Source organism: Rhopalosiphum padi, chromosome 3 (genome assembly GCF_020882245.1).
Source record: "Rhopalosiphum padi isolate XX-2018 chromosome 3, ASM2088224v1, whole genome shotgun sequence".
Lineage (NCBI taxonomy): Eukaryota > Metazoa > Arthropoda > Insecta > Hemiptera > Aphididae > Rhopalosiphum > Rhopalosiphum padi.
Window position 1 is genome coordinate 26,241,746 of NC_083599.1, and position 72,089 is coordinate 26,313,834.

The window sequence follows — 72,089 nt, forward strand, 5'->3', positions numbered from 1 at the left end:
ATGCACTAAGTGTGCAACATCGATGCGAATAAAAGATACAAGAACATTTGTAGAATTATTTACTAGACAAGAAAAACAAGCTTCACTGTATTCCTGAAGTGACATTTTATTACAAAATGCACGGGTTATGGCACCAAGACGTAATGCCTTTGAATAGCCTGAAACACATTCGTCGAGGTATGGGCGTCCCCAAACATTTGTCTAGGGGGGGGGCAAAATTAATTTAAAAAATAAATGAACATTTTTTTATACATTTTATTATTATTACATTATTATGTATCGTCATTATTACAATTAGGCATTATTATACATTATTCTTTTTCATTAAATATAAATTTTAATCAATCTCCGTGGACATTCTCTACCAAATTGTGTCAGCGCATTTTCAATAAATTTTTCTTTATCTGCATTTATTTTTTCTCTATGAACACTCAACATGCATATTCCACTCAGTCTATCACCGCCCATCGTTGATCGCAACCATGTTTTAACACGTCTTAGTGTACTAAAAGAACGTTCTGTTGTACAACTTGTAGCCGGAAGAGACAAAAATATTTCCAAAGCAACAGCTATACTTGGAAAAAACGTACAGTTACAATTTAACAAATCGATAAAATCAATATCTTGGCAGTCCTTATTTTGCCAAAAATTGTACCAACTTTTCGCTTCAGCTTGTAGATTATCAATTTTATAGAAATCAAAAATCTTTTCAACGCTCTCAAAATAAATTTTTTTCTCCAATTTTTTAAAAATGTTGGGGTGAAGATATTGTAGTAAAAATGCATTATCATTTTTTTTTTCAAAACGTTCTTTTATAGATTGTAAATTTGAATCAATATATGGTATAAACATTGATACTCGGTAATAATCTTCACAACTCTCAGTTTCATAGTTCGCTCTTAGTGACTGTTTCTTTACTGTTCTTGGACATGTAATGAAAATGTCTAAATCAATGGCGATTGATTTCGCTTCGTTAAATAATGTTTGGAAAATGTTATCAGCGTCAATTCGATGACTATCGAACAATATTAGTAATGAATTAATATGCTTGCTGACTTTATACAGATCTACTGACACACCTTGTAATATATTTGTCACAGGTTCTAAAATAGCACTGTACTTCGCCATAATAATCATAGAAATTAAGAATGATGAATTTTAGGCTGCAGAATATAAGTAATGAGCTCGTTGCCTTGTATTAGAATTGTATGTAATGTACTTCATTATTTGATAATGATTTCAAACTTGTCATTATTGAAATAAAATGTTATGAAAATACTCTTATACTTTTATATTTAGACGACCAGCGTGTTTCACAAAATAGTGGTATGTTAGGTATAAGTTTTCTTCTAAGCGTACTTTCACGGAAAAATCTTATAATATCTTTTATAGTTCCAGTAGTATTACGAATAATCATTATTTTATTTAAATCATTTATAACTAAATTTAACCTGTGATTAGAACAATGAAAAAATAACGCTTTGGTATATTTATCCCGAATTAATTTACCAACACCGCCTTCTTGTCCGGCCATTGTAGCACAACCATCAAATCCTTGCCCATAAAGTTTGTTTAAATTTAAACCACAGTCAGTCATAAATGATATAATGTTTGTAGCTATGGATTGAGCATTTAATTTGTCTAACGGAGTAAAACCTAAAAATTCTTCCCGAATTTTTAGCGGATTTGAGTGTTTGTCTAAAAATCGAATTCCTGTTGACAATTGTTCGGTTCCAGAAATATCTGCAGTTTCGTCAGCAATAACAGAAAAAGTATTTGCTGCGTTAGCTAAATTAACTATATCATTTTTAATTAACTTTCCGCATATAGAAATGATTTCATTTTGAATTCGAGGTGATGTATATTTGGCATTTCCCGCATTTTCTGATATATGTTTTTGTAATAATTCATCACCCGGTTCAATTCAAAAAAGTAAAAGATCATTAAATATGCCTGAAGTTGATGTTTTTCCCCGTAGAGAAAGATCATAAGTTGCATAAAACAAAATGCTCGAAATTATTGGTTTTAATTTTTGCCTATTATATTCTATTTGTTTTCGTAACCCTGAATTTGTCTGTTCAAGAATATTTAATTTTTTACCCTTCATAACATTTAAAAAATCATTTGCTCGTGTAGTAGACTCAAGATGCCATTGTGAAGATAGATGTGATCGACAATAAGCATGGAAATCTTTATATTTTATAAATGGTTTTATTATAAACCTTCCTTGTGTACCTCTGTGAACATTTGGCTTAAATAATACACATACTCGACAAAAAGCTCCTTTTACGCCTCTAATAGCCGAATATGATAGCCATGCATTATTTTCTTCCAGCCATATGTGCCTAAATGGACGACTATTTTCCGATTTTAGATCATTTTTAAAATTAGATGAATTAGATGGTACCCATGGATTACACAAAATATCGAACTTTAAAGCATCGTCAATATTTACATTTGACAAGTAGTGTCCTATATCATTTTTATAATAAGCCACTTCCTTGTCATCAACATTTTCAGCTTGTTCAGTAAAACTGCTACCTTTACTCAAGTCAGTAATATTAATTGTACTTGTAGAATTAGTCTCTATAGTCAGACTTTTTGTTTTATCTAACGGTCCATTAAGACCATCGTCTAATTTAGGTTTCTTAAAAAAGTTCCGTATGTCCATAATTAATATTATAAAAAGATTTTACCTTATGTATATTTTATTGCTGCAAGAACGCGGACACGCGGTGATACTCGTTTCAATCGAATGCTGCGTTGAAACTGATGGGAGTACCACCACGCCGCGTATAATAATAATGATAGGTATATACTCAAAAAATACGGTAAGATAAAATAATTCGATTATTATTTTGGCGCACAAGTGCATGGTTTACCGCGGTTGCGGTGTAAGTTTTACCAACCCGACCAGTACACTTGCCGCCTAAATGTCGTTGTCGATCGGACTCCGTGGATCGAAGGTTTTGGAGGCTAGACAGGCATGGAGGTAAATAAATTGTAACACGTATCAAAAGTGGTAACGTCGGTCGGGCGAGTCGACCAGTAAAGTGGTGACAATCGGTGTCGTCACATTATTAATGATAGCTTTCATGGATAGCCGTGCGTTAACATATGGCAGCATAGGTAGACCTATTTTTAGAAGCTTATTTATCATTGGGAATTTTACCAATTGCTGTGGAAATAACATTATTCCAGGGGGGGAAAGTTCCCCGTCTTGCCCCCTGGGGACGCCCATGCGTCGAGGGGCTTCATTCCTGAAGACACCCAATTTGCCATCCAGTAGTTAATGCTCAATGTATCCTGTTTTTCCGATAGCTGCTGTGCTATAGGTATTGTTTTACATTCGTAACTTGTTACAATTTGATAGGTATAGGAAAATATGACCTGAAGAAATTTTACTTGAAGTTCTTTGATAGGTAGTATTAATGAACCCGTTGCATCGACTGAAATTGTTACCCACTTTTATCTTAGGATCACTTTATACATATGACATTGCATTGGTGACCAATAATGTACAAACATTTTGTCAATACTAATGGCATGTATGCTACCATTTAGTTCAGTTCGATTAACGATAGTACCGGATCAGAGCCATGTATCCCTAAATTACTATCCACAACATCTTGCTTTGCTTTCCGCAGAATGTCTGTACTATAAAAAGTTGGAGGCTGATCATCCCAAAACTCCATACATTCATCAGCAAAATTTCTTTGCCATTGTGTGGCACCAATACACTGAACATCCTCACCAATTTTTTGACGTTTTGGATAACGTAAATATCGTTTTTATTTTCTGTATGCTCTACACTAATTGTATCTGCAGTAATTATACTTACTTCCACATCATTATCTGCTATTGTTTCTTCCGCAACATCACCAAAAAATGCTTCTTTACAGTTCCCACTAAATGTGATAAAATCGCCTCTAACAGAATGTGAAACATGATGTTTTTTAATTACAAACGTACAAGGTAACTTATGTTGTTCCCAAAATGCATCCAAAATTAAATCGGTCCATCCTAATTGTAAACGCCAGTACTTTCGAGGTCCTAAGCGTGTTTGATACATTTTTTCAATCGGCTGTATTTGTTTATATACACTATACTTAATTAGAATTTTGAATAATTTGGTTGGTATGCGGTCTTGAATATTTTTTTTTGACTTGATTTCTATACAAAAAATAATTATAATAGAAGTTAATGAAAATTAATAAGTGAATGTTTTTATAGTTTTTTTTTTTGCATAGCTTTAATTTTAGATTCTGAGAAGAGCAATAAATGTATTGATTATACAATGATATATGTTTTTTTTGTGTCTACACGTATACAGTTTAAGTAGTAGAAATAATGATTTGACTTTCAACTTCGGTATCATTTATGGTGGGAAAGTGAATCCAGTTGATGAATTCGGGAGGTCAAAATTCCTAGTAGTTTTCAAAATCGTTAGGAAAAACAAAAAAATAAAATCAGTTTAGATGACAGATTTGGGGTTCTTGTGTAACTAAAAAAAATTACAAAGTAGATATATAGTTACATTTTGAAAAATTATACGGATAAGAAATTTTCGAATTTTTTTAGTTTTTTTAGTTAAACTAATATCAATTAAAACATTTTCGTTGTCTAAAAACTTGAAATTTTAATACAACGTTTTTTATAAGATGTTGTTAGTGAAAATTAAGACATAAGTTGAGCGTAAATTCATAATAATTTTTTATGAAGTTAGTACTTTGACAAAATTCGTCAAAATCACGACTACATTTACTAAATTATTATTTATTTTGTGTTGTAAATTCATAAAAATGTTTCTTTTCATATCTAAGATTTGAAAATGTAATACAAGAGTCCTAATAATTAAGTCAACCCGAGGTTATACATAATATTCTGACAATAATAATTATAACAAAATTGTATTAAAGTGACCCAAAATTCGATGAAATTTGAATATTATGTTTCGACGGAGACGACTCGACGCAGTGCCGTATTTAGACAGTTTTTGCACCAGTGCAAAAAAAATATTGGTGCGCCTTAAAGGGCTTACACAATAATAAAATTATATTCTAACATTATAACTCAATTTTTTTGGTAAAGATAAAATATACAAATGAGACGTGTCAAAGTCACACAAGACACAAGTAATTCATAAATAATAAATATATTAGTAAAATACTCGGGTTATTTGTTTGTATCATTATATTGTACATTTGTAGCTACTAATTACTTGATTGATAATACAGTTCTCTGAATAATACATAGATAGTTATATTGTAACTTGTTAGTAAAACTGATAATTTATGTTATACACCTAGTGTATATATATTTTCAACCTTTGAAGTTTTTTTACGATACAAATCTTGATGTTTTTTTTAAGTTTGTTAATAACACAGTTGTTTTTTGTGTTTTAACAAAGTTTGCTAACGGTTTTGAAAATCACTTAACTTTTTTTAACCGGTCATTATTAAAATTAATTTATTAATTAATTTTTATTTATTTGTATTATTGTACACACAATTCAAAAAAAAAATATGGCAAATTACTAACGAGACAGGCAGCATGTAAACCAATAAACAAAAATAGGTATAGGTATAAATGAAATTATGCATAATGATCGTATACTAAAAGGTAATATAAATATTGCAAATTAATTTAATAAATATTTTATTAATATAGGTAATTGTATTGAAAAATATATACTAAAACCAAATTTAAGAAAGAAAATTAGGATAATCTAAATTCTAAATGTAATGTAAAAGATTCTATTTTTCTAACTCCCATTACTCGTGACGAAATAATAAATAATAATATATTTAAAAAAGATTATGGATCATTAATTCTCATTGAATATGGAATCACTAATTTTATACTTAAAAATCTTGCTGATAGTTTATCCCTTCCACTAAAAATATAATTTAATTTATCTATGTCTTTTGGTATAATATATCCATTATCCATCTTATTTAAAAAAATGTATGGTCACTCCTATATTTAAACAAGGTGATAAACTATTATTTAGTAACACTATATAGTAACTATAGACCAATCTTCTTATCTTTAACCTTGTCAAAAATCTACGATATATATATACGACTATATTCTATAATATATAGAATTATGTCATTTTTCGACAAAAACTTATTTTTCTTTAATAAACAATTTGGGTTTCTCAAGGGAAAATCTACAAGTAATGCCCACTTTTTCCTTAATCAATATGTACATAAAGATCTTGATCAGAATAATAAAGTATTAGGTATATTCCTGGATATTAAGAAGGCATTTGACTCTGTGAAACATCAACTGTTACTTAAGAAATTAAATTATGCTTGAATCCGAGGTATTGCAAATTAATTAGTTAATTAATTAATTAATTAGTTCACATCTAAATCTAAGTTATAGAGTCCAAATAGTCAAAATTATAAATGATAAACTAAGTCAATCGTTATTAGTAAAGCAAGGTGTTCCACATACCACAGGGAACAGTCTTATTGGGTCCGTTATATTTTATCTTATATCTTATTGGTTTACTTAATATTAAAACAGAAACAGAAATAATGTGTTTTGCTGATGACACAGGCATTCTCATCCATGATAAAAATATAGAAAAATTATATAATAAAGCAAATGTTATTTTTAATACTACTAAATCATGGTATGATAATAATTTACTTGAATTAAATTTGAGTAAAACAAAATACATTGTTTTTAATATACAAAATATTGATATTCAAAAATAATTTAAAAATCTGTCAATACTCGATACAGTGCTTAATGAATAATAATCTAAACTGTATGTGTATTGAAAATGTTAGCTATATAAAATACCTACCTAGTAATATACATTGAATCATGTTTAAAATGGAACAATCATAGGTAGAATATTTAATCTCACTAAGCCAAGTAAGCCATCAATTCTTTTATGATTTTCGTAATCTTAGAATTTAGATATATACTATATAAAACACAATTAAAAATAATATTTAAGTATCTCACTAGTTCAGTCAACTATTTATTATAGAATTGAGAGTTGGGGTTATGCTTATGATATTCATCTAAAAAAACTAAAAAAATAAATAAAAGTAATATTACATTTTGTTAAAGAGCACTATTATTAGGTATATTAATAATTCTTGATCGCTGAAAGTTATAGGCTATATTGTTAAAAATACATTGGTTATTTAAATTTCAAACAGCATAATACTTAATTATATTATAGGTATAAATGGTATAATACAGTTATTATTTTTTGCAAGTAGTCGACAAGATTGATTTTAATATTTTTTTTGTTATAATTTAAAAATGATGAACCAGTAAATTTTGGAAATTGTCCTTGTTTCTAGTATATTATACATGTATTTGTATTTTTTAGACGTGATATAATTTTAAAAATATTACACATTTTTTGAATTATTTATATAAATGTTGTAATTGATTATAATTTTTGATGAGTGATGATCACATTTAAATACTAGTAAATATGTTATAGGGGTTTTATTTTTAATTTATATTTATTGTTAAATAGAATTTGACTATAATCTATAGTTTTTATAATAAATAGGTAAGTACTATAATATTTAATTCCAAACAGTCGTGAAAAGTAAATAATAATATATAAAAATTAAAATACACATAATACAATAAAAACGATAATATAGCTACTTAGTACTTATTGTCACAAAAAAATAACGATAAAAAATAATAATAATAATAAAAAACAATACCTGAACATAATATATCATTTTTCCTAAATAGTATCAAACAACAACAACAACAATAGTAAAAGTAAAATGAGTAAAATAATTTTCGTAATCGGTGGTCTTTTCTCATCCCCACCAACCAATCTCTAAACCTAAAACATAATAATATTATCTCGAATAATACGAGTATGTTATTAATATCACTATAGGAATGTTTTCTTTTACAAAGTACACCAAACCTATTCATGATTTGGTTTTCATTTAAATAATTTTGGGTGTTGTAAACTTTCATCCACACCCCCCTCTTCGGTTGTTCAATCTTCTGATATAAAGAATTGGTGAAAGTTGGAGTTATGCGATGGAGCGCTTAGAATAAAGTTTTTTTGACAGCAGGTATTTTTAAATCCGAATGAAGTGTATAATTAGAAACCAATGTAGAATTGAGTTTTTGAGGCGATTCGAAGGGCTTTGGATTGTAATCCCTGGACACATTTGGTATTGGAAACATTGGTATAGTAATAATAATATTATTTCATTACAAAAATAAAATGTACTTGTTAGTTCTAGTAATTTTGTTTTGATTTGATAGAGAAACAGAGGATTGAGGTTACATTAACTCTGATTTGTTAATGAACTTTAAATAATGACGGAAAAATATATTTAAAATCGGAGTGCAATTCTTACTACAGTCATCATCTTTCAAAAAAATAAAAATAATTATTATTGAATCTTTAATATTTTTCAAAAATGTGAGTTTTGAGTCAAGTTTTTAAAATTTTCATTTAATATTTTATACACAGCTAAAATTAATTGAAATTCAAAAAGCCAAAAATAAGCAACTTAAAGTTTACTTCATTATAATATTATAATATTAGAATCACAAGAAACCAATTTATATATAAGAAACCTCTTCACCACTCGTCATTCAAACAAACTTTAAGATTTACAGTAGTAAATAATTATATGTCTTAAAAATTCGATTTTATCAAAATATTATTGGCGTGATGTTCCACGATGCTTTCGAATTCGAGTATCATTAACTGTCAATAAGTATACATTATAAATCGTAATTTATAGACAGATATTTAATAAAAATCGTCATATTATGTATATAGTTTAGTGGAAATTAAATTTAAGTAAAATAAGTAAATATATAGCAATACAATTTGAAGAAAATTTGCCAAAACCACAAAAAACTTTAAATAGCTATAATATTTGACATCATTGCGATGAGGAGACTGATTGAGGGCGTGGGCAGAATTGGAGATGGTCTGGGCGTTTCAAACGGGAATGTCTCGATTATAATCTATTTGAGGAAATCGCCTTTTCATTAATATAAAAATAATAACTAACCACATGCTAAACATAACGGGCGCGTAGGGACTATATATTATTTTGCATATCAGTTAATATAATATTAAATTGCACGACGCAAAGTAACTAAAATAAACGTTCCGCCGAGGCTGACAATATTCAACAACAACAACAACAAAAATAATAAAAATATGTATAATATTATGTCTTGGGTAGGTGTAATATTATTGTTTTCTCATTGGTTGTCGTCAAATCGACTAACAGGCGTGAGATCGGTGTGGTCCGCTGTGGTTGTGGTGTTATGCTCGTTCAATGTAGACCAAGCGCAATGGATTTGAAAATGCAGTCTCGTCTCCAGCGAATAACCGGAGTAATTTTTTCTGCAAAAAAAAAAAAAAAACGTCAAATAAGACAGACAATCATAGAAGAATGCTAAGGTGTAGAGGCAAAAGACTTTTTAAAAAGTTCTAAAAAGTTAACTTTTCATACCAATAATTCCTCCTAATCAAATAAAATAAAAAATGATTTTTTTAAGAAAGGGAGAAACTGTATGTATCTCACAACTTAGTTCGATCGACTTAAAAATATTACCGAATTGATTTTCAGCAATTTTAAATCCATTTTTTTTAGTTTTTATGTTTTTAGCAAACTTTGTCTGATTAATTTGTATATTTTAAAAAAATATTATGAACTGTACTATAGTGAAACAAATGGTTGATTAATGAATGATGAAATTATTGAAACTACATCGGGAAAATTCAGAAAGTATTTTACCACGCCTGTCGAGACTATATAACGGAAGGAGTCGTGGTCGCTTGTTGGTTCACACTGGACGAGTCTAAGTTAGTTGTTTTTTACGTCACTCGGATTCACTGATAAAAAGTAACATGTAAATTATTATTTTGAACACGAGTATATGCCACACGCTTTGTGCTTTATAAAAATGTAATTGATTTTTTTCATTCATGTTTAATATATTTGTATGCTCATGTTTAACCCGTTTTACAATAAATGCCTATTATTGCTAACCATTAAACAACAAGGGGAGTTGTCGGGCTGCATAGACAATTAGAAAATGTATTAATTTAATGGTTCACTAAATTTTAATAGACCAATCATTTTACCACTATAATATATCATGTTTAAGGGACCATTAGCTCACTATGATTCATTAAATGTTTAGTGATCGTTTGTGCAACCCCGAATTATTATAGTACCTATTTAATTTATTTAATCATTAATATTGTGCCACTTTTATCCACCCACTACCGATATCACATCTGTACAAATTTCTAATTTCTTACTGCAATGCTTACGGTAAATAAAACAGTTTATATTAATTATATTGTGTATATTTTTTTTTCACTTTTTTGATTATTATTTATAACAAAATTTTTTTCTATTAAAAAATTAACTGGCTGAGTGTAATAAAATCCTGAATTAAGTTTTCCATTAAACGATTCGCAACAACTTGTAGTTCGTTTTAAAGCCGATGATTCTGTCTACGAAGATTTTTGCAGAAAATCATATTAATCATATAAAATCTTAATACAATTATATCAAATTGCACGTATGCGAATCAATTCGAAAAATGTGTAATTCATCATTATCAGAAACAATAGAAGCCAATTCGTACACTTATTACCATTTCTTATACTCGTATTATCCATGCATATTACTACTATGTTATTAAGAATTATAAATTCGAATTCTGAATTTCTATTTATTTTTCTTGTTATAATTTAGACTTACCTACAACCAATATAAAAAGAGGAGAATTGTAGATAACCGATCTGCTGTACAGTAGGTTCGAGTATATTATACGGGAATTGCCCATTTGAGCCAAAATAAAAAAGTATGTTTTTTTACATTAACTCACTTGTTCCTAATTTATACCTATTTAAACATTTTATAATAACGATGACTCGGCGTAAATCATATTTAAAGAGATGACATATACGTTATAATAAACATAAAGTTATTTTTATAAATGTATAGATTTTAAAGTTGTGTATATTATTGCGTAGACAGATTGAAAACAAGTTTTATATAAGTTTTTATTATGGCGTACGATGTAATAGGTACTTCGTAATCGGCATTCGTCAAATCATCTCATAAGAACGATCGCAGTGTGATGTTATTTAAATATTTGTTACGTTAAATATTAAACACAAGTTATACAATATTTTCGTCAGCAATTTGTTCTTTTTTTAATTTTTAAAATCATAAATTACAATAATAAAGTTAACAACATGCATAAGCGAGAAAAAATACGTATAAAAAATGGCCACAAGATATTGTACTGGCAATGACGTATATTTATTCTAAGAATGTTGAACAATGGAGTTGCTCTAATAAAATATATGCCAAATGCCTATCAAATATATTTATTCAATAAAGAAACACTATTGAAAGGCAGGTAGGTATATGTTGCAAACATTTACTTATAAATTTGGTTTTGATGAAATATGTAAATATAAAATTATATATAAATAGTAATATACCTCTACCTAACATACAAAACAAATTAACTGTTTTTGCAATATTCAATTTTAATTTTATATTTTATTTTCGTATTATTCTGATAATAATAACATTCACTCAAATTTTAATGTATATCGTGTCTTTAAATATGAATTATACTTAATATACTATTAATCTTGATGTTAATATTATTATTTTTTTTATATTTTATTTAAAATATTTGCGGAATTACGGTTAACTTGTTTTTTTTTAATTTCAGTCTTAGCAATATAAGGAATCTCGTATAAAAACTTTTATAACACTATATACACTTTTATTTTTACTAAAGTTTTTTCAGTTTTTACCTCCCTAAAGTACCAACTAGGTCAATTTTCTACTAGAAATTTCCGTTGATGTTTGACGATAAGAGAATAATTTTTTTGCTAGAAAAAGTGTCTTCAAACCCAAAAAATAAAAATAAAAACACATACCAATTTAAAATCAATAGATTCAGAATTTAAAATATGAAATTAAAATCGCTAAATTTACCTATAATAACTATAAGTAAAATAACTATAAGTACATCTATTAGCTAATAACAATATTATAAAATAAAGAAAACTCATTTGGTATTTTTTTTGTTTTCGTGAAGTATTTTATCGAAAAAATGGATTCGTGATTTTATTTTTCGCGATATGGTTTTCCGATAATAAGAAGTTGAAACGACGTTATCCACTATCGTATTGTATCGAATTACCGTTTCCAACGATTTCTACTGCGATAAATAATAATTTTAACAATTACGATTTACGAATTACAATAAATATTAATAATGATCGCGCAGAGACAAGATTATAGACACCGTACTTTGCCGTGTCGAGGTAATACGCCGCCTTTTCCAGGTTGCCTTTAGCTTTGTACAAAAACGCTAACTCCACGTGCGCGTACGGCACCAGAAAACGGTCCTCTTTAATTTTCTTCTCCATCGACACGACAGACTTGAAACACTCTTCAGCGTGCAAAGGGCTGTTCATGATGCGCAGGCACACGCCTTTCAGCAGACACCCGAGTGCCTTGTTATCGTACTCGAATTCGCTGCCATATTGACCTGTCCAAATAAAAAACAAATATCAGTATTACAGTGGTAGTGCTGGGCTTTTTTCTAATAGGAGATATTTTTTTCAGTGTTTATTAGGTGAGGGGGACACAATATTTCATTATTATCGTTATTCTTTCCATTAATTAAACATATTTTTTCATATAACAAAATATGAAGAGCCGAGGAAGTCACTCCGCTGTTTACCTTTATAATAGTAATTGAAAATTCTACCTAAGATTGAGTAATTTTCTATAATGATTATGTTAAATTTGTATTCAATTTTAAATCATTGGACATAAACAATGCTGGGTGAAGATAGTTAGACAGCCCATATTTCTAAGGATATTATATTATTATATATTATATTTGTAGTATATTTAAATTGCTATAAGTAATTTATTTTTCTAATAGTAGTATGGTACCTTGGTTTAATAAATTGTGGTGAAAAACAAATCGCATATATTACATACCTGCTAGTAATTATCTACAATATAACTTTCCTGTACATTTTTGTGATATTTAAATACGCATACAACAAAAATGATGTGGTCTATGTAGTTTTAGATTCTGTTAAAGTATAAAATTTCAAGTTTTTACAGTTAATATTTTTCCAATTATAAAAAAGCGATATTTTCAAAAATAGTTTTGATTAAAAATTATCGTATTCTTCAATATACCTATATTAAGTATCATAGTAAACAAAACGAGTATATGACAGTGTTAACCCGCAGTTATCAGGTTTTTTTAAATACATAGTCAAATTATATTATTAAAATAACGTATTTTTGTATATCATTGCAAAATCCTGTTTTTTTATTTTTGTAATTGCAGCTTATAATTTTTCCGATTATTTTGAAAAGTACTCTTTTGCTTGAACCCTCAAGTATCAAATATAGATGATTTTCTACCAGAAACCACTCTTTGCAAAGTTGAAGATTGAAGCATTTGCGATTACCTAATAAGTGTTTGCAAAATAAAAAAACCACATATCGTTGTAAAATCAATTGCTCCCCGCTTAGGATCTAATAATATATAAATTATAATTCATTATTAAAAAATACCTTAATTATATACTACGATTTAAGATATTAAGAAAAATAATGTCTTATATCGTGTCTTATATATATATAACTATATAAGTATGCGTTGTATTATAATATATACAAATGAAAATATTAAGTAAAAACATAAAAATGTATTCATTTGTTAAATTATAGGTAGATTATACGTGGGGTAAATTTATCAAGGTATTTCCTAGTATTTTCCTTGACCACAGCAGGCGCGTAGCTAGGAATTCCAAAGGGGACTCCCCCTTTCAAGTTATTCAAAATTAATTGACAAAATTATACACATCAAATTAATAACATTACGTATACTTTATTGTACAAACGCATTACAATAAGTGAATAAATAATGGTTTATGAGAAAAAATTTAAATATTATTATTATTGATAAAAAATTTTTGGGGGGGTGTTACTACACTTGTAACATCTCCGGCTACGCGCCTGGACCACAGTGTATGTACCACCGGTTAAAATCATTAATAATAAGAACACGTCAGCCAACAGTACCTACCTAACGATTTTCAAACAGTTCCGATCGCGTCATTTATCAGTTTCATTAGAATTTGCAAATTCATTAGTTACTACGCGTTTCGAAATAAAAGCTTTAGAGACTTATGGCTTACGGGTATGGCCTCGGTCGGGTGTTCGTGATTTTCATTGTCACAAAGTCCCGACAAATTTGTCTGAAAATGTTTTATTTAGTCTATAATTTACAACGGCGTCTTTGTCTGTTCGTCAGATGTTTTTGTTATTATTCCACAATCAGTGACTCAGTTTTTATTTATAATTTTTACGTGCACTGCAAAATTTGTGCTCAAAAGAAAATTTAGCTTACAATCCTTAAATATTGTTAACATGCGATAATTTTTACGATTTTACTATCACTATGATATCATACGGTCATTAACGTGTTTTTACTGTACGATTTACTGAACAATCTGTATAATTATTTTACGAAGTGAAATATTCACATTACCGATTAATTGTAAGGGCATATATCTTATATGTACCAGTATTGTACTTTAACTCCGAACATATTATTTGACGTGAATACGTCAAAATAATGAAATATGAAAACAAGAGAAACTTTGACGAACTTGTTAACCATGTTTTAAATGGTAAGTTCAGCAAAGAACTTTGCAGCTTTTAACTTTAAAGTGCAAATTACTTTTCACAAAATAAATATTAAATTGGATACGATGAAAATGGTTTTTGAACATGACATTAAAAATAAGGTTTTTGAACTGTTCATTTTATACAATTTTAAAGCAGTAAAAATATTAAGTATAAAGTATAATTGCATAAAGTTTGAGATGTTCCTTTTATAGATTAAACGGCTCAGACAGATGGTACCTATACCTAATACTTTAGAGTTTAGATGAATACATTTTGCGAACTACCAGTAGCGACAAGATAATTAATGAATTAATAAACAACAAATTATGTTGGAGTACTTGGAATTATTATAATACTGTTGAATATAAGATGAAATTTGTTAATTAATTTTAATTAATAGTGACATCTAAGTGATTTTAAAGAGAGACGCAAAAAGTAAAGGCATGCTGACTGCGCTTTTTCATTTCACTGAAATAAATAAAGCCTTGGCTTATTATAAGTATATTGATTTCTCGACATCCTAAATTATTACCTATATTTTACATATTTTTAATTATAGTATTTAAATGTCTATACATCCTCCGAATCTCCGAGATGCTCATTTTATCAATCTTATAGAATAATAATTTTTTTTATCACGAATATCGTTTCATGTGTCATCTTGACTGGTATAAATAATACACTCATCTGTATATTATAATAATTATTATATTGTTTATTATGTCGATAAAAAAATAAATAAACCCAGAGCCACTACGACAAAGGACAACGGGATGAAAATAAATAAATTATATAACAATCTTGTTTTATTTTTTAATTCATATGATTTTTTTTTACTTCTAAAAATATTGTTATTACATGGCGATAACCAAACACTAGTACAGCCAAAAACTGGTATAAAACCTCTTTCTATCGACCACCAGTCGATTTAGCTCAGCCTTGTAGCACAATGCCACAATTAATATTATAAATTTCGTTTATCATAAATCGGAATAGTTGCATGTAGGTTAATACAACAATAAACTTACTGTTAACCTGATACAAAAACAAATTTGTACATATCATTATTGTTCATATAGTCTGTATAAAGTTTTATTTTGTACGTTGAAATCGCAATTAAATACATTTTTGTTTTACATATCTCGAACGTTAGAGCAGATCATACATATTTATATACTCATAATATTTATATTATGTTATTACTTATTAGCATCCATATGTTTTTGGGTTGAGTACAGATATTTTTATTTTCTGACTCTAACCGATTTTGAGTAACACAAAGTCACTATATATCACTAATTATTATGTTACTTTACACAGTTATAATAATATAGTAATACTTCATAATAAAGAACCGATATATTATATTTTTAGTTTAATTTAAGATTTTAAGTAACTAACCTAAGATACTTGCAAAATAACGGCGAAAAACCCAATAACATATATATGAAATATAAATGAGATTCATACATTTTCCTTGAAGTGGTATTTTTTTTTATTTTCTAATATTACGAGTCAGTAATCTGAGGTATAAATTGTAGACAAGTAGACAGAAATAAATAAATTGCGTAATCTATTTACAAGGAAATGTGAAGTTATATTATTTGAGGCTTAAAGTGGCATAAAGACCAAGGGAACTAAAGTGATCTTTATTAGTCTATTCTCCATAAGTATCTACTATTTTAAGCGCCATTCCACGAGTGTAAACTTAAAAAACTCGTTAATTACTTAGAAATTGTAATTTTATCACGTATAACCGATGGTGTTCATTAATACTTTTTACCTTTAAATCATCACCCCATATATACTATTAATTTATTTTATGTGTAAATTTCTCATTTTTGCCGTTACCTAATTTTCTAAAGTAATTTAAAAAAAATATTATTGTTATCATTATATAATTTATATAATAAAATATTTAATCTTAAATAAAAAAAATGTGTTTTTGAAATAAAACTAATATAAATTTAAAGAAACATTGATTATACGTAGGTATATTGTTTAGGATAATAGGATGTACATTACACGGGTCATATTAGTTTTCTCAACTCCTATACAAAAAATAACAAAGTAAAATATAATAAAATAAAATAAAATATAAAATATCTTAACTGAAGAAATTATTTTGATTCAGCTAAAAGGCTTGGAGGTGCTAGCATACGTTAGATAAAAAAAATATAAAGAGGACGTGGTTTAAATGCGGCACGTGACTGAGTCTATTTGTGCCCCCCTCTACGTTAACCCCTGATTATATTAACTATACAAATGTTGTCAATGCCAAACTGATTTGCACGTCGACATTTTCGTTCAGTTCAGGACTTTAGGATAGTCAATTTAATACAGTTATAAAGTTAACCCTAGAGTTTTGAAATGATAACGCTTTGAACTTTGAAGTTAAAATAAATCCAAATTTTTATCAGTTTTCACATAATATCTGATGTACCACTATATTATTATCTATGGGCTGTGATAAAAATAAACTTAATGGAAATATATAATATTAATTATTTTAATTTGAATGAAACTCAAGGTTTCTCAATAGTTTTACTAACTAGAATTTAAAAAAAAAAGTTTAGCTTAAAGCCATATATTAAATTTTTATAAACGTTTGAATTTAAACCGTTGAGAAAATTCATCAAAATCTTAAATTATTTTACTGACGACCGTCTCCGGTTAGAATCGTTTTTCGTTGTATACAATTATTTAACATTGAATTAAAATTTTGCTCATCCATTGCAGTGACTAACTCTATAATGACGAGGTTACGAGATGTTGTTTAATTTGCATCTGTAAATTAAAAAAGATGTTTGGTTCTATCCTCAACCTTTTTATTGCACTAGAACGTGTCATGTACCTGTCACTTTAAGTTATGTTTAGCTAGAACTCAAATTTTTATAAAACTGTTTATTGTTTTTTTTAAATTTATATTTTTTGGCTTTTATCTGTATAATCTTTATGTACGTAGCAGTTAGGTTAGAGCTAATGGACAAAAGCTGTTTTTACATATTTTGATAAAATTTAACATTTTATTGGAGTGGAATTAAATTACACATGTTTTTAAGACTTAATAAAAGTATAAAATAATATTTCTTCATGTAGAAAGTACTAATATTACATTTTTTTGACTGCGAATCTATCATTGTTTTTGTAAACAAATATTGATTCTACCGTTTTAAACAGGAAGTTAAATGTTTTGTTCATAATTTTGTTAATACATTTTACTAAAAGAATATTTGTTTTGTAGAAAATACTTAATCAAGTTACTAAATTTATTTTTAATTATTTTTATTTTCAGTTAATTATACAGGAAGATTGTTATAAAAAAGTTTTAGAGTGGAGAACACAATAATATAATTTTTTTTTAAAGTGTACTTATGTTAATATCGCGTTAAAAAAATGTATTGAATTAGTTATTATAATATATCTAATACACGAACCTAGACAATATACATTTATTCTGTGTTTTTTAATTTATTAGTGGAAAATTTTTATTTCAACACGCCTGTTGGAAATGTAATTATTTGCTACTGTGTAAAGTCAGGTATAGGATATCTACCTTGTATAATCAATGATGTTTATCAAAAATATAAAAATATTTGAACTGAATAATTACTGAAGCGTTTATTCTGCATGTATTTTTATGTTATAATAACTATAAGAGGAACATTTTATGAATGTACACGGTCTGATGGTCAAAACCAGCCATACTCAACCTAGTCGACATGTGACCCAACACATTTTTTTTGTAAGCCACAACAACTCAAAATAAAAATCACACTAATAAAAAATTACATTTATTACTATTTGTCATTAATAATAAATGAGAAATCGTTATATTATCGTACATATATTTTTAATTACTTAATCGTTCGTGAATTATCTCCACTTAGGTTCTTTGACGCGATCCGAGTAATACGTAATAAACATATAATATGGCTGTTCTAAACGAATCGTTGACATTGCGAATCGCTTAAGATGTCACTCTATATAGTCAGAAAAGATTGCTCGCCGGTTCTAGGACACGATATCATGCACCCAGCCGTTGTATCGGGATTCAGCCGGTGGGATTAATTCCACCACTAATTGACTTTGGACTTATACCGCGACCGTATTGATTTAGCGTGGAACGTAAATCGGTTATATTATACGCACGCGATGGTTAGAAACTCTAGAAGCTCTCGAAGCTCTAGAAAAAGTAAAAATAAAAACCTATAACGACTATTACTGTGTAGTCCTAACGAAAACTCTTAAGAAATGTCGACGCTCACTGGGTTCAATACGTCAATATTAGCATTATAGCAGTAATATTATACAGTTTCGGTAGAATGCAAACATATAAGATTATATTATGTAGCATATTACATACGGCGTACGCCCAAAGTCTGTCTCATCGTTTTATTTTGTTCGTCAGTCTATGCCCACTGCAGTGAGTTACAGCAACAATAAGTAATAACAATAACGATGTAATATTGTAATGTATAACTCATAACCGAAAAAAAAGAATAATAATAACAAATCGGTTAATAACTGTACCAGGATTTTTCTCAAGGTCCTTTGTGTTTTTGTCAATGAGCCTGTACAGATTGTCGCACAGTGACTTGCGTTTGCCGAACACGTTGAACAAGTTCCACAAGTACAGCAATTCAATGGCGGGCATGAACAGCCGGTTGTTTTGATTGGTAAACCTTTGAGATCTCTTCACGGCAAATTTTTCCATTGGCAACGATTTCCCCGCAATCCTCTGTTTGTATTTGGGCACGTCACTGCAGTATAATATACATATATATGTATGATAAACATTTACGCATAAAAATACACCGTCAAAGGCTTTGATTTGAAACGAGAATATTAAATAAAATTAAAACAGTACTCAGGTACTAATAAAGAATAGTAACTATATTACAGAAATAGTATATGTTTTGATGTTTAAGGCTACCGGTTTTTTTTTTCGTAATATTTTTTATATATATATATATATATTGTTTTCGGTTCAAAGCCTTGGCAGCAACAAAAAAATAAAAAAAACTTAAGCTCAAATATCATAACGATATTATCATGTCGTGTAAGGTGCTCGCTTACGCCATTAACTGGTTGACCGTATTGAGCTCGTCGCGGGACAGACAATTGTATCCTCGCATGAGCATGATACACGCCCGCTGGTAGTTGTATGTAGTGCGTGACCACTTGCTCTGCTCCGCCAATTTGGCCGCGTACATTTCTGCCCGTTTCCAGTTTAAGGCAACGCTAAAATGTATTGCATTATTATATATATACCGCGATTCGTAAATATACCGGCACCGGGGTACACCAATAATTATTAATATCTAACGTATTAATCACTATAATATTATATCCGTTAGATTGTATCGCAGGATCTAATCACAAAATCAGATAAATATTTGTCGTTTTCTATCACCACAACAGGCATGACAGCACATCGAAATTGAGTTTGATTCGCTGTTTTTTCGTTTCAAAACGGTTTAATAATGTTAAAGAATTTATACAGGCTGTGGTTGCGACTCTTTTACCAGTAAACGTATTATCATCTCGAAATGTAAAAACATTTTTAAAAATATAGTAAGGCGTACTAAGGTATATTTTTTTTTACATAATTTGACGCGGTTATAAAATAAAATTGTTGAAAAAAGGCGATCTTAGTTGTTACTATTATTATTTTCAAGTTTTCTTCTTTTTTGAATGACAGCATAAATTTTTAATTTCATATTCCTATTCCCTAAGCAATAGTTAGTTTCATGTTTCTATTCTATTATAATACTATTATGCTTATAATCTATTATAAATTATAATACTATTATACGAACCAATTAGCCCAGCACAATTCCCAGTAGCATATGTGATGGAATTGAGGCCACGAATCTTGGGACTCCACCGAAGCTGTGTACCACTTGATCGCGTCGTCTACGTCACCGCGCATAAACTCCAGGCGCCCTTTAAAGTACAAGAACCATGCACCGTTGGGATACAGCTGCGCACACCGTCATGTAAATGTACAAAATTACAGTATACAGTGTTGGTTACTTATTGTTAGATAATATTTCATATAATTATAATATGATAGGTGTTTAGGTACCATAAATAAATCCCAAAAGCTATAGTTTAAAGTTTGAAGGATTTTGTTCAATTAATAAACAATAAAAATAATTATTATTATTATAAAAAAAAATAAATTTAAAAAAAATATGATAAATGCATGGCAAAGATTTGAAAGAATTTTTTTTTATGGAATCTAGTCTTGATATTTCCAATTATTGAAATTTGTTAGTTTGATTTTACGTACACGTGTATCATTGTATCAATCTAGGCTCCTTCTAGATAACGCTATCGTACTCCACGCTGTTTTTGAATAAGAAAACACCAGTTTATTGTTACAATTATTTTATAAAACAATGATTTATAATGTAAATTATCATAACATAGGTATTATAAAATACTTCTTAAATAAATATAAATGCATGTATAATATATATGTATAATATAAGTACCTATAAATATAGAATAAAATTATCAATGATTATCATACTCGTAATTTGAATACATAAATATTATAGTGATTAAAAATGTTTTTATCAAGGAAATGCAATCCTTTTTCAGTATTATTGTAATACCTACACGATAATAGTTAATTTATGTTTTAACGTAATTAATTTTTAAATCATTGTTTTATAAAACAAAGAAGATATAATATTTAACATCAGATAATTAAATAATTTAAAAGCGCCGTGGAGTACGGAATCAAAAAGTATACCAAGGAAAATATGTAAGTGCGGGAGTGAACATGGTTGGTGAATAATCCTGTATAATAAATGTGTAAAATATAAACACGTGCTACACGGTTAATGCTTTTTGTATCTAAAGCTCGCTCCATTTACCAAATTATTTTATTTTGCTTGAAGAGCCGTCCCATTATATATATATAATCTTCCCACCAAAAATTTATAAGTAATATACACTATACGTCATGTATCATTTCGGTATATTATACAATTATAGTATAATAAATAATTCATGAGACAAAAAATTTAGCAACGAAACCTTACCGTTAGCTGTTGACGCAGTGCTGCGTCGCAAAACTCCAAGTCACCCTCCTCCTGACTGAAAACATACACTACGACCAGATGGTAGGTAAGCATGGTTAGAACACATAAGACGTGCCGCAGTCCATGTGGCACTTGGTAACACAATTCAAGTTCACTGAGGCCTTGTTCCTGCAGTTAGATATTATTTTTAATATTTACATCCAGAAAAACAACACGTAGCCTTCACAGCAGCATTATTAATTGATAATTTAGGAAAGGATAGAACGTCTGCAACTACATTTTTCTGATTGAATTGGACGGTACACGATTCAAAGCGAATATAATAAGTTAAAATCCCTATTTTTCAGGAAACACAAACATCGTCTCATTTCTGTATTGAATATAATTGTATTTTTTAAATAATATTAATAAAAAAAAAAATGATCAAATTGATTTATTCCATTTACACGCTGTCCAATAAAGGCACACAAAATAAGAAGTGAGTTACCACTACGGCATGATAATATAATATAGTAACCATATAGTTGTTAGATTGATAATTTGCCTCTTTTGACTCCCGTTCCAATTACAGGGAATTTAACTTGTATTTAGTATGCAGCATGTATGGGCATGTCCTATTCATTCCTTAATTATCTATAGTTATAAGTTTATAACTAATATAACTTATAATCATACGTTACGTGAGCGTCCAACCAAAAGGCACCACCTTTACAACGGGAAAAGTGATGTTTTTGTTGTAAGTTTTAGTTTTTCCTCGTTTATATAATATGTCATTAAAATCTATTATGTGTAAAATGGTCAATTTTTGACCGTATAAAAATATGAGAATCGAAAAAAATAGAGTAAATCGATGGTGCCTTTCAACTGTAGAACTCTTAGGTTCCCACGAATTATATTATAAGATATATTATGTATAATGTAAATATTATATTCATATTGTAAACAATAATTCTTAGAAAACGATTACTTTGCTTCCGGAAAATCCGATGAATTCTAGTAGTTTGATGATTTTTGATGGCAGTAACGAGATCATCTGTACACACGGAGAAAAATAAAAATATACAATATAAGTTGAAATACATGTACATCAACGCCATATTATATTATAAAGTATATACATAGGTTGTGTTTAAACACCTTAAACATATAAAAATAAGTTATAGGTAATACACAACGTTCGAAATAGTCACGGTGATCGTTGAAGACATATACACCAAAATGATATGGTCACCCATGTTTTTCATAAATAATGAATCTATTTCAATTCAGATTTTTTGGAATATTTATGTGATTTTATGGACCATATTTTCCATTTTTTAGATTTTTAAATCATTTTTAGAAGTGTTTACTGTCCACACAATATAGTTGATAATTATATTTTAAAGATAATAGCCGATAAAAAGATTTTACAAAAATATAAAATGGTTGTAATGTTGGATCTAGTATTTGGTATTTATTTGAGTTTTTACAAATTATAAAATGTTGATAGATTGGAAACAACACATGCGGATATGGCGTCCTCTTAATATTATTAATTACGCAAGTTTTTAAATAATCGTAACATTCGTAACATCTATATTTTCAAAACCTCTTATTATGAACTTATTATCCATAGTATACAGTTAGATTACTATATTAATTCAAATCTAGATTTGAATACTTCAACATTTTCAAAAGTCATTTGATTAACCATTTACAGGAAAAAAGGCGATTTTAAATTGAAAAAAAAGTTAGTGCTCCAGGACACTCATAAAATTATATAAAAATCTAAAGTATTTGAAAATATGGCTCTTAAGTTTATTTAAGAGTTTTACAAATTAAAATTTGAATACATTTATTATTAAAAGAAAATGGGAGTGGGTTACTTGGTGAATCACTGTATATAAAATAATCATCTATATTTTTATACATTTATGCTTAAGTGTATTTATTATTTTACACAATACTTGCCAGATTAAAAGCCCCGATACCCAGGCGCACGCCGCTCTCGAAATGCTCTTTATAAGACTTTTCGTTTTCGGACCACGAGCGCGAGCTGAGTATGACGTTACATTCTCTAAAAAAAAACCACCATCACACTAGCATTATATACACGCGTGATGTGTGCTAAATATTTATAAATTTAAAACAAACACACACTACGATCATCATTCTCGGCTTAAACGTGTGACTACTAATTTATTAGTCTTATAAGACAGAGACTATAATCAGACCGTAAATATAACAAGTTTTGTATATAAAACACGGAATCTTGTGTAAATCACTAAACCAGAACCTTTGTTTTAAATTATTGTTATAACTAATAACAGACCAAAATCAGAAATCATATTATTATAGAACTATAGAAGGTTTACCAAACATTAAACATTTTAATTACATTGATTCCATAAGTTAGTATTTGGTTCTTAATGTTCTTATACTGTTTTCTCTTCATATGCTGTACGTACTACTGAAGTATTCAAATGTAGAAATAGATCAGACAATTCTAAATTGGTTTATTTTTTTTTTTAACCGGTTAAAAGCCATAGATTTCATGATTACAAATAGAACTTTATAACCGGAACGATGAAAGTATGCGAAAGTAAATAATATAATTATTATTAATCGGTAATAAATTTTGTAATGTCATATTGTCTAAACAAAACCTAATAATATATGTTCAATATGACATTACTAAACCGGTAGTCGCATCGGTATAATATTATAATTATCATAATTATTTTGTAACTATAGGTAATAGTAACTATATTATAATATAGTTTAATAGACTAAACTTAACGATAGAATTAAACGTCTCGGTCAACGATCAGTGGTCGTATGATACAGATTATGAGATAAACACATACTTGTATGAATTGTAGCAAGATCGTATTTTGATGCCTGCTCGGATGAAACTGACTAACGTCTCATCTTCGATGAATGTCAACAGTGCTTTAAGTAACAGCGCTTCGGCGAAACACAGTTCGGCATGCAACTCGTCTGTACAGGTAATACAAAATATAATATTAATAAACAGGTGCTATAGTTGGACCAATATTATACAACGTTCATATAATAAACCTATGTAGTATTCGTATTATTTTCGAATAAGAGAGAGAGGGATATTAGGTATAATATAATATTATTTTTGTTTTGAAGGCAAGATAATAAAGTTAAAATAATTGGAATTATAAAAAATGTTAATGAAAAACAATTAAAAAAAAAAAAAAACATCAATTATTTAATGCCGAAATACTGTACCTAATTCAATATCAGCAATAATATAATATATGTACATTATTGAAACACAATAATTGGTTTAATGCAGATAGGCATGACGATAATTAAGATGCCAATAAATGCAATGAATATATCGCAACAATAAATGGAATTTTATCGCGCATAATGTATTATATTATACTATTATTAGTCTATAATAGTAATATTACGGTATATGTTTTGTTCGGATATTACATATTATATTGTGTAGTAACACGCCTATCTAAGTACCAAAGTGCCCAATGGCTAACGACTACCTAACAGTATTGTATGAATATAATTAGCCGGATTCAGCCGATTCACAAATAAGACGGTTAGTAAACGGGTCATCCCGCGTAAGCGAAAAATATGACTCGAAAGCAACCGAAAGTGTAAAATGTAGTAAGTATATTAGTAATTTATCGACAATATTTTTACACAAGTAATAACAGTTTATAGCTAGATAACGTCACATAGTGTTAATTTATTTTATAAGGTCATTAAGAGATATTATATTTAATATTTTAATGAACCTATAAAATAGTAGGTAGTTAAAAATAAAATGTTACTTATTTGAAAACGTATAACATATATATATAAAACAAAATAATTAATATCAATATAAAAATTAGTTTATGTCTATTTTATTATACGCATTGTATTGTCATTAAATGCATTTTAATTTATAATATATTTTAAAAATCAATGTTGTAATTAATTGAGTTGGTACTTATCTTAAAATCAACTTTGAAAATGTAGAGGTGTAAGTTAGTTATCAATTAGGTAGAGTATAATGGGTTTTAACTTTTAATTAGATCCAATAATAAACTTTATTTTTTGCTGTTTTTCTATTGTTAAGTTACAAAAGAGGATATCAGTTTTACGTTTTTTGAGTTGTCTAATAAATAATGTAATTTGCGCTTTTGGACACCACAGGGTAGAACTTTTTTTTTTTTTAATAAAACCATTATTATCGGGGTCTATTCTCATCAATCGTGTTTCCTTTAGTGTATTGGTAACATATATAAAATCTATCGTAGAGATGTAGTTGCGTGGTGAAACTAAATGGGGTATATTTTCAATTTTGCCACCAGAAAATATATTGTTCAATAAAAACAAAACAAAAAAAAAATTGATAAGAAAAAGTTTATTATGAATGATAAACTATGTACAAGTGTTCAAATGGTTCATGAAAATTATACTTTTTTCTAATACGTTTTAAAAATAGGTACTCATATCGTTGCATTTAAAAGAACGTATTATTACCTACAGTGGCAAATTATTATAGTAATATATTAAACTTTATTTTGAGGATTTTTCAATACAAATAAATTTGTTTAAAATCACGTTCAATAACTTAATCACTAATGGTTATTGCAAATAATTACCATATTATGTTCTATTATATTCAAACGTTTTTATTTTATTAATGAAACGTGTAAATATATAGGTAAAAAGGAGCACTTATATAAATACATAGGCACGCGTCTAGATCGTTTCTTGGATTTCAAAATAATATTTTTTAACAATAACAAAGATATTAAATCGGTTTTAAATAAATAATACGTAATATGCGCCTAGATAATATCTTGGATTTAGAATTTTCGAAGTAATATTTTTAGCAATAACAAAAATATTAAATTTATTTTAAAATAGATGTTAAGAAATGTAATGTTTTAGTGTTTGTGATTTGGAAATGTATATCTACCATATTTGACAGGGTATGATTTATATAACGTAAAATGAAAGTTTGATTGTATTTAAATGTAAAATTATCAGCTACATCCTGTAAATAAAGCTCTTGTTGCACTATAATTTTACATTTGTATCAAAGTATGTATACATAGTGGAAAACCGCAATCCGTGAATTTTTTTAAGATTATTCGTGTATAAGTTATACATATTATAGCATAATATTTATATACAATTATTGCCGATAAAAAATAAAAATACAATTTGTATAATGACTAGGTACTAACATAAACTGTTGATTTTATACATCCAAATTGAAATTGTTAATAAATTTAATAATCAATAGACAACAGTGACCGTATAAGAAATTTTCAGGATCAAGATCGTGATCTTGAAACGCTCTAATCATTTTGGAGTCAAGTTCGGATTAAACCATTGTGATATCCTTGGACCAAATTGTTTAGCTAGACCCTCTTAAAAAGTGTTCAAAAGTTCGTTATTATAGTTAATGTATGAATAAAAAATGTTTACCTATAAAATATATATAAAAAAAACATTTAGTTTTTACGAGTACACATTTTTAATTTTTTTTTTAATAATTTCATTGTGTACCAAAAAAATATAATTTTCATTATATTTATATTGGAGCATCAATATCAATGTACGAAAAATGAATAGTAACTAGTCGATATAACCAGTGACACTAGAAAAACCAGTTTCCTTAAGAAATATATATTTAGATAGTTGCTAATTTAATGTATCATCTCCCCCCAAATCTAGGCTAGTCTATAATAAAATATTCACGATAACTTCTACTGGTTTTAAATTAATATTTAAACTTATTGGAAACAATGATTATACAAATATCATACTGTGACGAATGTTATATTATAATTTATTATTCAATAGCGTACCTGGTGTATACGAGTCGTAGTTAGGCTTTTTCATTATGTTCCCTATGGACTGCGTCAGAGTGGTTTTTCTGCGATACGAATTGCATAGACGGATACTGGATTTCAGTGACGCGGACGCTTTTTGAATGCTCGTCTGCGTGCATTTTATAAATTCATAAAAAAAACAACACAAACACGATGTTGTTATTATTTCAGGTAATACACTAATGTATAATATGTATAACCTGTGTTATTATACAGAGCAATAAGTAATTCACCAAGCATACTTATTTCTATTTTTTTTCAAAAATAGATAAAGAATTTATTTAAATTCCTATATTGAGAATTTTTAAATAAGGACCCTAACTAAAAACAATATTTTCACATTCTTAAATTTTTCTACCATTTAAAGAGTGCCTTGTGGCAATACAAATGTTCACAAATCAACGGCTTAAGAGGATTTACACATTCGTATTTCGTAAGTAATATTCAAAGCTACTCTTTCAAATTTTGATTTAAAAGCATAGGTATTCAAAAAAATCATCTGCCTAACAATTTTCAGTAAAAAAATTAATTCTCGTTAGGAAAAAATAACTATGCTATCGCCACAAGACACTTCTTAAACGGTGTAAAAATCTTAAGTATTTCAAAATATGGTCTTTAAGTTATTCCAGAATTTTATTGAATTCGCTATAAAAAGAAAAAATAGAGATGCTTGGTGAAACACTTTATATACGATGAGCTATTCTGTTCAATGCCATATTATGCGATATTAAGAATAACGTCATCAATCTATTTTATGTCTATACCTATATGTTTTTACCAGTCTCAAATTCTCAACGTGCATTGTGTTCGGTATATATAATTACAAGTATATTATGAGAAAAAAATATTAAAATAAAGATTGCACAAGTAGCATAATAGTACAAATATTAATAAATACAACTAAATTATGATTGCATGGGACGAGACCTTGACATAAACTGGTCAAATCGCGGATTTAATTTTTTTTTGCACACAAAAGTCCTTGACAAATAAACAGCACATTACAAAAAATTTCAATTAAAAGACAAATAAATAAAATATATGTTTAATATAATGTGATTTACATAATATAAAAATTAAAATAACATTAACCTGTTCGAATGTGAGTAAAGCTTCTAGAAACAGAAAAATTGATCTCCCAATGGTGTGATACATGCTCGTTCCAACCCTATAAAATCGTAATTATAATTGTTGATTAAACGATTGACAAACACAATAATTTTTAAGCACATAACAATATAATAAGTAATAAAAAGAATAATTTTCATCTGATGTACATGTATATTACGCATACTTAATGATGTAATATTTAGTATAGGATATAACAAATAATAATAATAAATCAACATTGATTGCGTTATGTAATTTAACCATATAAGTCTAACATATCCGGTAAGGATATATAGTGGTGATATATTTTTAAATTTTAAATAGAACAACATTGAACCGATAGGTATATATATATATTATGTATGAACATTGAACAATGTTCATACATAATAATATTGATACCATACATTGACAGTTATTGCAAAAACAACAAAGTGAACCAGAATATATTTTTCAAATTATTATTCAAATCTTCTTATTTATGCTGCACAATAATATATATAGTATGCATATTTTAAATATGTATTAATCAACAGTTTTCAGTCTGTGGACGAACCCTGCAGGCTACATTTCTATCATATTTATAAGAAACATTTAATTTTTAAGATACAAATATTCAATGTATAATATTATTACACGCGTAATAACGTATAACGTTCAGTGTTCTAAGTAGATTATTACTATATATTTTTTGTCTGTTTACATAGTTGATTTATTCAAAAATGCTACAAATATTATGGTAAACATTATAATGTCAACGCTGTAACAGTACAGCGCGCGCATACAAATTAAGTATTAAAATGGACTTTATATGGAAATTAGTGAAAACCCATTAAACTACCATTTTCCAAATAGAGTCACATTAAGGGACAAACTCAGATGAGGGGAGTATAACAAAATATGTCTTGCTTTTTCATTCTGGAATTAAAGTTTTGCAATAAAAGTACAAAAAAACTAGAGTAAGTATTAGTGGATTGCATATCTAGCCTTCAATAGGTACTCGAGATTGAACAACGAGTTAAAAACGTTAGTGCAATCGTAACCAGTCGATAATATTTCATAAAATAAGTACAGTATCCAAGTCATGGCTGAAAACAATTTTAAAATATTATATGTTGTATATGAGTACCGTAATAAATAGTATTAACTGAAAAAAATGTCTATAATATTTTTGTTTAAAAAGTTATTAAATACATAAATGTACCTACGAGTATATTTAATATTTTTATTTTGCAGACTCAAATACGTCATAAATAATACATATTATACTTTTTACAAAAGTATTTAGGTAAAAATTGTGTATATTTAACAAATATTCATATTGAAAACGATATATAATGTGTACAATTATATAGCAGCCGCGGAGTGTTAAAATATTAATTATATATATTTAAAATATATCTATTCATTTTTTTTCTAATATAATATAATGAATTATATAATATAATTTAAATACATAAATTGATTCAATTTTTAACTATGTTAACTATAAGTAAACATATAATTTGTATCTTAGTTGTAAATAAAATATTATTTATTTTTTAATACTCGTATATGTAAAAGCTAAAAGGGTAATATAAAGAGTGGCAACATACATTTTTTCGTCTGGTCGACCGATTTGTTAAAACCATATTATATAACATGTAATTTATTCAACAGCTATTTATAGCAACGTTAAATATAATAATTATTTAGTATAATATAATAATTAGTTATTACTATATAGGTACCTTTATTGTAATGACGATCGAAATGAAAATATGATACCTCAATTGGCTCAATTGAACGAAATTACGACAATAACTATATAAACTTAATTTATGTATGCAAATGGTTAAAAAAGGTTCTCTTTAAAGCTTTTTTATAATTAATACTTTTAGAATTATTAACTCATCGCAAAGCGCTATAATTTTATACATATATTTCGGAGGAAAAAATTAAATTTTAGTTTTTGTGTTAGTTACTTATGAATCTGAGATACATGCCAAGGCAATTTACGTATATAGTTAATTTTTTTTATATAATTTATTTAAATATTTAAAAAATCAAACTGTAAATTTACATAAAATATTGAAATAATATAACAGTTGTACCTATAGATATAAATAAAACATATTGGCGGAAGATGATTATTAGCGATAGTCGATATAAGACAGAAGCATATACACTATGTAAACAGGGTGTAAGAGTGCATATAAGGTGTTACAGAGTTACCAAGTATATGCTCACCCATTTTTTTTCAATTATTCAGTTATTCGGAATTTTTAAATATACAGAACATTTTTTCAAATTGTTGAGATTTTTATACTATATCTAAGGAATATTTTGTGGTGATACAAACTTCTGTTATTCAAATGAGAATTAATTCCCCTTTTCAGTTTTAAATTATTTAGCAGATAATTTCTGAAAATGTTGACATATCAGAGTTAAATTCAAACGAGTAGTTTTGAGTTATTTAACTTGGTGTACTAGGAATGTTAATAGATTTACGATTATAAGTTTGGAAGAAATGGAGACATAGTGATGGATATGGTATTTGAAAATTTAAGTAATTAATATTTAATCAATCAACATGGTTTAAATAAAATAAATCTAAACCCAATAATATTAATACATATTCTTTATACTTTTTTAAAACCATTTTTAAGAATACAAAAATACTATTATCCATAATATATTCTAATAAATGAGAAACTACTAATTTCAATTTTTAATTAAGTACCAAAATCAAAATGTTCAAAGAAATTATCCAGTAATATGAGTAATAAAATAAGTTATACATTTGAAAAACAATATATTCTATTGTCACAGGTTATTTGTAGAATAAAAAAAATTAAAAATAATATGAAAATATGATCTTTCAATACCTTTAAAAGTTCCAAAAATCAAAATTTGAATAAATTCATTATTAAAGAAAAAATTGAAAGTAAGCATACTTGGGTGCATCATCTTTATTAATATTATCACTAACTATTGCGCGGAATGAATGCAACAATATATATCTATGAAAACTGGAAACTACTCGGCAATAGGCGCCAACGCATGATTATCTAAGTAAACAATGAGGATGAATAATATCTATTTTTCCGTCAAACAAGGTCTACGAGATCTAAGAGTAGAATACAGTTTAATGCAATTCCTAGTATAGAATTAGCTATGAAATGATCCACAAGGTAATTTGAAAAGTCTATTATAGGGCAATTAAAAAAAAGTACATATTATTATAATATAAATAATAAATATACGCAAACACGGTACCGTTTAGGTATACTCGTTTGTAATGAGTTGTATGTAAACGATAATATATATTGTAACGACTGTATATTACATCGTTCACTACAAGGTGATCCAATATGTATGTGTCTATAACTACACTCATTACTTGAAAAGCATTTTTTTACGGCTATCGTTAAATATTTTACTTTCTTAAACGAAAATAAACCTTTATTTTTAATTTCATATTCTTATGTAGAATATTTTTCGGAGTATTTGTAAAACTACACAAAAATCGAATTTCGAACAAGTAATTAAGTGATAGTGAGTTAGTTATAAGCTTATTATAACTTAAAAGTCTACGGGTATTTAAAGTTTAACAGAGCGAAGTAGAGTGGCATTAGGGGGTACCGATGAAAAATTACAAAATATTAGTCCATTATTCCATTATAATCACTACTAAAAATTAAAAATGTATGTATGTTGTAATCCAATAGAGGAAAAACACTATAAACAGTAAAAGTTGTTTTTATCAATTGTATAAAATAATGGTTTTAAAATAGTTAAAACTTCGAAATAATTATGAATCTAGACATTTAAATTGATCGCTGTGTATACAAGTTAGACTAATGTGTTTTATTGTATATATCGTTACGATGTGAAAAAGCGGGTAATCACAATACAGTTCACACCTATCTGTGCGTTGATGTCAGCGTGTAGTTCAGATTTGTTGAACTATTAAAATTTTAATTGAAAAACGTGCTTAATTATTTAAATTGAGTACCTAATTGTGTTATTAGTTAAACACTAATCTACATTATTTACTGCAAGTGCGCGTAGGTATCAGTTTAAAATAAATATAAATATGTGTAATAATGTAATAAAGCTGGTGATTGGGTAATAATATGTGTTTATAAATCAGCTTAAATATAATGTACACTTATTATAGTTATTACGTACCAATACCCATAATATAAAAATTCTATGTAAAATTATTCATGAATCGAAACATTTTAACATGTCGATTGCACAATGCCAAGGTCAACATTATATAATATGTGCTACAATACAAATAATCATTTTTGTACAAAATAGAAAAAAATGCAATTTTGTATAAAATGCATTTCTTACACATACTTATGATCCCATTGTTTATAAATACAATACAAGCATATTTTAAAATTATTAACGTTATTATATTTTACCGAGTACATTACACCGTTGAATATTACATTTTTCGTGCAACACGGAGTATACGTTCATAATATAAATTATTGTTATACGTAGTTTTATCTAAAATTAATCATACATAATATTTTTAGAAACAAATTTTACGTTTTCAAAGTACCTATAAACAATTTTTCTCTCATTTTAATATTAAGAACGATGCGGCACAAAATCCATTATATAATATTATATTTTTTAAATTTATTTGCTAATATTACAAACGACTAAAGCTGAAAAACAAATTTATTTCGAAATTTAAAAAAAAAATGTTTATACGGTGTAGATAAGTACACTACACAGTTGCAAGTAATATGTATCTTGTAAAAATTATGATAATTAAGAGTAAAAATGGAATGGATCCATAACAAAAAAGCGATTCAGCCTATTGCCCAAATAAAAGTATATACCTACTAAAATAAACACTCGAGATATTAAAAAAAATAATCTCAAAATTGGTTAATTCCTCACCCCTGATCAAATTAAAAAAATAGTGAAAGAAATAGACAACAAAAATGTCTATAGCGCTCTGCTAATTTTTTTGCCAAGCCAAAAAAAATAAACAAATGCTAAGTTCTAAACTAAACCCTGAATTTACAATATCTAAAATGCAATACACACGTAAAATGATTTGAGCATTTCTCAAACAGAGATAGCGTGAGCGTGAGTGTGTCAAGACAAGTGAACCTGCATTGTTTAGGCGTCAAGGATTTTGAAGATTTAAAAACATATATAATTGTATTAGATACATGTATTTACTAAATACTAAATGTCAACAACCAAATTTTTTAGAATATAATATAAACTAATAAAACGGCCAAGAATCCAAGATAAATTGCAATAATAAGTATTCATATATTGTTGATATTTTTGATTTAATTAACAATTAACACAATAATGATTTATAATTTTTCTTTTTATAATAAACATTCACATATATTTAGTATTATACAGTCCTATAAAGTATTCGAGTAACTGCAATTTTTATTTTACTACCTTGTTTTACTGCAGAATATTCAATTGCGTATTTTTAATACTTTCCAAAGCTATTATCTGTATCTGTACTAGGCTGAACATGAATCCTTTACAAAAGCCAACAGGATGTAACGATGTAATCGTAATCCATACTGTTTTTAGTATAAAATCCCCCCAAAAAAAGAAAAATACTTTCAACTGATGGAATTCAATAAATCTTAGTATTAAGTCTAGTACGAGATCCGGCTTTGATGGTATACATATAATATGTGCACAGCCGTCTCAAGAAATGTATATAGCTGATCTATATTCGTATTTATAAACGAAATAGTATTTTTCTTTTCCCAAATGCAATTAAATATATTATTATGATTCTATTTTAATTTAATTAACATTGAAAACCCATATTATAGTACTATTAATATTATGTACATGAATGCATTATATAGTATTAAAATTCCATACCATGGTTCCAAAATATGTTGAGCCTCGTCGAATTTGTTGTTGAAGAATAAATGTATAGCAATTTTCGAATCCGATAAAGCAGTATTCAAGTCCATTTTACAGTGCCTGAAAATAATAAGACTAATTTAAAAAAAATGTCATAATAAATTCAAAAACATTATCGAGTAAAAGTACCTACACACAATTTCAAATTTATTTTAACGTTATAGCTAAAAGCTAATGCACTCGAATATCTAATAACATATAAATAGTCCTTAAAAATTAATGAAACTCATATATGAAATTTTTTTAAAGTTACATTTTCATTCGTGTAATTTTGAACAAAAGAAACTTTAAATTAAGTCTTGATCACAATTTTTTTGATAAATATATATATAAAATAACTAATAAGTAATAATATTTAATATTTATATATAAATACGATTGTAATTATGAACATAGACATACACTGTATAAATTACATTAACAATATCAAGTATAAAAAATTTTGAACCGCAGATTATCAAAAAAATGTAACCAATTCTTCATACTTAAATTATTTCTATAATAATACAATAATTGTAAATAGCAATTATTAATTAACCTAATATACAATTAGGCATACATAATCCATAAACTATAAAATAATATATTAAATATAAGTTTATTGGTGATTTAAAATCAAAACTTTTCAGTAAAAATGATCAACAACTGCTTCGTTAATATTAGCGAAATTTGTTTCATAATAATAATTTCTTCAATTTAGATTTAAAATCAAATCTAAATATGCAAGAATTTATCGATATTTAATTTTCCATCTTTTCTATTATTTATTTATTTATATACCCGAATTGTATTTCATTAAAATTTAATGATTAAATTCAAATTAAATTAAATTAATTATTGTTTTTAAAATTTAAAATTTAATTATACTAGCTTCCCTTTTGAAGTTATGAATGTAAAAGGGATTTATTCAACACGAAGTAATTATACGGATTATTCGAATTAGAGGTAGGTAAACTTAATGGCCTAAAAACTGTTAATGTTTATCTGGTTTATTAACATAATAGTACATAATTATAAAAAAGAAATTTATTGTATTTAATTTTTTTTATTTTGATTACTTATGAAATATATTTTTTATTATTTAGTTTTTAGAAATTTTTAAACAATAGTATATAATTATCGATGACTCGTCAAAATATTTGTATAAATGAAAAAAATATTACAAAACCAAAGCATTCCTGGAAAAAATTCCTCCCGAGTAAATTAATTCAAAGAATTAACTTTTAACATAAAAGTTTGATTAAAAGTACAATAATCGCTTTTTATATAAAGTTACTATGTGTTATTAATTATTATTCGTTATTTTTATAATAGTATCATACTATCATGTATGATACCATACTCGTAGCTAACCACTTTAACATTTTTTTGAATTAAAATTAATATTTTTTAATACATTTTATTATTATTGTTATAATTATTATTAATTATAAAAGATTCATGGGCAGTATGTAATCGGCACGATCTTTCACCTGAAAAATTGCAATTTTTATCAACTTTATTATAATAATTAATAATATATATATATTATTACTTATATTTTATTGTTTATTTTAATACATTAATTTCAAGAAAATTAAAAAATGTTAGCTAATTGTAATTGAGATATACGTACTTAAAATATGTGAAAATCAGAGATATTAAAATTTATTATTCAATTATTCATTTTATTTATTCATGTTTTATGTGCCATAATAATTGATGCACGATCGTAAATTTATCAGACAAATTCCAACAATTAAATTTAAAGCTGTGGTGCTGATTTTCAATTTCTTTTTTTGTCGTACCACAGATTAAATAAATTATATGCAATGCAATTTACATGGGTGTTTTTTTATATTTTGACGTATATAATTGCAAATGCACATACATGTGTAAATCTATTAGTGGTGCAAATTTAAAAATAAATAAAGTAACTAAAAATAGTAAAAAAATACCATCTATTTTCCACTTGTTTCAACAACGCATACACCTTTTTTCTTTAATGATAGAAAAATTATCAATTTTCCAACAAATCGTAATCATAAAAAATGAAAATAAATAGTTTTTATGTGAAAATCTAGAAAATTACACTCTGCAGTAAAAATATTGATAAAACTATGAATTATGACATTATAATAAACATTATATCGTTAGCTTATATTAAAAGGATTCCAGCGTAGTATTTGTTATCTTTCTCCAACCCACGCGCAACATAGCAAATTCTACGTTCACAAAAATATAACCATATTAATTTCTCAAATTAGAGTGAAATGATCTATTATCGAATTTAAAGTTAAGAACATTATCTAGGGAATCTCATAAACGTTTTATTATATTTTTATTTTAAAGCGAGTTATGACGTTATCTAAGATGTATAAACAATTTACAATTTTAAAATACTCATAACTCGCTTTAAAATAAAATTGTAATAAAACGCTTTTGAGATCCCCTAGATAATGTTCTTAACTTTAAATTCCATAATCTATCATTTCACTCTAATTTGAGAAATTAATATAGTTATAGTCATTTTTTTGAACGTAAAATTTGCTATGTTGCGCGTGGGTTGGAGAGAGATAACAAATACTATACGCTGGCATCCTCTTAAGTGGTTTATAACATTAAATTTAAAAAATCGTAGTTTAAAATAATGTGAAACCACTGTATGTCTATATAGAAGTAATATGACGAAGCAAGAATGCACAACTATTTGAAGGTTGACATTTCTTAAAAATTAGAAATCCAGTCACTCGTAAAAAATGTGTTTGACTCTAAGCTTAACTTTTTTCTTAAATTCCTTTAGAACAAAGATAAGAGAATCTTTTTAGTAAATTCCTAAAGTATAAATATTAAAAATGCTATGATCACATAATTTTTAGATAAAAAATAATTTACCAATGATGGCGTGATTTTGATCAATTTTGTCAAGTCAACATTGTAACTATATTAAACAGTTATAAAAATATAGTATGAATTTACGATAAATTATTTTTTTTAATTCCAGTAATAACAACTTATGAGGAACTTATTGTGTTACATTAAAAAAAAACGCCATCATTGTAAAATCAATACATTCATCGTTCCATACATAATTTAAAATTATAAGAAAGCCGACTATCATTTGAAAAACATGATTATATATATTTTTTAAACGTTTTAAATTACACATGTGGTGCAAAAAAGTACACACTCGAGTACATATTTGATTACAGAAAAATAATTAAAAAATTAAAGAAATACAAAAACTCATCAGACAAGCATCTAATATCGAATATATCCAATTTGCTTACAGTCTACACAAATTTGAAAATAACAAAACTATAGTGATTTTAAGTTTAATCTTAAATCCTTCCAAACTTATGTTTGTGTACACGTCTGATCATAGGTATCTATGAATGTAGAAAAAAATGTATAATAGCAACATAACTGTATTTTTTTAATTTTTATGTATTTAGTATGGGCTACAAACTGAATGATTTCGTTTAGAATCGTTTTTCATACACAATGCTTTATTTTAAATTTATTTATTTTACATGCCATTTTTAAATATGAGATAAAATTTTGTTCGAGTTTATATTTTATTAATAATGTCTACATAACAAAAATAACGATTAATAAATGTATGTTCATGAAGTTTGTAGGAATATGAGAAATATAAATTTCCGGTACAGTGCTCAATTAGTGCTTTCAGAATATACAAACAACAATATTGTTCAAATTGTGGTGGTGTTTTGTTAAACATAAATTTTAAAGTTTCTGTAACTTTACAAAGTATATTTTTATAAAGCACCTATGTTTGAATATTTAACTATAATTGTACAATAAGGATTCCATAAATGTTTCAAATAAACTTGGTATCAATTATTTTTCTAAAATAAGTAGTTATTACGTAAGAAAGATTTCAACAATGTTTACTATCGCCTAAAGTATTCCCGAACAAAAAAAAACACTATTTACTTCCCATTCTAAATAAAAAATAATTTTAAAACAAACAACCACTATGTAAATATATAACTGTCGCTATATTAACACAATAAAGTCTAAATACTTAAGACTCGTGTACACCATTTATTTATTTTTGTTTTGAATCTTTTTTCCATAGAATGATTATAAATTATAATATCTATTTAGTATTTAGATTAGAACAAAATACACAATTTAAATAAATAGTATATAACAAATTAGACAATGGATAAGAATCAATATTTATTCGACAAAAGCTAAAACTATAATTTGGGACATAAAACATCATAAAAATATATAGATCTGTCAGTAGATTTTTAGAAAACAAAATTGATATCTATCATTTCTAATAATAACAGTAAACAATTCGTAAAAAAATAATTTAGATACCTATAAAAACAATTGACTAATATTGATTTATATTATAGGTAATTTTAATAATGACGAGAATAATATTAAACACGAGTGTTTACGATAACAAAACACTAAACAACGAAGACTATTTAAATTGAACGTAAAAGGCTGAACATTGGGTTTTTATGTAATCCCTGTTGTGTTCCTAGACATGTATTTTAATTTTAAATGAGCCACAAATACGTATTCATTTGTTAAAGACGCATTAAAAGGAAATAATAAAAGTATAGTGTACAATAGCTATCTGAAAAAATTTACTTTATCAATAACAGGACTAAACAATAAGTATTAATAATAACTAAACAAGGATGGTGTTTACAATTTATCGCATCAAACATAACAAGTTAAAAGTTATTAAACGGATCATCTACGTAACATATTTTTTGCGAAGTATTTTATTATTAATGATAAATTATATTAATTGCACGACATGATATAATAATATGTATACTAACCAGTGACCTTATTGTAAATTTTTTGATTTACGAGTTAACTGCAGTGATTATTGTACACTAATTTAATAAATAACATGAATATTATCTTATATTTTGTGCAATTTAAATGGTTTTCTTCGTTTTAAATTTTAAAAGCAACGCGATAAATGCATTGTTTTCACAATAATGTGGTTGGATGGTTCTAATTTAATTTGTTATCTTGTTTATGGTGATCTTGAAGATTCGAGCGGATAAAAGAAGGATGATAAGCATCCATCTATAAATCTAGGTAAAAAAATAATTGAATTCCCAGTATTTTTAAAATAATCGAGAAAAACGTATGAAAAATTACGGAAAACAGTAATATTTATACAGGCACCAGTTTCTGACAAATTTGATTATTTTTTTTTCGTAGTAGTAGTTCAAAAACCAGAAAGTTAATAAAGAATAATACTGTGGAAATTAGAAATGTTTACCAAATATTTATATTATTATTTTCTAGACATCTAATAATTTTCAAAATGTTTAAGCTTTTGTTTTGCTAATTATAGACAAATCATACATATCTCAGCTTTTTCTTTTACTATTTAAAGTTTTATTTCTAGTTTAAAAAACTTGAAAATTTAATATAAAGTTCACCATATAATAAGATATTTTTACCTAAGTTAAAGTAATTTAAAATATTTAGATTTAATGATTTTTTTATTGATGGAAAAAAAATTATTTTTTTACCAAACAGTTTGAAAACGTAATACAATAAGGTGTTCCTTTTAACTTGTTCTTTAAATAATTTAAAAATATCAAATAATGGACATTTTTTATAATTTAAAATGTTAACAAGATTGGATATTATTCACAAATAAATTAACGACTTCCACTCAAAGGTTTTTAGTTGTTTAATGAGGTTATATTTATTCCAACAATAACTACTTAGGTTCTTGTCACATGAGTATATTATTTATGTAAATTAATTTATGAAAATACAAGCCGATGTCAAATCCGCATAAGTTATACATTTTACAAGCGTAAGTACAACATACCAAATTCACTTTCAAAGGACTAATTTTATGTTGAAAAAGTGGACTATAGAAGTGAAAGAGAGTTAACAAATATGCCACCTGCGGGCAAATTTTAAAATTCCACCCATTTACGACCCTCCATAAAAAAAATATATTATTTTAACATAACACTGTTAAAATTGTTAATATGCTTGTCAAAAAAAAAAAAATTAAGATATTAAATAAATATATAGAATAAAAGTTATTGTATAAATTGTCAAATAATTCTGATCCATCCTTTTTATAAAATAAACAATAAAGAAAAAATATTTGAAATAAAATCTCAGTTTCCAGTATTAAAAATTAAGCTTTTTACAACTAGTTTTAAAATACTTTGTAGAATAATATAATATGAATCGCGACTTTATATCTTTATATCTAAAAATGCCACCCAGTGCAGCCATTCTTTTTGCTCTCCCCTTAACACGGTTCTGGATACTTACAGAGATTCGATATACATTTTAATCGCTGTTTGCGCTTATATATATTGTATATTTGTATACTATATACTAACCATATTTTAAAAGTTCATGTACCGTTTATACGTTATATACTTGGTGTGGCTATACTTTTAAATATATAATATCTGAGTAAGCAATATATATAATATGTAAATTAATAATAATTAATAACATTTTATATTAAAATATTCCGATTACTATATACTACCTAGCTATTACCTAATATATAATATAATATTATGTATATACCTAATTCATGGATTTATAATTTCCAGGTTCTGTGTCATCCTTTCAAAAATAAGGAGTAATACAATACAATATATCATGATACATATTATCATATTATGCAATGAATAAATTTATAGTAGACGTTATACATGAAATATTACAAAACAATTGATGTCATTTACTTTGAAAAATAATTTGAAAATAAGTTTATTCATCAAAGTTAAATTATTTAGATGGATTTTTTCATTTTATTTGTAAGATCTTTACAAGTTACAGAATATAGTGGATATAAATAGAGCCGTAGTATGTCTGTATCAAGTGAAACTCCAGGGCATTTATAAAATGGTACCACCCTTTAAGGCTTTAACTTTTAAGTAATGAAAAAAGTTCAGTGTTAACAAAAACAAATTATATATGTTAACAATACAATATAATAAAAAAAAAAAAATAATAATTATAATCTAAGAACCAAAGATGGACAAGTGGATACCGTTCTGTTGTACTATGGAGTCGAGTATAGAGGACGCTACACGTACATGTTAAGTCTCCGCCTTAAGAATGTACAAAATATCAAACAATTTTTTGCGCGGTAAAAAGTCGAGAAGGTTACAGTCATATAACAAAGAAACAACATTTTTACCACATAAAAAATAAACTTTAGCTGTGAAATATTGTAACAAAAAAAAGTTATTAAAGTTCAAAAATAATGGATTTTGAAACAATAAGAACTTTTTTTAAACGATATAAAAAAAAATAAAAACGATATTTCACAGTTAAAGTTCTCAACTATATTGTATATTAATTTGGAGTCTTAACTATCACTACAACAACTAGTGATAGTCTGACCTAACCGAGTGGTTCTATCCTGCGTAAAACAGTTTTTGCTATGTTTTACATTTGTAACACGGAGACAACACATGCGGGACGCAAGTGTAGCGTCCTATTAATTGTATTAAATTTGAATTCAATAATAATATAATGATAGTTATAGTTACTAATTACTAATTATTACTATAACAAAACAATGGATATTATTGTTCATAATTTAAATATGTAATTTCTTACAAATTTAAACTTAAAATATCTATAAAAAAAATGTACTTGTATATTTTTGAGACTTTTTAGTTTTAGTACGAAATATACGAGGAACTTAGTATTAATTTAATAAACCTTCGTTAAAACAATTTATACGTCTTATACATTTTTAGCACCAAAAAGATTTACATATTTAATTTTCGTGATTTTGTCAAAATTTGAACTTCAAATACTTATAAAAATAAATTAAGCCTATATAATTTAAATATTTTTACGTATCTGTTAGAACGACTTATATATGGGATCTTGTATTATATTTTTAAGTTTTTTTAATAAAGAATAATTTTTTATTGACATTTATAAAAAAAAATTAAAAAATACATAACAAATATAAATAACTCGGAGTAAAATATTTTTAAAAATTTTATTTTTATGTATTTGAAACGAATATTTAGAATATACCTACACGGCAACATAATACTACATTATTGATTTTTCTTTGAAAAATATTATTTTTCAGTTCTTTTCAATGCTTGTAGCACTAATAAATAATGATGAATGAATGCTATCTAAAATGAATTATAAAAACAAATGCATTTGGCATTGATGTCATTTTTTGTTGTGTTACATTTATATTATGTTTAGTAAATGGATTCATTTTTGTAATAGAAACAAAGTGAATAGTAGGTAACTCTAAACGGTATACCAACGCATATATGCATTGTATAACATTTTCATTGAAAACAATCTATTGGTATCTAAATGAAAGGTTATTTTTGGGAGAAAATACGTTGCCTTTAAATTAAATTGTAATATATACATTAATTTATTATTATTATTATTATACTGATGATATTCAGAAAGGTCACTTATTTGGCAGAAAACGAGTGGACTAATTTCATATGAAAATACTAGATGTAATAAACAATACAACAAATGTCACTTGAAAATAAAAATAAAATATGTAAAATAATTATTATAACAATTAAACGAGCTTACAGTCTTACACTAATATTATAAATTGAAACTGTTTAGCTTAGAACCATAAATATTAAATAGAGAATTAAAATATATTTATTAGCTGATTACTCCAAACTCGAAAGTATAATATTATTATATCAACAATTTAATAACTGTAACATATTTTGCATGGTAATACATCAGTAATGGTTAAATACTTTTTATTTTATTTTAATATTGCAGTGTAGACATATAATAGTAGACATAATGTAGACATGACTACATCATACAAGTACTATTTCTGAAACTGGAGGACTATATTATATTTATCTAATTTGAATAAAATACTTTAAAATTTAAAGTGCAATTTGAAGTTGATCATTTTATTACAATTTCATGTCTCTGTGGCTTTGGTTTAATTATTAAATGAAAATTATTGTTTTTCTTTTATTATTTTATATTATATCATAGATAAATTGTTTTACATTTAATTAAAAGAAAACAATTTATTTTAGATTTTGAGAAGTGATGTGTGTATTAAAATTTTACAATGATATGGGATTTTTATTTTTGTGTCTGCTTCGATTTTTGACTTAGAGGGGAGTTTCTGGTATTAATTGGATCTAATTGGTACTTTTTGTCGGGGGTTAGTGAGAGTATCAAAATCAATTCTTTTTATAATAACCAAAAAAATTTAAGAAAAGGCGAGGATTTTTATGCATAAACAGTTTTTATCGAAATTCGAATTTTTTGATTGTAGGTAACTCAAAAACAAATAATTGTTATAGATACTTGACATTTTCACCAAATGTTTTTATTAGTGTTTTATAAATAATATAATTTTTAAATTATTTTAACTCTTTTTTTGAGCTTTAGGTAGAAATTTGATATTTTTTCTATAAATATTAATAAAATATTTTTTACCTAGTAAATATTCTTGAAAATTTACTACAATTATACATTATGGTTTCTCATAAGTTGTTTATGTATAAATAAAAAATATCAACAATAATTAATCTCAACATTTTTTTATAAGCCTAAGGTGTAAATTATTTCATAGTAAAAAATTCATAGTTTTTAATATTCGCATCTAAAATATGAACATTTAATACAAGATTTCAGCTTATTCTAAAACTACAAAATATATATATTACAATTTTTTTTATAGACTTGAAATTTAAATTAGAATGAAATTAGATATTTAAACAAAGAATAACGTTTTTAGTTATTTTGTTCTAATTAAAAAATACTATTCTCGAATACATAATTAAAACTTATATTATTATTTTTTATACATACACTATCACATTGAAATTTTCAAATTAATTGTTTTCTGTTAAACTTAAATTTTAGGAAATATATTAAAAATGAAAAATTCAACAAATGTAATGAATTATAATATAATTTTAACCAACAATTATAATAATATGGCCTTCGAATAAAAAGTTTTAAATAAGTGCATTGACACATTGTATCAAATTGTGTACTTATTACTTTTCATTGCACATAATATAGTAGGTATTAGGCACTTTAAACTTTAAACGTTTTTACACGCATCAGAAATATTATAAAATATCTAAAGCCTTATTTTCGTACATTAATTTTAATATCATTATTATTATTATTAAATGCGTATACGGTACTCTCGATTATCCGCGGTATTGGGCGGTAATTGCGGATAATATGTAATAAGACTAATTAAGCCGAAAATGAACACAAAAATGCTTTTAACATGTCTTATTAAAATTAAATTATTATTACATTTCTATCATTTACATTTTTTTTTATACATATTATGTATAGTATTATTAGTATTATTATCGTACGTATACATCATATACATATACATAATTTGGATGAATTTCTTATAATAATTCAACTCCAAATTAAAAAAAACTGTGGATAATCGAGAATTTGGTATAGTTAATATAGTTAATTAACTAACTAAAGAGTTTTGGAAATTGCCGCTAAATCATGGTTAATTTATGGAATAATATACGTCAGATAACTAGAGCTATTACTCTGTGGTTTGTCCATCGAATGGTGTTAAATACGTATAATATATTGTTTATATTATACCACTGATTATACGTCATTAGAATATTACTAAATACTTATCATAGTAATATATTATAATCATTTATCGGTATATCTATTAATTCTACTATTATGACTATATTAAAATCGTGATCATTGATATTGCTTACAAACATTAAATTGTAATTACGTACACATTACGTCATAAGTCATAACAGAGCAGTTATTATTAAGGTAATAACTATAGGCATTTTCGGGTGAAATAGATTTTATTTCAATTAAATACACAAACAGATTTAGATTACTATAAGTATTGGGTTATCACACGTGTGAATTAATAAGAATTGACTACGTATTGAATTTTGAAATAATGATGATATTATGAATAATATTAGTAATGTTTATTATGTTTATATACATAATTTTAATAGTATATAATACTCAACTAATACCTAAATGTTTTCTTCTATTCCTATATTAGCTTGTATAATTATGTATTGTATAGTATCTATATTTACCTGCAGACCCTTTCTTAAGCTTATAGGGTTTCTTTATACTCGTCATAAATATTACCAACCGCTATGTAACGCTGTATAGGCTTCAAACATTAAACTTATATAGGTATGAGTTATATCAAAATCATTGACCATCGTGAGTTTTTATTTTTTAAGTACCTAGCTCGTTACTCGTTGGTCATTATAATCTTTGGCCATTACTCATTATACACATATTTCTAAATAATAGTCGCAGATATTACCTTTCTTGTCAGCTGTCACACACACAGATGCAAGTATGTAACATTATAATCGTGTTTAATAACACATTATAATATAATTATAATGGGAAATAAATTAACAATTTAAATTTTAAACATTAGTTTCCCTACACTTCAAATGAATTATGTGTATACTGTATACCTAACATTACAAGTCACAGTATTAATATTGCCTAAGTAATTTTTAATATTTTTATATTTATTCATATCTGTTAGATAAAAATGTACAACTATTATACGTTCAGTGAGTACCAATTTACCTTGTATTAATTAATTTAATTTTTACTGATGTATTACCCGCGTAATTGAATGTTTATTTTATTGCCTATATATAGTTACAATATAAAATTGCTATAATATAATGTTACTCATCAATTCGTTACATTTAAAAGCCTTTAAAATCGCAAAATTAATTTTTTTTCTATTATCCGAATAATAAGTAAATACAATGTGGGAATCTACTAGATTAAAACATCTACTTAATTGGTTACCTATATAAATTATACATTTACATTTTACATCAATAATTGACAATTTAAACTCCGTTCACTAGAAGTGTTATGGTTCAGTAAGATGTAGCCGTATTGTGATATAGCTGGTAGGTAATAGGTAGGTATGTATATTGTATACCTACCTATCTACATGTTACAACTTACACTAATAATAAATGCATGAAATAACTAGGTCGGAAAATATAAATATTTTATAAACTTATAATTTATAATAATATCGTGTAAATTTTATAAAAAAAAAATATCTGTTGTGTCTTATACTCACGCCGGAATCACCTCCAGTGCGTCTTCAAACTGCAATACAATAATAATAACTGGTGTTAATAATATTGATCTCAATAAAGTCCATATAATCGTTAATATGTTTATACTGGTTTAAATAGACATTATAATATAAACCTATAGGTCTGTATAATTATACTATTTATGAATATACTACTAAATATGGTTTAAATACACGGTGTGCTCTTAATATTATAATATTGACATTTCAACAATTTTTGATCGGATTCGATATTATTTATTGGCAAAGGTCGTATATTTTACCTCGTCCTCGGCATCGCCGCAGTCACCCATCTCGACTGACAAAGTGTGTTGGGGGAGAATACTCGGCGCGGGAAGTTGTAGATAATAATATTATTACGTTATCATCCGGTGGGAAAACGTTGCATGTAAAATGTAATAAAGTGGAATAAAGGCAGGATTTATGATGACGAAATCGCTTAAAATGCGAATATAGATCTCAACGATAAACGATGGGAAATCAGTATGATGTACGATATATTCAAACAGAAAGCGATTGTTAGACCGGACGACGGAGTGGCGCAGACGTACGCGTGACCCGGCAAACAGCAACTGACGTCTTGACTACCGAGTAGGTACCAACGCGGCGCGGCACGAGCAGCTGCTCCGCTCACTGAATGATACGATGCGCGCCGACGCACTGACGTATAAAAAATCATTATTATTATTACTACTAATAATAATAATAATAATAACAATATTATGATTATCGCGTCGCACGTTCGCACAAGTGCAACAATAATATTATAAATATTTATAAAAATAGTGTATTGCACAGTCATAAAACTTATATTTTTTCTTTTAAGCAGAACCCCTCCCCTCCACAAACACACACGACACGACCAAATCCCGGTCCAATCCGCGTAAAAAAGAACCGCGGCAGCCTTGACCCGATTCATCGGTGTGAAAGCAGTACGACGACAGAAGATGATAAATACTAAATAGTATTATACAATTATATTGTTTTAATATTTTATCAGAAAAAAATAATAACAATAATAACGACAGAAAAATTGTGCATTTACTCGATATCATCAATACCGTGTCGTGTGCTGAATGGTGGCGCAGGATAACCATGCCGAAACGACGTGTTATCATCACCACGACCACGTTACGCGTGTTCACGAACCTGCTTACCTCCGCGGTGATTATATGATAATTTCATATATTTTCGTCATCGCGTGTAAACAATTTAAAGTTCCAGTGGCGTACTGGCGTATAATACTTAAATACGTTACATTTTTTAAGTGTTTAAAAAAATAATTCTCAAAAGTTATGATAAACGTATTGTATTTAAATAAATACCTACTTTAAAATACAATTACAATGTTAACTAAATATTTTTGTCGCACTACTGACAATACAGTTTAATAAACAATAACAAGTAAAATATGTACCTGTATTATTTACATGAACTAAATAGACTTATTTACTAAACTCGTCAGTTGAATTCATAATAAATTAGGTTATAAAACTTCAAATGCTTTAATACGGGAACTATAGAACGCATTAAAGTTTGAACTTTTTGATTTGTTGTAGTCAGCTTGATTAAGTAACTCTTGTTCCACAAATAATAGTTTTTAAGGGATCAAGTCACAAGTGGATACTGTTTCATACTTTTATGTGCTCTGTATTTAAAGTTTTAGAACGACGTCACTAGCACAACTAGTGACTGAAATAGCTACATATTTTATAAGATAATCAATAACTGTAAAAACTACTACATATATTATTTGATCGATTTAACATTAGTAACTGTTCCATCCAATTTTTTATAAATTAAGATTAAGTCCCTTACTGTAAAGTATCGGGAAGTCCTTCAAGTATTTTCATTTTAAATAATAGAATCAACTTTAAATTTCTTAAACCATAGATCATGATCCATAATTATCGAGTTTGTTGTTTTCGTGTTTATTTTAAATTGTGATCCATAGTGATATGATGTGGTATATTGCACAATATATTAAAAATATAAAAGTCCATTGGGATTTATAAAAAGATTGATTTTTGAAAGTGCTGCTTACATTAATATAGCCATTATACGTCCCGGTTTGACCAGTACTATTCCTACTGTATGTCTGTATTTTAATTTTGAATATACCTATAGCATCCAGCTGTTTCGATAGTGTTTTTAGACGGCCAATAATTATTCCGGATTTAAAATTCAATAGGTAATTTATGCATAAATGTTATCTTTTATTAAAAAAAAAAAACAATATTGTTTTAATATAAATGATAAAATAATCAAGTTAATTATTTAATTGAATAACTAAATCTATTTTATAATTATTTTCCTGACTTGGTGACAACAAAGTCAACAATTGTTTCATTATTTTCCTGTTTCACAACGACAATTTTTTTTTTTGCATCACTTTAGCCAATTGGCAATTGATAATTTTTTCAACAACTTTCATATTTGTAACATTGAGTTATAGTTTTTACCTTACAAATGTTGAAATGTATGTCCTAGAGTGCTGACTATTGTGCGTGGTATTCTACGTAGTTATACGAAATAATAGTGAGTTAAAACTAAAAGGTGGTTTTTTGATGGTGACTGTGGAGGGAGTGATAAGATTTTTTTCATAAAATTTATGTAGACAATTTTTGTCCGGGTATAAGAGTAAAATAAAATATGGCAAACCTAAATATACTATGTAAAATACCCTGCAACAACACCAGTTCAGTGTATTATAAAAACATTCATCTATAAACATATAAGTATTATTTTGGAACACAGAAAAATATTTGAAATAAAACCTAGTCAAGGTAAGTACAGCACTAATACTTAATTTTATATTAGTAATTAATTGTCGATATTCCAATATTACAATTATTATTATAACACCTGTTGTTTGCGCCATCCTGTGTTTTATACAATTTAAATGGATTTTCGGACTTTTTTACTTTTACTTGAACGGAGACGATTTCATATCCATACACGTTATAGGTTTAGACTATAGCCACGATATAACAGGCGCCATCTACAGACACTGCCGTATTCACTAACAGTGATGGTAGCTGTTTATGCTTACATATAGATGTAATTCATTGTTATTTGTTTGATATTCATTGATTCGATTTCGATTGGGTGAGAGGAGTTGGGTATAGTTGATGGTTTTATGAAAATCCACTAATACCTAGACTATCAAGCCAAATTAATTTATTAAGATCTGTACTTATTTGATATTAGATCCGTTATTTGTCGTTATAACACCGAGCACGAAATTAAAACTTTCGACTTCGGACCCGATTTTAAATTTATTCCAATTCTTCAACTGTGATAGAACAAAGAACTTATTTAGCGTCTTTGATCCAAAATGTAATTTTTTTTTATATAAAAATTGTATTATCAATTTATAGGTGGAAATTCAAAAATATTATTATTTCAAGTGTATTTATGGTATTATTATAATACTATAATAGTATTCTATAAAATCTATTTATGTACGAACGATTCCTCGAAAAACTGATTACGCGCGCCATTACGCAGAACGTAGATCAAAGCTAGCGTAATTTAGTAATTATTATAATCGTAATTTGGTTACATTACGAATTATAATACAACACCGTCATAATAATACGTTTAGTGAAATAAAATAATATATTCTGAGCATTTATATTTTATCAGTACTATTTCTAGTAGTGTAAGACCGCAAGACCAAAAGACCAATGACATGTATGTATACGATTGGTATCATTATATTACTATTAAAATATTTAAATAAAAATTTAAAATACAAGTTAGGTATTTATACGTGTATATATTTATAATTTGTATTTGTTTAACATTAAACAAGGCTTTTAAGAGTGGTGCAATTTTATAAATGTCTTGGGACACCAAAATTCTAAACACAGCCATGAAGTGACATAATAATATTAAGCAATAACTACCTAATATAAAAAAAGCTGAATTTGATGGTTTAAAATATTTTTTAATATTAATTGATACAGTGGCGGATTTTTAAAATTTTTCTGGTGGAGGTCCTAAAAAATAATATGTATATAAAATGTATTATTTTTATTGTATTATTTTTATAAAAACAAACGTATTATATTATATTGCGTTTATGTATATACTATATTGCATGTGGACCTAAAATTCAAGATTTACAAAATAAAATCTAGTCTTCTTATATAATTATATATGTATATATCGGTGTCTTTGGGGGTCCAGACCCCCTGGACCCCCCCCCCTCCCCGTAAATCATCCACTGAGTTGATAATAGTAGAGAAAAATAAAACTATAATTTTATATCGAAGTTCAAAGAAATGTAGGTATTGGTATTTAAATATGTTTAAATATACTCTTAATAGCCTAATAGTTTTTTTTTAATGCCAACATGTTAATAATATTATTTATCAATTTTATTTTTCATATAAATTACTTAAAATATTGGTAAAATATTAAAATAAATTAAAGAACTCACACCAATATGTAGTAAATAGTAATATGTTTGTTAAATTCTAATTCAATTTCTTTAAAAATACTGTTAGATTGAACAAATTTTTGGTAAAAATAAATCAGTAAATTACTAATACATTTTAGTATATCGCGTATACTATATGTCTATATATGTATAGTAGTTATTGAAATATTAATTTATTTTCATATAACATTACTAGCTGTTATTAATTTTTAAGTCAACACCAATAAAGAGGTAAACCGATAGCAGACAGGTGTGAATAGTTATATTCATATTTTAATTTATTAATAATCATACTATAGATAAATTAAATCTACCTATTTATATAGGTACAGTATTAGCAGAATTACCCGGCTTCGTCTGTGTGCAGTTTCTACTTTCTTTAAATGAAATTCTTAAATCAACACACATAGTTGTTTTTTAAAGAAAAAAAAATTATTACCAATATTTATAATTAATCTAGTGCTAAATAGTAGTAGGTAGTAGCTAAATTACAAATAAAAAAAAATAATAATAATAATATTTAGAAATGATTTTAATGATTCTATAATTATAATTATAATTTAACTTTATTTATGAATATTTAAAATGACTTAAGTCAAAACCTCTTGGTATACCACATTCAGAGTTTGAAAACCGATTAAACGATAACCCGCACATTTAGTTTTATTATTTTTCGATAGCGCAATTTATATAATTAAGTTGATCGTGATAAAAAGATAAAGTGACCCGTGTTTTCCATACAACTCTAATAATATTAAAACTATTATATTAATTTGTAATTTATAAGTTGGACCAGTGTTTATTTACGACAGAGAGTGCGTAAATGATCAGTTATAATCGACAAAACCCCTTTTCCTCCCATCAAAAAAAAAAAAAAAAATGAAAAATCGGGTGACCTGGTGAAACTCAGAAGACTATTTGGAACATTTCTGTGAACAAAAAATAGAAAAAAGTTAAATAGTGCCGTCGCAAAATTGGAACATAAAAAAGCCTGTTCTTTTTTTTATATATATATATATATATACATAAGGATTATAATTTATATATATATATATACTACGTTATGTCGTATTTTCGGGTAGTCCAAAATTTTGGATTTGAAATATCATGGTTTGTATATAAGTGTCTCAGAGATATAAGGGGTTATAAAACGTATACACAGAAACAAACAACACACGTTGTTATAAATCCAATACTTTCATCGCTCCGCTCAAAATCTAAAATAAGTGTAACCAACCAAATATTACAAATGAAAAAAATAAATTACTACTAATAATTATACAGTCTATACAATATTATACATTATATATATATATAGGCTATATTGGCTGACATACTGTCTCCACGGGGCGCGCAGAATCGTTTTTCGTAAACAATGGAATTGCCTGCACTATTATTGAATTCAAGTTTTACATATCCATTACGTAATCTACTAAATGACGAGGTAGTCAAAATAACTATATAGCACAGCGACTAGTGAGGTTCCCGGGTGTTTTTATTAAGTATAAATGCATTTTCATCAAAAAATTAATTAAATTTGTTTTAATTTAAAATTACATATACACATAGTTAATTTCTCTAATAATTTCTTCTTTTTAATATGTATCTAAATTATGTATAGGTATATAAATGCATAAGGTCCTAGGCCCTGGCTCTATGACTAATAACTATGCTATATAATATCATTATAGTGCATGACGTAAGTATGTCGTAATCCCTATTTTAACTATACTATTCTGTGTTACGCGTTGTGCAGATAGCAGATAACTAATGGCTAATGGTTAACCGTAATAATTGTATTAAAGTTTTATATAGTATTTTAAATTTTTTACAAAAGTAATAAATAATATAAGTCTCACTGCGACATACTACTCTGGCTACCGATCACTTCTTCAAATACCATTGTTTCGTAGTATTATAGTTTTTTAATATGCCTCATTAGTCATTTAAAATTTGAGATAAGCGCACATAGAACATAATATAATACCTATTATAATATATCGTTGTAACTCTAAAAAATATTAGCATACCTGCAGCAGTGTACTTATTATTCAACACAGTAGCAAATGGATCAACCGGCATGAATATCGTTAAATGTTTTTTTTTGTGGCTTTATTTTTGAACAGTTGTTGTTTAAAAAAAAACCATTATTATTAGTTTAAAATATATCAACAATTCAATATAAATATGTAAGTGTTTATATGTCACCCCCAGGGACTCGGTGGCTATTTCAACGTTTCTGCGAACATATTAATTTATATTAAAATGCATATTATACTACAATATTATTAGGTTTAACATTTTTTATACTTTGAGATTTTTCGATTTTCCATCACACAAAATCTTATATGAATCAGTAGAATAAAAGGTTCCAATTAGATTTATCCCCATCATTCTCGTCGTCGGCTCCACCGGTTAATAATTGTTTTGCTCCGATTACAGTCTCCAGAAATGTATAGTCTTATGGTTATTTGTGATGATAGTCTGTCAGTCAAATGTGCAATGTATCGCGAAATTATTATTCAAAATTCCGTATCTCTTTTATATACATATATAATATATATATAGTCGATATTTGTTGTTTGATGAATATGGTAATACATATTAATAACAATAATAAATAATAATAATAACTGATAATCATTTTAATTTATTGAATACCAGTTTAGTGTTGGTATAGAATGAAATATATTTTTCATTCAAATAAGTTTAATAATATTTTAAGGTATTACACCTACAGATTTTTATTATTATTATTTTTTTCTTGGAAGGGAGAGAAAAGTTTTTATTTGATAAAGTTATCCATATTTGCTCTTGTACCCTCAATTATATTATACAACAAATACTAGACATTAAAAAAATAAACATTAATAATAAATAATAATAAACTAATAGTTTTCTCTTCGCCACATTTGCTGATGATACAAGAATACTTATATGCTTCAACTAATAATTCTGTTACCGCGTCACATGATTTACAATTATATCAAAATAAAATTGAGTCTTGGGTCCAAAGCTGGAAAATTAAAATTAACGATGAAAAATCCACTACAATAAACTCCAAAAAATATTTTAATCTAATAAAAAGCAAATTCCACTTCATCAGTCAACAAATACACTCTGGATAAAAGGTTAACTGGTCAAATCATACTAGACAAAAATGAGAATAACTTAGCTCACGTTTCCCCACACGATCTATAACGAGTCTTTATAATAAACCACTTATGAATAAATGATCGTTATACCAGTATTGTCTTATGGCATTTAAATCTATAACTCCGATAAACCCGATAAACCTACGAATATTTTCCCTGTGTCTCTTCTCTTTATTCAAGCCTTTCAGTCAATTACGTTAAGAATTATTAATTATTATAAGTACTCCGTGGTATATAATATTATATAATTTAGTAATTCTTATAATTTATACAGTAAAATCTCGATAAGACGGAACTTTGGTAAAACGGAAATCCTGGTAATACGGAAAATGTCTTCGGTGCTTTTTTTCAAATTAAATTTTTTCGTATCTCATCAAAACGGAAACTCTGTTAACACGGAAAAATTGCATAAGCGATTCCGTCTTATCGAGTTTTTACTGTAATAAGAAAAATATAATTTAATAAAATATATCTACTTTAGATAAAAGTATTCTATAATTCTTTAGATATCAATTTTAAAATATTTTATATGCATATAGGTAATATTTATATACAAAAATGTATACTTCTTTTGTAAGTTTGTAATATACGATTAGTTGTGCGTAGCCCAATAATGGCACAAATAAGAAAAATGTTTATCAATTAGATAGCTAAATTCTATTCATATTTTTGAGGGATTTCTAGGAGTTTTTTAAAAGCTTCCATAGCCTTCCTATTTATGTCACTGAAATAAACAAGTCTTTAAATGTATTTTGTACTGAAAAACTACGTTCATTAGTTTCTGAGGCGCTATCTAATTGACAAAGACATAATCTACTTTTACAAGTTTAAATAAAGTTGGTAAATTTATTTCTACTTATTGTTTTATTTAAAACATCACAGTTTATTTCATAGTTTCCGATTCTTTAATAATGTTTTTAATTTCAGTAGGTCTCCGACTGATGATTGATTTTGGACAGAATATTAATTAAAATAATTGATAAATTGCTTATTTGATAGTACCTATATCAATATTTTAATTCAGTGGTATTATATTATACCATAATATTGTACCATACTACCATGCATGAAGATATCAACTTCGTCTCCGTGTCTCCGTGTTATTATGTTTTAACCTTTATAATTTAAAAATATGTCTATACTATATATGACTATATTCATTGAATTATAATCATATGATTTGTATATTATAATTCAAAACTTAAAAAAAAATTCTTTAAAATGATTATCTATCAATAAAGCTTATAATAAAGTTTAGAATAGTTTTGTTTTGCTTTGAGATTATGGCAATTGTTATAAAATAAGTATTTTTTACTCTGAATAGTGAATGCGCGGTACCTATCCGTTATTTTAAAGTGGGAAGGGGGCTTCGAATATTTTTGGTGTGGTTAAGTTCCCCTACAACTAAGCATCGATCAATCTACATTTATGATTACACCTTTCATCGTTATTTGTTCCATATTTTATTTTATTTTATTATTCTATACATAGATATTCAATCTTACTGTACATAACTTTGTATGATACGTGACGTCGTCATCAGAGGTCGCGGTATGAGTTATATATTACAATCGAATAAATTGTTTTATCCACGCTAAATAATTGTATTTAATAATAAAATAGATTTTTATTTGCACAAATGATTCAACTAATAAAAATCATAACAAAAAATGAATTTATTAATTTAGAAGAGAATAAAAAAATCATCAATTTTTCACTATCATTATTGAACATTAAAATTAAATTAATTAAACATGTTTCCTTATAGTTCATTTTTTTATTTTATTTAACAATATTTGCCTAATACAAATCAATAATAAATAGTAAAAATTGTGTATAAGTCTCGTTTTATCTAGTTCATAAAACATATTTATTAAGAAGATGCTAGTACGTTACACTCGTGCATGTGTTGTCTCCGCCTTATGAACATAATACAATATTATAGTAGATGTGTATTCATTAGTACTGATTGTGTGCCGTTACCTTTTATATTAGAGTTAATTTACCTATCATAAAAGTTAAAGGTGAGAATATTATCTATGCTCAACCGTTGGCTTTTTTAATATTTTAATTTTCAAACTAAATATGAATATAAATAATTATAAAATATAAAACCGATGTCAAATTCTCTAAAATTCTTTAAAAATAACGATTTTACATTAATGTATTGTTATATCTATGTTGTGCGTGGATCTGAGAGAATAAACAAAGGCATCCTTTTAATATATTATTATGTATGTAATTATCAATGTTGTATTATTTTACGAATCTCAGAAATTCGTTTATCTATACAATATATGTAAATGAATACACGGACTAAACAACATATTGTTTAAAAAAGCAAGTTTTATTTGAAAAAAGGTAATTAATAAATATTTACGTATTATTAATTTGTACTTACTGGACCGGGGTTAAAGTAGGATGATAAAATAAATTGAACTAAATATAATTTATATAATAATATAGGTATTCATCATATTAAAAAAGTATTTAATAGTTTTTGAAATGCATTCATTGTTTCAAATACTTTATGTGTAGATGCATTATTACATACCTATCTGCATTTAAATACATTTTTAAAAGTATTTTTCTAAAGATTACAATTACCTTACCATACTACAATAATTATTATAGGTAATAAGATTACTGTTTACTTACTATTAGGTATAGTAAATTTTAAATTTTATACAATTAAAATTTGTTTATTATCACTAAAATATTATTTATTTATACTGCTATTTATTATCATTAGTGTAGTTAATTTGATTTTGAGAATCTTAATTATGTTGATATAAGGTTATAGTTACTAAACTCTGTTTAATTAAATAGTCGAGTGTCGATTCAGTTAATTACATATCATTCATCGCACATATTATGATATAGGTATCTACAATTAATACCTGTGTAATGTGTATTAGACAAATTTTTTTTCATACAGTTTATAGATCGATCGTGTTTTATTTAATTGGTTCTTTTTGCTCCATATGCTTCATTATAGAATCAGATACACTAATATCAGGCCCGTAGCCAAACCAAATTTTCAGGTGAGGTAAAGCAAACTTTTGGGGAGCATTATATATAAAAACAATATCAAAAAAAAATATTTTTAGGAGAGGTAGCGACTGGGTTTAGGGGGAGCAACGCCCCCGCTTACCGCCCCCCATGGCTACGGGCCTGACTAATAGTTGTATTAATCAACTAAATTATTATCTCATGAATAATTTAAGTATTTCATTATAGTCTTGATATTTTAAAAAGTTTAAAAATATAATTTCGCATGAAACATGTGAAGTATTTAAATCTACTCTAGATAATATAATAGGGATCAATTAATATTTTTGGAGAGCCACTTTACGAATTAAAGAAGTTTTATGTACATGTTTATCCAAAGAAAGCAAAGTAAAGACGAAATCAAAAAAATCAAATTAAAATTAATAAAATCCATTTTTAATACACTTTAAAAAAAATAACCTGTCTGTGGGCCAGATAAAGTTCATCCACGGACCGCGTGTGACCCGTGGCCCGACATTTCGTTAATCCTGCTCTATATACATGATTTAACTGCAGTAAGTTAAAAAAAAATAATTAATTACCGAAAAATATTTTCTTACAAACAATAAGTATGTAATATATTGTTATTGTATATTATATATATTATGCAATTTAATTATCAGCGTGACAGCGTGTTATATATACATATTCGGTAAATTTTCTTTTGACATAACTATTAACTTAATCTATGTAAATTAAAAATTGGGTTTAAAATAATAACGTTAACATTAAAAATAATAAAATAGTAAAACATCGTTGATTAAATATATATCAAGCATTACACTTCACGTGTTATGAGTAATAATATTATAATAATATTATGGATGTGTAAATAAGTGTTTTCTAATATTCTAATATTTAATTTAAGTAATGTCAATTCATTATTGTTTACTTACTTATTTCTTATAACCCATGATACCACGAAACAAATACTAATTTAAATTAAATAATTTAATAGTGCATTTTTATCATCTTATAGTTTATACTAATGATATATATATATATATATATATATATATAAATATACATAATACTGCATTCACAATTCAAAATAGCTACCTAAATAATAATAATGAATGAGGAACGTTAAAAAGTAAAATAATGAAATTAATTTTATTAGTAATCTTAAATCTATAATGTGATGACTGATTAGTGATTATGATTGTTGTTACATAATATTTCTGATTGTGTTATGATTTCAGATAAGCTGTAACGAGCTTAACACTTTTAATCGGTTTTGTTGTATTATTTGTTTCGATATAGAATATTATTACAGCAACAGTTGAAAATATTTTTTCACGGGGCAAAATGGTAGAGAAGAAGCTAAAAAATTTTTATCGAGTTCAATAAAAGCTCCCGGCACTCGTTATAATAAGCCGCTTAGCTACACACTAAATAATAATCTACTCGTATAATTGTATATATGTATATGATATGTTTTTCGTAGGTTTCGTCTAAGTAGTTCAATCATTAAGTTTTTAAGAATTGTAAGCCATATAAAGTCCAAATTTTTAATAGAAATAGAGAAAGAATATCATATTTTTGTATTAAATTATTCCCGCCTAATAGGTATAGAGTACTAAACAATATCAATATTTCTGTTTTCTATCTATTTTTTGTAATTGTTTATTATTCATTTTTTAAAACTCTTAAAATTGTTTGCTTGCATTATGAATTTAAATTATTAATTTAGTTAAAAATATTTTTCATTATTTTAATGTATAATAAGTACAATAATATTAACTGACATAAAATTAGTTTTTAAAATCAGAATTTATCAATAACTAGGTATTTTTATTATAGGTAAAATTATTCTAAAGTAAAATATATTATATACCTAGATATTTACATTTTGAATAGTTAGTTAGCGAAGAGAGTTTAGTGTTTTAACCGATAGAATTTCAGAACCTTTAGGTTAGAGAACCCCATTTTAATATATAAATATTTTAAATTTGAAACAAAAAAATGTTCAGGTATGTTTTAATTTCATGGCTACTGTAAAACGTTAAACGTTGGTCCCTCGGGCTTTCAATAGTTTCTCTCGGTTTCGGACATTTTTGAATTCCAGTAATTCAGCTAAATGTCAGGTAAAATATGCGTACACGGTATTTATAAATATTTTAAACTTTCAAAGTATAAATAATTAATTTTTATAATGCTATTGGAATTTTATTTACAATGACTTAGTGATTATAAAAAATATTTTAATATTTGATTATTTCATATTTTTATATCAAATAATGTTAAAATCCGGTAAGACTTTTCTTGAACCCGGGATATTAGATTGTAATATTATACAAACCAATGATTTGTACATTTAATATTCTGCTATAAAATATACTAAAAATGTATTTATGTGTGTGTGGGTGTGGTGTGTGTGTGTGTGTGTGTGTGTGTGTGTGTGTGTGTGTGTGTGTGTGTGTGTATATACACAAACATTCAATAATAAGGTAGGTAAGTATATATGATGGCGTCTGTTTCGGAAGGTCTTGATTATTTTGAAACAATAATAGATTCAGAACAATTAGTAAAGTGTTGTGCAGGAACCATTCATAGACGGCACTTGGCAAATAAACGTAACATGGGGATGTAGACATTTATCACAGTTTATAATCATGTATGGAGAAGAGGAAGCGCTTCGCCCACAAACAATACTTCGTTAATCATAACATTTTTTTTCTTAAGAAACTAGATATTTGTAAAATGTAATCATTGATTTGCAGTTTAGTTATAGAATTACAGAAGTCATCCAAGCATATTTTAAATTAATTAAATCTAAATTGAATTTTAATATAAACATAATTTATATTATATATTTATTATTTAACAAATTAATTTGGATTTTATAGTTTTATACCAATATTCGATAATATGAATACAAAATAAACCGATGTATTGCATCAAAATGGCACATGATTATAAAATATTTTTTTTTTTGTTACTAATTTACTATTGTTTTAGCTTATGATTAAAAATTATTTATTTTGTAAGTTGTAACGAAGTACAAATTCTGTTAAATTTAAATTAACAAATCTTTATGTGCGTAACTTAAGTGTATAATATTTAACTTGAATGAGTTACCTATATACCATAATATTACAATATTGCAATATTACTTTTTACTTGTTCAATTATTCGAATCTAACTCAGCTAGCGATGACTAACAAATTTTAATATAATACAAACCCCGTTGGTTTGGCCCACTTGACTACAAACGTTAAAAATTACAATTTTTAAGTATCGCAACAATTCCGGGCCATAAAGCCATTTTTTTATGATCGACAATAGTAGATATATTGAGAACATCCACTTGTGTTATTTTCGTATCCTTTTTATACAATTATTCGACATTAGTAGCAAATTTGAGTTAATGCAGTCCAGATTGCATCGCTCTTTCTGTGACGCTAAATTTTTTTTTTTTTGATTTTCTGCGTGTTTGTGATTCGATTATACTCTATGTTTAAAATTTAAACCATGATAAAAATGTACGGTGCTATAAATAGATAATGATGGATAAACAGTGTTCAACTGATCATTTCATTGAAAAACCTCTAATTAGTCTAATTTCAATGAGGAATAGTGAACAGTATGATGAAATGTTTGCTAAATGCCTGCAAATATGTAAGGAATATGATATATAAATTCCAGAAGGCAGAAATAGAAAAGTATCCATAAAAGTAGACTCTATAAAAAGCCAACACATGTTTGTATCAAAGTCAGAAGAACTAAAAGTAACAGTTTATTACAAAACCTTAAATGTATTGATAAATGGATTACATTCAAGGTTCACTTAGGAGTTAGGAAAGTCTGGTATGATAAGTGCTGTTGGTAAAATGTTAAACTTAGAAATACATCAAAGTATCAAATTAATCTCTATGAAGTACTACAAAAGATATTCTTAATCTCTCACGAAGGACTTGTTGCTAAAATAAGGATTTTAATAAGCATTCCAAATGTTCAAAATGGCTCATCGATAAAAACAGTTTACAATTGGCTAAACTTTTAAAAAGAAAATCAAAGACAAAATGTATTTCCAAATTTTAAAAAGGTTTTATATTATACTATAATAATATTATATGAATCGGTTATTAAACATACCATTGAGAATAGTATCAATATCTGTTCGATGGATTATACTTGCAATAGTTCCATTTTTAAGTAAATTATTATATTAGGTATGTATAATATTAAAATTCAAAACGATTCACACCTATAATTCTCTTGAAAATATCACGAAAAACTTATGTGCAAACACAGATAAGGTTTTTAGTCTACCAATGCGTTTGATAAAGGTCTAAGGAGTAATAGGTCAATACGCTCTAATACTAAAACCAATAACACGAAATTATTACTGCCGATCGAAAATTTGCTATGTTGTACGTTTGTAAGACGGAGATAACAAACACGCACATCCTCTTAACATGAATGAATGAATGCTATATGTTATATTATTATGATTATCTTATCGTAATTTAAATGTTTGAACTCATATTTTTCAATATTATATTGTAGCAAAGCCAGAAAAACTATTATATTATATTTGCTTATGTAATATATTGTGTTGATACGATGAAAACTACATTATGAATTACTATTACTATTACTATTTATTTATTGTTATTATTAAATTTGACGAAGTGTCATCAGTGGGTGGCTTCTTCACTCAAGATTTTCCTCCTGTAATATTATAGCCTATATTCTTATTGTGCCTTGTGTACAGATTGTATATATATTAATAAAGAAAAAAAAAAAATTATTAAATGTAATCACGTGTTCGCGTCTTTTCGACACTTTTAAATTACTGTAAATTTACGGTTTTAATATAACATATTATTTGTAATTGGTTATTAAATCACGTTTAAGTGAGCATTTTTAAAGTATAGTTACACTGATATAGACTATATTCATATTTTTGTAAACGTTATTACCAATATTTTGAGCAAGGAAGTTAAGCAGAAATACGTCCTACATGTTAGCATTTCTCCTGCGGAGGCGGTGGCGTAATTGGGATTTGATCGTCTGTATGTCGTGTTGGTGCTGTGTGGGCGACGGGGTACGGTTAGTAATGAAATCAATTATATACCTACTGTGTAGTGTATAATATTTTATGTATATATTACATAGATACCTTAAAAAATATTTAGCTTCGCTTATATATTATAATATAATCTCGTTTCACATCCGAGCTTCCAATAATTATTTTCCTTTCTAGCCCCCACACCCTGCAAACCACTCTCGTACATACAAAATATCACACATTTATTCTTATATAATATATAATATATAGTTATTAACCGAACGCAAGCTCACCCCATTTTTCCCTTCAATAATAAATTCAAATTCTGATTTTTGGAATTTTTATGTTCAATTAACATGTATATTTTCCGTTATTATTTTACATCATATAGAATGTCCTGTGGCGATACAAAAATTTTTTGTTTTCAAATTATAAATTAGAACCAGCTATACAGTTTACTGTAAAATTTTTTAAGTCGTTAAAATGTGTATACTTGAAATACGAAATTATTATAGTTATAGTTCTTAAAAACAATTTTACATAACTATAAAATCGACGTAATATTTGACGCAGTATTTATGATATACTCGATCAACAATTTTATAAATTGTAAAATATTGATAGATTAATATGAATTAATAAATTGCTAAAATTATCAAATAGTCATAGTTTCCATATTATCTTTCAAACCCATCATCGTGGACCTATATTATCGATTATTAGCGATTGCCAACCCATAGGCCACGGGCAGTGTGGAATTGGATCGTGAATCATATTATAATTTTAACATTAGTACATTATACTAACGTATATATTTAAAGTGGCGTGGGTAGGAAAGTCACTCATTGGTGTCACCCCAGTGAAGTACACTAATTTATTTATAAAACTTTTACTTTTACTATTTATAAAATAACTAAAAAAAAGACTAGTTTCGTTCGAATTTTGATTGCGATACATCAACAAATATTTTCAAAAATATAATAAACTGCCAAACAATTTACAGTAAAATAGATTGGTTTTCGTTTCTAAAACAAAGAAGTTTGTATCACCACACTAGGAACACTATTTAAATGCTATAAAAATCAAAAATCTAAATAATTAAAATTATGGTCTTTAAGTATTATGTTTAAAAATTCCCAAAATCAAAACTTGAATAAATAGATAGTGTTAGAAATATTTTACAAATTACGGCAAGCTCTACGCATAGATATATGGTGTGTAATAATGTTCTTGTTATATAAAAAAGTATACTTATAGGTATAGTTAATAAATGCGTCACAAAAGTTCCACTTTGCAGTGTACTTTCAGTAGTCAAACGCCGATTGGAATAATTTACATAGTGAAAAAATATGGTCGCGAGGGGTTACCCATCATACTTCCGACAGTTTAGTAAATATGTCGTACCCACTCATATGTTTTACAGTTTCGGGTAGGTAGCTCTTAAACTTTCAAACGAGGATTTAAGACGACAAATAATTTTTTTTTTGTTCAAGTATATACTATAATATATTGAACAGACTAACGTGCTGTATTTGTGCTGCTAACATATTTTATTCCGTATTTTTATGTTTTTCTCTTGTCAAAACTTTACCATAAGGTACACGTGTTATGCTAAACTATTGTACACATTACTGCAAATACGTATTATTTAATAATTGATGAAAGATACTCTATTCAATATCAAAACAATTATTGTATATACCTTATGATTGATTGATGATTACGGTTCACCGAAAAAAATAACTGTGAGTATAAGGTAAAATTATTAAACTCGATGTCTAAAAAATGGGAAAGACAACCGCTCTGCCATACAAATACAGTAGGCGTCGAGTCCACTTCTTTAAATAGTATAAGCCACTGTAATGTTTGTATTACAGTTTGTATTAAATTGAATTCAATTTTAAATCATTATACATAATATGGAGAACGGTTCTATGCGGAGACCTATGTATAGTCGTCCCATATTACTAATAAGTATATTTTATGAAATAATTATATTGCTATTATTGTAAGTTATTTTATTATTACTTATTATGGTTACACGGTAGGATGAATTAATTCTTACTAAAAACATTTATTTTATTTATATTTAATTATTATAATAGCGTATCTTTGTATTATATATTATTATTAATTTTTGAATTAGTATCGCCCATGTCGCCATAAAATGGTGTAATAATAGGTGTACATTTGGGAAGGGGTTGAGGAGAGAGGACTTAGAGAGGACTCATATAGATGCTCCAAAAAAACTCCTGAAGCCCCCCAAATATCTCTTAATTTAACCGCGTAGGTATAATAAATTATGGTAATTCATATTTATTGATATAATATATTTCTATGGCATCAAATTATAAACGTAAGTGATTCGTGGTATAGTACTTAATATAGCTAAAAATAATTTAAAATGATTTGAAAATATCACTGTGTATATAAAATAAGAAATAAACGTTATTTTTTATTTATCCAATTATTAAAAAAACTTTTGGGAATATTTTACTTTTGATCATCCAAAGAAATAACTAGATTCCCTTTCTTACCAGAAAACATATTTAAATTGAAAATATAAGCATTTTTACTGCTGCTGCAGAAGAAATGACAGACACAAAAAAATACATATCGTTTTAAAATCAATATATTCATCGTTCCGCTCAGAATCTAAAATTATATTATCGAATAAAAAAAATACCATTTACAATATAGTATATACATATGATTGAAGGATGGCATTTAAAAACGTATACTATTTCCATTTTACACTTTTTCAGAATTTACAAATTTCTAATCTAAAGTGTAGAAATATTCTTAATTATCAAAAAATTGATGAAAATACTTTGATTTTTTTTATAATGTGATTTATTGAAATTTAAATGTAGTACCTTATTCATAATTTTAACTCCTGAATTGCATAATAATAATGCTCTATTTCCAACAAATAGTACGTTTTGGTTTAATTAATGAATATAGTTAATTTTGCATTTTATATATGTTTTTACCTAAAAAAAATAAATTTAACCTGATAATATATAGATACATAATATAGATCACGTATAAATAATATTATGTAAATACACTCGAATTAAAAATTTAAAATCCCCTATTTAAGCTGTTCATATTTTTTTTAAATATTACCTACATTTAGTAATTAAGCGCTTTAGCATGCGTTGATTATTTGCATCGTATTTCAGCATCCATATTATGTAGTCAATTCCTTAGCGTTAAAAGTCAAATTAAATACTTATTGGTTTTACTGTAGTAAGATTTAAACGGGATTAGTCGTTGTGCTATTTATTTTAAAATACAACCTACGAAATTTACTATTTAGCTATATTTATCATACCCATGCATTTACTTTATCTATAATCAAGAGATAATTATATCCATCAAAGTATTTAAATGACCTCAAATAATAAATCGTTATTGATTCTATAAAATGTATACTAAAAATAAATAATATTAGAAGTAATAGTTACTATCTGATATTTACATTTATTGATATGAAATCATAACTTAAAAGCTTATCAAAATAATTTAAATATACAATTTGAACATGTACTTTTAATGAATATGCTAACCTAACAAAATGCAATATATTTTGTGTTTAAGCAATTAACAGAGTAAACACTGGATTCCATGTTTGCTTTGGACTTTTCAAAATAAATGAATTTATAAATTATCTAAATAACAAACAAGAAAAGCGTATAATAATATTAATAATAATAAAATAATAACCTTAGCAGTTCTAAAAAACAACAAAAACAAGTCTGAAAATGTTTGTTCAATACTTACAAGCTCTGTCGATTATACTTTGTTTTTAAATTTATAATAATTGTCAATTTTCAACTGAAATGGATGCAGTGAATCGAGTGCAGAAACGTATTCAGAATTTTTGCTCTTGGGTGTTAATTTTTTTACCGCCCACCTCCAGGGTTAGGTAAATGTGTAATTTTTTTTAATTTTTTAGAAAAAAAAAATAATTTCAAATTACAAGGAAATAGTTTCAGAACACGATCCGTGTTAAATAATAATTATATTAATATTAATAGTTATGATAATTATTAAAACCGCACTATATTTTAATAAGGGTATAATATAAGTACAACTATGTGGATATAAAAATATACCACCATGGAACTATCGCCTGCACGACTGCAACTTTATCACCCTTCTTAATATGTCTCTAAATGAGTCCCGATAGAGCTCTAACATCCAAAATCTACACATTTTTATTCAATATTGTAGGTATCTATTATCTACAGGTGTTACAATTTGGTCAAAAATACAATTTATTTTTCTGGAATAATCCGGTTAATTTGTCCGTGTTAAACGTGTATAGGTATATAATGTTTTCTGTTTGAAAATGATTATAATATGCATGTTATCGCCAAAACCAGATTAACACGCTTATCATATGACAAAAACAAACACACCTGTTCAATGATAAGTTATCATACACGGTAGCGATCGGAGTGCTACTACATTTTTACCCCTCCAAAATAAAAATAAAATAAAAATGGTTTTCCTAAACAACATTTATCTCTTTGAAATATTATCGTAATTTCAAATATTATTAAATAATACCATATAATTTATACATAGGTAAAAATATATTATAAAATAATATAACTAAAATACCTATTATTATTTTTTTTTTTTATTTAAATTCTTGTCATTCGTTAAATATTGTTATATACACAGTGGGAAAATCCCAATATTTAATCTTTTAATATAGAAAAAAAAATAAAACTATAAAATATTAAATAATAAAATATACAATATAAATTATGTGTTACAAAATCATTTTTTTAAATAATTATTTTATGTCAGTTTATTATAAGTTATCTATCATTTTTTTTATTTGTTACACGTTTTTTTTTTAAATGAATATAATTTTTATTTAGTCATTTTATTATTACATAATATGTACAATTGTACAAATCAGTTTATATTTTTAAATTCAATATACATCATGTGAAAACATAAATATATCAGGACGTGTTTTAGTGAATTGTGTGTTAAGTTTTTTTTCGTTCTGTAATTACAATTTCGAAATTCATTTTTAGACGACGACACGACGTAGGTAGTATAAAACGAGCACAAAAATCATAATCGTCACTAAATGTCGAGTAAATCTAATAGTAGTTTTTGAACATTACTATATGAGACGTATTAAAAAATTTAAGAATATGATCAATAACTAATAAGACTTGTAGGTACTTTTATTTTTTGTTATTTTATTACCTACCAGTGTAGACGTCTAATTAGTCTTTTTTTCGATAAAACTTATATGATATAATAATATATAAAATATAAATACAAACTACGATATAAATCCAACTCATCTCCGCTTGGATAAATATATGTGTTGCAGTTGGAGCGTTAAATAACGTTATTTTGTTATAAATTTATTACAAATATCCGTTTAATAATATAATAAAATATGAACCGGTGGAAATATTTTAAAATTTGGTGGTCAATAATAATTGGCACAGTCAATAGGTAAAAAGATCATCTCGGCGGAATCGATATTCGTCCGGTTCGATTGCTTCGAGTGTACCTATATATTCTATAAATCACTGTGATTTTTTTATAGAGGTTAAAGTTGTAGAGGAATGCAATTTAATTTTGTTATTTTATAATATATTATGATAATTAATAATTGGTAATGCATATATCCTAAAGTGATTAATGTTTATATATTATATTTACATTGTTTTATTTTAAAAATATTTTATACCTACTTAAAATTGAATATTTTGGTAAGTGTTCTACACACAATTTAAATTCTGGATAAATGGGTCCTAGAGTTTGGATTAAAAAAATAATAAATTTTCATTAAATTAATATTATTATTAAATACCTACTTATAAATTAGAGATTAAAAATGTTAATGTGAACAGCAATGTTATTTAATTATGAAAATGTGTTGATTTTATTTAAAACCAAAGTAATACTTTTATATCCATAGGCTCAAAAAACACACATTTTTCGGGAAACTTAAGCCTTTTCTCCATCAGGAGTATACCCAAGAAATATGGAAATGTGGGGGGATTCAGGTCTGGACTCCTACCATTGATTGACAGAATATAAAATTCCTGAGGTGTAAACCACTGATTGTATAATACTTTTTACACGTTAAAAAAATTTGGACCCCCTTTTTGAAAAATTTGTATTTATATAATTTACATTTAATACATATTTTTATATTTAAATCAGATAACCGTAATATAATATACGGCTGATAAACACACATAATATTATGTGATAAAATATTACACAATCTGGTCATATAATAAAATTAATTAATATAATTAAATAATTCTCTATCCACATATCTTATAGAAAATAAAATTGTCCATGTTTATATCACCTATCAAAAATACTATGAATACCATGAAAAACAAAATTTTAAATAATTTTTATTCAATTTAAAAATTGTAGTATGAAATAATATTTGCTTAGTACCTACTTAGTTGAAGAGGGGTTAATTTTAGGGGAGGGTCTTGGCAGAGATTTGGAGGTCCAAGTAATTCAAGCACCTCCCTCTTTATTTGGGTCAATGGTTATTTAGCGATTAAACTCGTATTATAATTAATATTTTAAGAATTGGTAGGTTAAACTTACTAATTGTTGCCAAAAAATATCGCATATATCTAATTATAAGTTGATACTGTAACGTACCATAGAAAAATGTAGATAAGTTTATGGTATATAAATAGTTTGAAACGAGTCTAAATATTTAGGAAATTCCATCGTGTATGGGAATTATAATATAAATAATATTGGAATATTTGAAGTTTCTCCGATCAATATTTGTGAGCATAGTTCTTAAGACATAGATATCACAAATACGGTTTAGAAAACCCTTATATTATAAAAGTAGAGTATAATATAATAATAATATGTAAACAAAATAAGTTATGTATTAACAAAATATATTTTTTTAAAGTTTTCCTATTGACCCGCCGATAGAAATGAATAAAAACACCATATAAAAAACAATTTTCCCTTTTTTATATACGTACCTACCTGTGGTGAATATGAACAATAATTATATTTATTTTTTTTAGATAACATAATTTCTACGAAAAGGAAGTTGCTTACTTAAAACTGTCAGATTAATCGAATATACAAACATATACATGACACCAAAATATATGAAGCAAGTTTTTTGAAAAACCTCCTCAATCTAATAAATGTCTCGTAGTAAAATATAATGTTTAAACATATTTATCTATAGAGGAAGGGGTCTCCAAACTACTTTTAACTGGCTTTCCGGATGAAGATGAATAATCTAAAAATATTTATTATATCTCAAATCGTTATCGTATGCACTTCTTAGTTCTTATCATGTTAAGCGTGGTGGTGCGTGTGTCAGGGGTATAATATTATCACCTGTATCATTATAACAGGTATCTTAAAATTAAAAATTATGTGGACTTATATAATTTTGGCTCACTAAGAGTATATAAGAGAGCTCTTCATTTTTAGATAATTCTGTAATAAAAAATATTGAAGACCTCTATTCTAGATTCTTTATTACATAGTACGAAGTTTGTTGACGTCCTTTTTTGAATAATGAGTTGTGAGTGATAAAAAATACGGTATAACGAAATTTATTGTACTCGTTACAATACACTTCAAATTTCATAAAGAATGATATTCCCTTGCGGTCAATTATCATCAAAACAAATCATTAGCACTACAGTCAGGGGCGGAACCTGAGGGGAGGATTCATTTACGAGTGAATGTACGTCACACAAATATTTATTTTGTACATTTTTAAAATATATTATGTAACTATGTAAGTATCAAATCTATCATTTAGAGGTGGTGCAATTTATATGAATTAATAAATAGGTACAAATATCAAAATAGTTTTAAATTTTCCTTATTTTTGCACATATTATACTTAATTTATCAAAAGTGTGCAAGTAATTTTTTGAATGATAAAAATAGTTACATTAATTACAACAACTGTTCCCAATCACATCCACTTGATCGATAAACATAGATATAATATTATATATTTATATATTGTACTATATTGTTTAATACTTTTCATTGTATCATCGCTATCAAGTACAGAATGCTCTAATTTCATTTTATTTTTTAAACTCGTTCGATTGCTTATAACTTAGAAGTTATAAGTTATAATAATTAGGTAAACTATTAGATTAAATTGAAAAAATCGATGTCTTGTCTTATGTGTGTATATTATACGCGTGAGGTATGAGTTCTGGAGAGAGCCCAGCCCCTTATTGTCTTCCCTCCCCTTGGATTCGTCTCTGTCTAGAGTTCATATTATGTAGATAGTATTTCGTGGTTTGTCTCTATTGCATGCGTCTCGATGTTTCCATTCTCACCAAAACGATGGTAGGTATATAGTATAGGTACTCGATTTTATTTCACCAGACCGTTCCATCAGTTATATATACGCCCGAAAAACGTAGATACTATATATAGACATGTAGTTAAATCAATAGACGGCGTATATTTAAGGGTTCGCGAAACAAAATTATACCTATTTTCTACGGACAAATAATTATTATTATCGACGTCGATATAATATTAATATTATAGCGAACCGTTTTGAAGTGGACTATGTAGGCAATTTTATATGCCGCGTATATAATATAATATAATATGGTCGTGTGCGTGCGCGAAAAGTAAATAATTATTAGTGCCAGTTGATGCGTTCGGGACAATCAGCCGCGTATATAATAGTATCTGCCGACTGTCGGCCGTGTACGCCCATCATGCATAATATTAATATATTTGATTATTACGTCACGTTATATTATATTTCGAACGAACGAAAACGCTTTGTTTCAAAAACCTAACCGATCGTCATAATATCATACACCATACCGGTCTAGAATGTCTACGATGATTATATTTTGTAGTTGTCGTCGGATCTTATTACTCGTATAAATACTCGGTACATCACCATTCGCTGATAATATTTTGGTCGAGATAGAAGTTTATAGGTTACCTATGAGCTACTACGACGGTTGATTTCGTTCGACGACTTCTCTCGTTCGATGTGAATTCTATTACGATGCAAATCAATATTGTATTGGTTATAAAATATTATATTTTGTAGTCGCGCTATGGAGTAAAATATCAAAATATGTATCTTCATTCGTCATTAATTACAGAAATATAAAAATATAATAACCGTCGCCGAATCTAATTTAAAAACGTTATGTCGTTACACATAGTATAACTCATACTAAAAAATATTCGATACACTCAAACATTGTTATATTATGTATACTCGTATTATATAAAAATGCAAAATTAAAATTTGCGTAATTTTGCTTAGAGGTATCTCATCGTATCTATAATATACAATAATTAAAACTAAACTATATACGTCTAAACGAGTATTGATCTTAAAAGTCGTTAATTAATATTTAAAAACTGTTAGTATCGACTAGGTATATTATATGTTGTAGGCATATAGTCAAAGAATTTAATTTTTATGCAATTTCACTAACTAGACATTTAGTAAAATGCCTATTTCAAGTCAGGTAAATAATAAATATGAAAAATTTTGTATATTTTAAAAATGTA

The 72,089-nt window shown here is 26.5% G+C and overlaps 2 protein-coding genes across 2 annotated transcripts; both read right to left on the reverse strand.

Annotated features, from left to right (window-relative positions):
- Positions 1-324: 324 nt before the first annotated feature.
- LOC132924952 (uncharacterized) lies at positions 325-1,128 on the reverse strand. Its single transcript, XM_060989386.1, has one exon. It carries the CDS (start codon positions 1,126-1,128, stop codon positions 325-327), a length of 804 nt encoding a protein of 267 aa, XP_060845369.1.
- Positions 1,129-7,483: 6,355 nt separating this feature from the next.
- Positions 7,484-47,491, reverse strand: LOC132924599 (tetratricopeptide repeat protein 39B-like). Its single transcript, XM_060989005.1, has 14 exons — positions 47,107-47,491; positions 46,826-46,854; positions 34,660-34,764; positions 28,765-28,840; positions 27,649-27,781; positions 24,652-24,784; positions 23,756-23,861; positions 22,773-22,838; positions 21,806-21,973; positions 20,570-20,733; positions 19,827-19,991; positions 19,281-19,510; positions 12,336-12,576; positions 7,484-9,385 (listed from the first exon to the last, which is right to left on the reverse strand). Exons 1-14 carry the CDS (start codon positions 47,134-47,136, stop codon positions 9,241-9,243), a joined length of 1,791 nt encoding a protein of 596 aa, XP_060844988.1. The 5' UTR covers positions 47,137-47,491; the 3' UTR covers positions 7,484-9,240.
- Positions 47,492-72,089: the final 24,598 nt, after the last annotated feature.

What these genes read in the sequence shown, in the direction of transcription:
- LOC132924599 (XM_060989005.1), bottom strand. Translation starts at nt 47,136, where the DNA reads ATGGGTGACTGCGGCGATGCCGAGGACGAG. An exon ending in CTACGACTCGTATACACCAG is followed by an intron (nt 24,785 to 27,648) that starts GTACGCTATTGA and finishes TTACCTGTACAG; the next exon opens with ACGAGTTGCATGCCGAACTG. An exon ending in TCTTGCTACAATTCATACAA is followed by an intron (nt 23,862 to 24,651) that starts GTATGTGTTTAT and finishes GTTTTTTTTTAG; the next exon opens with AGAATGTAACGTCATACTCA.
- LOC132924952 (XM_060989386.1), bottom strand. Translation starts at nt 1,128, where the DNA reads ATGGCGAAGTACAGTGCTATTTTAGAACCTGTGACAAATATATTACAA.